This window comes from Thamnophis elegans, chromosome 8 (assembly GCF_009769535.1).
Source record: "Thamnophis elegans isolate rThaEle1 chromosome 8, rThaEle1.pri, whole genome shotgun sequence".
NCBI lineage: Eukaryota > Metazoa > Chordata > Lepidosauria > Squamata > Colubridae > Thamnophis > Thamnophis elegans.
In genome coordinates, this window is record NC_045548.1 from 7,814,210 (window position 1) to 7,869,627 (window position 55,418).

Here is a 55,418-nt window from a genome sequence, read left to right on the forward strand (position 1 = left end):
AAAGCACATATGGACAATGAATGGCCCCTCCCTGGCTGAGGAATAAATAGAAGGAAAAGAGAGTGGTTGTCGTAGGAGACAACACTTCGTATTTCTGAAGATTTTGCTCATTGTGTTTCATGCCACAAAGACTGCTTGCCAGAACTTAATTTCCAGCCTTTTGGCTGGGAGCTCACAGCCTGGTAATTATTGCAAGGAATTGATAAGGGCTGTTACTGCTGTTAACTTCTTGAAGGACTATTGCCTGGACTTTTCAGTGGGTGAATGTAATTAGTTCACAAGAAGTAAATAAAGAGGGGTTTTTCATGACAAGGAGTCTGTTTCTTGCTTCCGCTAAGGCTGGGTCAGAACAGGCTTAGCACTGGAACAGATCCAAGAAAAAGAGACATTGTGTGGAAATAGTTTCACTGAAGTAAAATATTTGTTCATGTGTCAAAAGCATATGCTTTCCAAAGATCAGAAAGATACACAGAGAAATCACAAAGGCATGGTCCTTGGCAGTGCAGACTGACTGAACCAGTTTTTTTCTGAGTTTTATCCTGGAAGACAATTTCTCATATATCAATTATGTGTGTTTATATCTGGGTCCAAACCAGTGGTGGGTTTCAAAAATTGTTCGAACCTACTCTGTGGGTGTGGCCTCCTTTGTGGGAGTGGCTTGCCACCCATGTGACCGGATGGGAGTGGTTTGCCGCCCATGTGACCGGATATGAAATTATGAATTAGTACTCAGGTCGGTCCAAGTAGCTAATCAGAAACTCTGGCATTGAAGCATGCAAGTCTTAAAGCTGTCAAGTTACAAGATCCTTGCACCTCTAACCCTTTAGGAAAAAAAATTAGGGGTCTACAAACCTGACAGCTTTAAGACTTGTGGACTTCAACTCCCAGAATTCCTCCTCCAGTCACGTTGGCTCAGGAACTCTGGCATTGAAGCATGCAAGTCTTAAAGCTGTCAAGTTACAAGATCCTTGCACCCCTAACCCTTTAGGAAAAAAAATTAGGGGTCTACAAACCTGACAGCTTTAAGACTTGTGGACTTCAACTCCCAGAATTCCTCCTCCAGTCACGTTGGCTCAGGAACTCTGGCATTGAAGCATGCAAGTCTTAAAGCTGTCACGTTACAAGATCCTTGCACCTCTAACCCTTTAGCAGTGGTGGGTTTCAAACATTTTTGGAAGCTCTTCTGTAGGTGTGGCCTGCTTTCTGGGTCCACCGGTGGAACCTCTTCTAACTGGTCTGGTAGATTTAATGAACCGGTTCTACCGAATAGGTGCAAACTGGTAGAAACCACCTCTGGTCCAAACACTCCAATGGTGTACTTTTTAAGCTTCTTCCAAACACAGGTGGTTTTTTTTTTTGGATGTAAGGCATATCCAAAGCAACAACAATGATAACTATATCACAGAAACACTAATTAAGGTTATACACACTTGGCTTGTTAAGATGATGATACTTAATCAAAAACTGGTACAGGTTGACATCATCAATATGATAAGCAGCTCAGCTAAGATACCTCCATTATGGAAAGCCAAACAACAAAGCTACATTATGCCAATCTAATATGGGGTGAGAAAGCTCAACTAATTTAAACAATGAGCCCAAACACCAGCTACATTGGGAGGTAGCACATACTGCAAATACATTCTGTTGGATCAGAGGTGGGTTCCTACCAGTTCGCACCTATTCGGTAGAACCGGTTCATCAAATCTACCAAACCAGTTAGAAGAGGTTCCACCAGTGGACCCGGAAAGCAGGCCACACCTACAGAAGAGGTTCCAAAAATTTTTGAAACCCACCACTGGTGGGTGTGTAATGTCCCGCAGTTATCTACACATTAATAACGATCTAGTAATATTTCCTTATACATTTTAGGGACCTTTCCTTACATAATTGGTGTTTTCTTTCATACTTTTGGATTTCTAATTTCTGTTTCCGTTAGTTGGCAATTGCTAAAACCAATCCCACGTGAAAAAGTATTCAAAGCCTTCTTGATTTTAATTGTCAATTTATTTATTCCTGCACATTGTAATATTTATTCATTTACATGTCTCTGTTTTCCCACTGTTGTGCAAACACAATTCCAGCAGCTGCTAACATGTGTAAAATTAAATATATATTATACTCCCTTTCAAATAGCCAACTTCTGAATAGATACTTGGACCGACCTAAGTACTAATTCATAATTTCATATCCGGTCACATGGGCGGCAAGCCACACCCATCCAGTCACATGGGCAGCAAGCCACTCCCATCCAGTCACATGGGTGGCAAGCCACTCCCACAAAGGAGGCCACACCCACAGAGTAGGTTTCAACAATTTTTGAAACCCACCACTGTTTTGTGGAATGTGGTCTCTCTAGAAAAATGCTCTAATTCTAGGAAAGCTAAAAGGAAAGAGAATAAGACAATGTCCAATAGCAAGATGGATGAATTCAGTCATAACGGTGACAGGTGCACTACTGGAGACCTGAAAAACCAGATTAGAAACAGATCACCATGGAGAAACCTAATCTATATAATCACTAAGTCAACACCAATCAGTGCCAGAAGCAAGCAAGCCAATAGGAATGTGGCAAATAATTGCTCCATTATCCAGATATAGCAAGACGGGAGTATTGAGCTGCAAATTGGGAAGAACAAGATATTGGCTTGATTAAGGCATAGAATTCATATAAAATTATTACATTCTATAATAATTGCATCCCTGCTTAAGTAAATATTGATTTCCAAAGTATCACTACTAGATGCATTTCACTTTCAGGCATTAAATATAAGTGTGAGGCCAAGGCTTTAGATAAGTGGATAAAGATCTGTATTAAGTCACCCAGTAAATATAGGTAATCCTTGACTTATGACTACAAGTTTTGCCCCATTTTACAACCTTTCTTGCCACAATTATTAAGTCAATCGCTGCAGTTGTGAAGTTACTAACATGTGAATTTTGATCACCTGACAATGGAGATGCTGCAATGGCTGTAATCATAAAAACGGTCATAAATCATGTTTTTTTCAGGGCCATGGTAACTTTGGTCACTAAATGAACTTTTGTAAGTCGAGGACTACCTGTATGGATTCACATTCATTTCCTTAACTATAGGATTCAAGAGCCGTGGTGGTGCAATGGTTAGAATGCAGTACTGCAGGCTACTTCTGCTGACTGCAATTTGGCAGTATGAATCTCACCAGGCCCAAGGTTGACTCAGCCTTCCATCCTTCAGAGGTAGGCAAAATGAGGACCCATATTGTTGGGGGCAAGATGCTGACTCTTTAAACCGCTGTAAAACACTGTGAGTGGCTTGCTGCCCATGTGACCGGATATGAAGATGCCGACGACACTTGTCAGAACCACCTTAAATTACCTCACACACAGCACTGGCATTCATAAGAATATGATGTAAACTTCTTTTTTAAAAGGCATCTTTGGTTTGCGTTAAAACAACTTCAACACACGCAATGTTCTGATTGCACCACAAACGCAGTAGTCATCCTTACCTTTCACAGAGGCACTGAGTTTTATATATATGAGCTTGATAGTGTAGAATAATCATATCCAAGGACCAGTGGTGGGTTTCAAAAAATTTGGGACCTCTTCTGTAGGTGTGGCCTGCTTTCCGAGTCCACTGGTGGAACCTCTTCTAACTGGTTCAGTAGATTTGATGAATAGGTGCGAACTGGTAGGAACCCACCTCTGGTAGATGGTTAATGGAACAGTCCTTTAGTTTACTTGAACTCTCAATGGTGTTGGAGGTGGGAGCCAGCCCTGTCCTCTGAATCCATTGGTAGGTTACCAGTGGTGGGATTCAAAAAATTTTACTACCGGTTCTGTGGGCATGGCTTGGTGGGTGTGGCTTGGTCGGCGTGGCAGGGGAAGGATACTGTAAAATCTCCATTCCCACCCCACTCCAGGGGAAGGATGCTGCAAAATCCCTATTTCCTCCCGATCAGCTGAGACTCGGGATTCAGAGAATAGATGGAGGTCAGTCAGAGGTGGTATTTACCGGTTCTCCGAACCACTCAAAATTTCTGCTACCGGTTCTCCAGAACTGGTCAGAACCTGCTGAAAATCACTTCTGTAGGTTATCCACCACTTTTGCTAATTCAGTTTTACCCACTACAAGAACGGAAGCTCATTCCTTTATTTATGAGCAGGATGAAATTCTAAGAATCACAGACTCAATCCAGCTGCAGGTTTCAGGTTGGAGAACCCTGAGGCCGAGGAAAGAATGAATGAGTTGTCATATCTTGTTCATCTCTTCTTTCAAAGTGAAGGTGCTGAAGCATGGACATTTTTTTCCTATTATTCCTGCCCAACCCTCCACCATCGAAGCCAAGCCAACATGAGATTAGTTAATTATTCACAGTAGATGGCTAATTATTATTTTCTACTAACACAAATGTATGGCTACTAGCTACGTATTTCAATTATTTAAGTAACAAAATACAACTGATTGTCCTCTTTTAACTCAGCACACTTCTAAAGTTCACTAAAGAATGAAGGCCCCTTTTATGCACCTATTTGCATAACCAACTTAGTTTAATGGATTTTAACCTTTTTTTAAAAAGTATGATCGGCAAACATTATCAAGTAAGTCAACATCATAAATCCATGATGCACAGAGAAAAATGATATTGAAAATACAAAAAAAAACAACCTAAAAAGTAAGTAAAGAAAGAAGCATTACACACATACAAATTTACAATATATCTAAACATTCACTGCTTTAAAAATAAATTGTATAAACTATTAAAACTGGATAGAATTGTTGTTCCTGCCTTTGCTGATTCATTATTTTAACTTCGTTTTTTTTATGTAAAAATTGGAGATGTTATTAATACACTTACCAATTGTTACATTCCAATTTGGGACAATTTTATTTTAAATGCAAAAATTAAATAGATAATAAATTCTTTGCTTTATTGGTGCTATAAATAAATCATTCTTTATAAATTCCTTTATTCCCTGGATGTATAAATAAACTTTTCTTTAGTAGTGGTATTTATTGTTATTGTTATCCCATTTATATTATTTGCTTGGAATGTTTTTTCCCTCACACTTGACCTAATCTTGCTTTGTTGCTTCACTGAATAATAATGTAGGATTAAAATGCCAATTGAAATAAAATTATGTAGTCTCATCCAATTGGAAGCTAAGAATCACTAAGTTTTGGTACAATATTACAATTTGTTGCAAAAAGAATGAAAATGTTTTAGATATCCTTATTTAGTCTATCCTAGATGGAATTTTTATGTCTACCTAAATAAAAAGTATCATATGTCCATTTGTTGCAGGATTCACTGTTGCCCATGAATCTATACATCCAAAGTTATGCACTCAATTCTGAAATCTTTTAAACATTCTGGTCTGAGGTTTTAATGTATCAGTCCCCTACAATTATACAATTCTTGTGTTTTTCCCCTATTAATATTTTTTAGATATTCAACCTGACCCTAAATAGGATCATATATGGATGCTGAAACTAATGTTTTGTGATCAAATTTCCCATCTATAAATATATATTTACCTAGCCAATCTTTTACAATCTTTTCAAACTTGAAATCTTCATCAGTTTTGGGGGGGAAATGGCTACTTCCCTTAATTATTAGATCCTCTTAGTAAAACTGCTTGTCAAAATAGCTATCATTCAACCTAGCTGTTGTTGATCTATATAAGTATAATCTTTATTGTCATTGTACTTAAATACAACGTAATTGGATGCATTTAAGTACAATGACAATAAAGATTATACTTATAGACTGGCCCAGTTTTCCCCAATGGGCACAAAATATCTGCTGGGGCTATTAAGAAAGTGGAGTTTGCTTTTTTTAAAAAAAAACATGTTTCTCCATTTCTCTTTTTGGGAAATATAATATTCTGCCTTTTTTATATTTCTCAAAATATTTCATTCTTCTAGGAGGGGGTGGGTGCTAACTTTCTACAGTTTGAATCAACAATCCGGACAAAATATATCTAGTTTTCAGCATATTCCTACGGCAGTTAATCTGTGATCACGTTCAATTTACTTTATTGCTTTCAAATCAGTGCTCAGATCCTTAATCTTAGAAATAAGGTTTTTAAAAAAGTCCAACTGGTTATGTCACTTTCCTCTAATGCTACTTTAATCCTTAAATTGTTTCGCCTGTTGTGATCCCATACACAAGATCTGCCACCTCAGCCTTAATTTTAGAGAGATTCTTTTAAGGCTTATCTCTAGAACATGGTCTGCGGCCTATATATCATTACCTATAATCTGTAGAGAATTACCATAAGCTTCGCTGGCTAACTGAGCTGAGTCTATTTGACGTGACCTTTTCTTAAACGGTTTCTTCACTTGCTCAGGCCACCAAAGTCTTTTCACTTATTTCCCCCAGCATGTTTAATCCCATTCCTCCTTCAGTTCTTTTTCAAGTTGTTTTATTGGCGGCTGAATTAAGTCCATCTCAGGTATCTGCCTGTGGGCAGCACTTTTAAATTATTCTTTCTTCTCTCCGTGGCATCTTTCTCTTCCTCAAACCGCCTTCCAAATACACTTGAATCCTCCTTCCCTTAACATCCCTTAATTTAGTTTCCCATACCCAACAAAGTCAACTGGTATAAATTTTTAAAAAGTAGCAAGCAATACGAGGGTATGTGCCTCGTTTTGAATTTATTTATTTTATAGCGCATCTTGGAGGTTGCAACCCTTTGATGTACAGTGCGTACATCATGAGAAGGGTACTCCACTCCTCTACTCACAATCCCTTATCCCACCAGGCTCAAAATTTTGGGCTTGGACAACCTGGAACTGCGCCGCCTACGGGCTGACCTAAGCATAGTGCACAAAATTGTCTGTTGCAATGTCCTACCTGATAACAACTACTTCAGCTCCAGCACGGTGATGAAAGAAATGTCCTTCTGGGTTCGGCTCCAAGTGGGGAAAAAGACACTGGAGACATGGAGGCTGCTTGGAAAGATGGTTTATTGTTGGACAGGACCACATGGCTTGAGCCCTGAACAGAAAAGGTGGTCACATGCTTCAATGTTGGTGGAGAAGAAAAGGGCTGAGGGAGGGGCTTGCTAGGCTTTTTATAACCTGTTCAGTCCCACCTCTCTGTTTCCTGTTCCTGTGTGACAAATGTATTCTGATTGGTTGTCAGACTCCCATGGGGCCATGCAGGTGCAACTCTCTAGGCTGCATTTTGAATCCAGGTTTGGTTGAGTTCTCAGATGCCATGTGGTCAGTTGGGGCCAATATTATCATGTTTTAATCCCATCCCCCTGGAGCTGAAGTGGAGAAGCCTTTATTATGTAAAGTGGACTAGCTTGGCCTTCTTAATGGCCCATTGACAAAGTGGGGATGGGCAGGAAGTTACAGGCAGCTATTCTGTCTTTTAAAACATGTTCCTTTCTTTTCACATCCAGAGAAATATTCTGCCTTTTCAATATTTCCTAGGATATTTCATTTTTCTGGGAGAGGGCTGGGTGATAACTTCCTACAATGGGCAAATAATACACGGGCAAAATAATTGATACAAAACTCAAGGTAAACCGCTCCAAATTCAATTGCAGAAAATAGGACTTCAGCAACAGAGCGGTCAATGCCTGTAACGCTCTACCTGACTCCATTGTTACAGTCTCAAACCCTCACAGCTTCAATCTCCAACTGTCTACCATGGACCTCACCCCATTCTTAAGAGGTCCTTAAAGCGGGCGTGCATAAGCACGCCAGCGTGCCCACCGTTCCTGCCCTACTGTCCCCATTTATTTGCATTTACTTGCTTTGTTCAGGTTTCTGTTCATATTTATACTTGTTACCTTGTACATGTTAGACAAATAAATAAATAAATAAATAAATAAATAAATAAATAAATAAATAAATAAATAAATAAAGTTAATAGCAATAGCAGTTAGGCTTATATACCGCTTCATAGGGCTTTCAGCCCTCTCTAAGCGGTTTGCAGAGTCAGCATATCGCCCCCACAGTCTGGGTCCTCATTTCACCCACCTCGGAAGGATGGAAGGCTGAGTCAACCCTGAGCTGGTGAGATTTGAACCGCTGAACTGCTGAACTAGCAGTCAGCTGAACTGGCCTGCAGTACTGCACTCTACTCACTGCGCCACCTCGGCTCTAATCTAAGTCCGGAGCGAGGAGCAGACAGCACAACGCGCCATCTTCTTCACTGCCTAGACACGCTCCCTGGACAGGGTCAATCCCATTCGTGGGTCCATTCCAGAGGTGGGTTCCTGCCAGTTCTAACCTCTTCTATAGAAGAGGTTCCACAAATCTACAGTGCCGTTTAGAACCGGTTCCAGCTGCCTCCCCCCACCCGTCCGCACATCATCAAGATGAAGAGAGAGAGGAGGAATTCTGGGAGTTGAAGTCCACAAGTCTTAAAGCTGTCAACGTTGAACACCTCTGGGTTTTTTTTCCTAGAGGGTTAGGGGTGCAAGGATCTTGTAACTTGACAGCTTTAAGACTTGCACACTTCAATGCCAGAGTTCCTGAGCCCACATGACTGGAGGAGGAATTCTGGGAGTTGAAGTCCACAAGTCTTAAAGCTGTCAACGTTGAACACCCCTGGGTTTTTTTTTTTCTAAAGGGTTAGGGGTGCAATGATCTTGTAACTTGACAGCTTTAAGACTTGCCTGCTTCAAATGCCAGAGAATCTGAGCCAACATTTTGGTTGCTAAGCAAGAGCGTTGTTAAGTGAGTCTCACCACATTTTACAAGTTGGCCACGCCCACCCAGTCACATGGCTGCCAAGCCACTCCCACAAAGCAGGCCACACCTACAGAAGAGGTTCTAAAAAATTTTTGAAACCCACCACTGGTCCATTCAGACGCTCTTTGAACTAGTTCAAAGACAAAGTTCGACTGGTTCGAGACTGAAATTCCCCCCGTCTGGGCAGGAAGCCAAAGCGGCCAGCTTCAGCAGCGCGACGGCCTCCACGGAGCCGAGTTCCAACCTGCGCCAAGAAACGGCCGAGGGACCGCTCTACCTGCTGACCCCGCCTCCGACTCCGCCCCGTTCGGTGGAAAAGCGAGGCGCGCCGGCCCCAGCCAATCGGCGTCCCTTTGGATATGCAAATGAGCTCCTTTTTTTCCCAGGGGCGTGGCTTTCCAGGGAAACCGGCCGAGGTCTGGAGAAGGGCAGCCTTGGAAGCGACGCAGATGCGGGACGCTGTTAGGTAGCCCTGGATCCCCGGCGCCGCGCGCTCTGAGCCCGGCCGGAGCGCTTTGCTGAGCAACCGGCCGAGCAAATCACCATCACCGTAAAAGAAGGCGAGCTTTGGAAAACCGAGTCGCGAGCACCTGGTGGGCTGAATGCATCGCTTGGGCGTCCGCGGAAGGACCCTCGGCCGCTCGGGGCTTTAGGTCCGTCTCTTCCACCGGGGCTCGTGGCCCGTCCCGGGGAGAGACTATGCGGTCTGGGAAGCCTCCTCCTTACGTCTTCGCGGTCTTCGGGCTGAGCGGTCTTTCGGCGCTCCTGCTCCTGTTCCTCGGGCAACCTCCGCCGGTTTCCAAACACACGCCGCCGCCGCCTCGCTTTCCCCGCCTGCCTCGTCTCCAGGAGAGCAACTTCCTCCGGCGCGCCTGCGGGGCTCTGGCTCGGGGGCAGAAAACCTTGGTGTGGGGGAACCATCTCGGGACGTCCTTGGGCAGAGCCGCCTCCTGCCAAGACTACGTGACGGGGAGCCACTATGTGACCCGGGTCGTCTCTGCCGAAGCGGCGGCTTTCCCCTTGGCTTACGTCTTCACCCTCCACAAAGAACTGGGCACCTTCGAGCGGCTCTTCAGGGCTGTTTACGCCCCCCACAATACCTACTGCATCCACGTGGATGAGAAAGTGCCCGCTAGGTACAAGCAAGAAGTGGAGAAAATCCTGGAGTGCTTCCCCAATGCCTTCCTGGTTTCCAAAGCGGAGCCTGTGGTTTACGCTGGCATCTCCAGGCTTCAGGCTGATTTGAACTGCATGCAGGACCTGCTGAGATACCCCGGCTGGAAATACGTCCTCAACATGTGTGGCCAAGATTTCCCCCTCAAAACCAACAAGGAGATTGTCCAGCACCTGAAAAAGTTCAAAGGGAAGAATATCACCCCTGGCATCCTCCCTCCACCCCACATAACTTCAAGGACCAGATTTGTATACAAGGAGCACATAGGCAAGCAAGCTTCCTTCATGCAAAGGACCGGGACCCCCAAACCGCCACCTCCCCACAACCTCACTATTTACTTCGGGTCTGCCTATATTGCTCTCACGAGGCCCTTTGTGGAGTTCCTTTTCAATGACTCCAGGGCCATTGATTTGCTCCAATGGTCCAAAGACACTTACAGCCCCGATGAACATTTTTGGGTAACGCTCAATCGGATTCCAGGTAGATACGAATCTCCGGCTCTTTCGTTTCTATGTAATAATTTTATTAAACATGGCAATTGAAGAGATAAAAACTAGTGCAAATTAGGGGGGGGGGATAGAAAGTGCAGAGAAAAGGGGGAAAAGATTACGGTAAAGGGGGAGAAAGTGACTTTTTCTTTCTTCACAAATAGCATCAAATTCAAATTTAATGAATTTATATGCCGCCCAATCCTGGAGGACTCCGGGCGGCTTACAGCAATACATCTCTAAAAGAATAAAAACTTTAAAAATAAAGAAGAAAAGCAGGTTAAAAGAAACACATCATACACTCAATCTGGGTGGAGCTGGACCTCATTCATGAGGTCAACAGCCCCAGGCCTGCCGGAATAGCCAGGTTTTAGTTTTAGTAGCCTTTCGGAAGGCCGCGAGAGTGGGGAGGGTCTGGATCTCTGGGGGAGTATAAATACTTTTAGTAGGGACAGTCATAATCAGCAAAGGTTCATTAATGGGTTACCAGAGATAACGCTATGCCTGTTTTGACCTTGATCGAATCAACCAATTTGATATGCTTTTTTTAACAATCTTGAACTTTAATCCCTTCGAATCAAGTTCCCTAGAACTTGATTTCTTTTCATTTCCTTTTTGCTCCTTAGCAAAGTAGCCATGCTTGTAAATCCAATTTAGCTAAATTATCTAGCTCGCTATATAATTTGTTTTGTTATGTGTACGTAGCAATAGCAATAGACATATACCGCTTCACAGGGCTTTTACATCCCTCTCTAAGCGGTTTACAGAGTCAGCATATTGGTCCCCCAACAATCTGGGTCCTCATTTTACCCACCTCAGAAGGATGGATGGCTGAGTCAACCTTACGTCCCTTTTAATTATTAAGACATCAACCAGTTTCATCTATATATTTAGCATAAATATATTTTTGTCATATCATTCTTGTAGCCTAAGATTTTAAAATCCACTTTTAGGTCAGCTTCCGTCTTGTCTGGTAAAACTTGTTCCTTTCCATGACATCTTTTAAACACAGTCTCCTTAAAAAGGCAGACACTCCTTTCTGGTCCATTGTTCAAAAATATCTGGCTCTTTCATTTTTCAACAGCAATTAGTTAGCAAATGATAAGGCATGAAATATTGAGAGATAGCTGGAACATATGTTTGACATTCTGAGAAGCAGTTATTAGTTGATGACAGCAATGCTCAACCAGCTGAGATTTGATTTCTAAACTGGCATTGATAAGTTTTCTAAAGTGGTAAGACTGGTTGACAGAGTTTTTTTTCTTTTTGAACCATAGTCCAAGTGAAAGTTGTTTGGGTTACTGCTTCCCCAAACCACAGACAATTATTCTGCAAAATCTTGCAATTGTATGACTGTATTCCCCCAACTCCCAGGGATTTTATTCCCCATTTATTCACAGCCATGAACCCAACAAAAAAACAAGAGATAATTATCTGGATACAGATCAAATGATTAGTTACTTCGTAACAAATTCTACCCTAATAAATAAATCGCGAGAAATATTTTCTTTCAAAACATGCATAGAGAAATGGAATGGAATTTGTTGGAAAGCTCTTTGTTAAAATGCCCTTAATCTTATGAATTATGGCCTTAATCCTGTGAATTGGTAAACCTATTTCAATTTTTAAAGCCCAGTGGAAAGTAAGTTTACCAATAGTTTCCAAAGCAACTGTCAAAGGACTAGGCAGTTAGACATGCTTTAAGGTTACCAAAGTGGTTGCTAGTGTGAAAAGAATTCTTCAGGGAGTTGAAGAATCTCAAAATCATAGAATTGGAGGAAGTCAAAAGGACAGGTGATTTTCCAGATTTTTTAAAACCATTGCAATATCTATGCGGGTAAATTATTTCACAGTTGGACAGATTTCACCACCAGGAAGTTTTTGCTTACGTTGAAACAAAATCTAGGTACAATAGTTGCATACATACCCATCCTTTCTGATCCTGGTTTCTGTGGCAACAGAAAATACTTCCTGGTCACCTTTGTACCCTTCCCCCTCATTCTTCTTTTGTCCAAAGTCAACATTTCCAGTTCCTATAGTTTAACTTGGTAGAGCACATTCTTAAATCCATTTTTCATCCTTGTCACCCTCTCTGGCCATTTAGAAATCTGATGCCCAGAATCATCCACAGTAATGATGCTCTGAATCAAGCGAGCAGAGAGCGTGATAGCAAAAGAGGAAGCTCATAAAAATCTACACGCGAGACTATAATAAAAAAGAGTGAACTAGATAATGTTAGTAATACTTGGAATGAGTATCATTGGTTTCGGAAATAAGCGCGGAAGAAGCGACATGATTAAGCATGTGCACCTCTTCAATTTGGAAAAGCATTAAGAACAAACCATTTAGAATTCTTGCCTTTTGATAGGTTTTGCTAAAATATTTATGTAGGAATAGGATTCTGGGCCATTATAAGGTGGTGGCTCAGATCCACCGGGTTTGATAAAACTTGACGTGCTAAGAAGGAAGCAACCTCCTCAGATGCCTCGTCATCTGAAACTTGAGATTACTCAATAACTTTGATTATGAAAAGGAGGAGGAACCAAGATAATTTTTCCCACCCTCAAATACTTATGTTGATTTCTGATAAGATACAACCAATGCGACTGGTTTAGGAAAGTTAGTTAAATAAATGGAGTTTGGTATCCCTCGGTGATCTTTAACATGAGAATTGAATTTTAAAACAAGAAAAATATCTCATGTAAACTCAGGGTTCTACCACAAAACCGCGGATGACAAAATCGCGATCGACGAAAGCGCGGCTGTGACGTCATCACAGCGCGACGATAAAGATCAAAAAATGTAAAAATAAAGCGAAAACCTTACCCTAACCCCCCCAAACCTAACCCTAAACCTAACCCTAAACCTAACCCTTAACCTAACCCTAAACCTAACCGTTAACGTAACGCTAAACCTAACGCTAACCCTTAACCTAACGCTAAACGTAACGCTAACGCTCTAACCCTAACCCTTAACCTAACCCTAACCCTTAACCTAACCCTTACCTTTATGTGAATCGGCTTGCTGTAATTTAATTTTTATTGCAATTTTTCGATATTTTTCATCGCGTTGTGATGACATCACATAAGTGATTTCGTCAACCGCGCTTTTGTGGAACGCGGTTTTGACGGGTCACGAAACTCAGTGGATTCTGGAATGGAGCCAATATGTATTAGAACAAGGCACAAGAGTTTTATTTTCAAGTGGAGGGGGAAAATTCTACCCCGGTTTAGAATATAATAGAATTCTTTATTGGCCAAGTGTGATTGGACACACAAGGAATTTGTCTTTGGTGCATATGCCCTCAGTGTACAAAAAAGAAAAGATACATTCGTCACGAATCATAGGGTACAACACTTAATGATAGTCATAAGGTACAAGTAAGCAATCAAATCATACCAGAAAACAATCAATATAAATCGTAAGGATACAAGCAACAGTTACAGTCATACAGTCATAAATGGGAGGAGATGGGTGGTAGGAATGTTGAGAAGACTGATAGTAATAGTAATGCAGCCTTAGTGAATAGTTTGACATTGTTGAGGGAATTATTTGTTTAGCAGAGTAACGGCTTTAATCCTTTAAAAATAGTGTTTGCTGACATCATAGGTCTCTAGACATTTGGACTAATGGGCAAACTAGAATTTCAAGGAAATAATATCTTATAAAAGAAGTGTTGTGATTGCCAAAGTGCAAATCAGTAACGTGAAGAGTGTCACAAATTGTTCTGTGACCCTTTTAATGACATAGGTTTGTCTTATTTGTCCATAGAAAATGTATTGCTCTAGGCCAGTGTTTCTCAACCTTGGCAACTTGAAGATGTCCGGACTTCAACTCCCAGAATTCCCCAGCCAGCATTCGCGAATGTTAAACTTTTCAATTGCCTAGAGCAGTGTTTCTCAACCTTGGCAACTTGAAGATGTCCGGACTTCAACTCCCAGAATTCCCCAGCCAGCATTCGCGAATGCTGGCTGGGGAATTCTGGGAGTTGAAGTCCGGACATCTTCAAGTTGCCAAGGTTGAGAAACACTGCTCTAGGCAATTGAAAAGTTTAACATGAAGGCAGGTTTGAAATGAATGTTTCAGCCATGATCCACTTCGCAGATCAAAAGCTTTAAAAAAAAATGAGACTAAGAGATAATATGTAATGAAATGTAAAGAAATACAATATTGGAACAGGTAGTCCTCAGCTTACAACAGTTTATTTAGTGACCGTTTGAAGTTACAGCGGCACTGAAAGAAGTGACTTATGACCATTTTTCACACTCAAACTGTTGCAGCATCTGAGGCAGTGGTGGGTTTCAAACATTGTTCGAACCTACTCTGTGGGTGTGGCCTCCTTTGAGGGAGTGGCTTGCCACCCATGTGACCGGATGGGAGTGGCTTGCTGCCCATGTGACCGGATATGAAATTATGAATTAGTACTCAGGTCGGTCCAAGTAGCTATTCAGAAACTCTGGCATTGAAGCATGCAAGTCTTAAAGCTGTCAAGTTATAAGATCCTTGCACCCCTAACGCTTTAGAAAAAAAACCTAGGGGTCTTCAAACCTGACAGCTTTAAGACTTGTGGACTTCAACTCCCAGAATTCCTCCTCCAGTCACATTGGCTCAGGAACTCTGGCATTGAAGCATGCAAGTCTTAAAGCTGTCAAGCTACAAGATCCTTGCACCCATAACCCTTTAGCAGTGGTGGGTTTCAAAAATTTTTGGAACCTCTTCTGTAGGTGTGGCCTGCTTTCCGGGTCCACTGGTGGAACCTCTTCTAACCGGTTCGGTAGATTTGACGAACCGGTTCTACCGAATAGGTGCGAACTGGTAGGAACCCACCTCTGGTCTGAGGGTCACGTGATAAAAATTCAGGTGTGTGACAACTGGTTCATATTTATGCCGGTTGCAGTATCCTGGGGTCATGTGATCACCTTTGCAACTTCTGATAAACAAAATCAATGGAAAAAGCAGATTCGCTTAAGAACTTAGTAACTGCAGTGATTAACTTAACAACTGCAGCAAAAATGATCGTAAAATGGGGCAATTTTCACTTAACAAATGTCTCACTTAGCAACAGAAATTTTGGGCTCCCTAGTACTCATAATCTGAGGATTACCCGTACTTGCTTTCGCCAGAATCCAGAAGTTACAGCTAGTACGCAGTAGACTTGATGAAATAGATTCTGTCTAGTACTAATGAGAGAAAGCAATCTCCCGTTTCAGTATACCAGAGAAATACGTAGCAAATTTATATGTTTAATTAAATACAGAAATATAGGATGCCAGCATGCAACAATCCTTTTTCCTCCTCTGAACTGGTGCTTTTTAGATGTGCTTGACTAATATTCTCATCCTGAAAGACATTCCAGCAAGTAAATTCAGTTTTTGCCTAAGGATGTGCCATTCTTGGTATGTGCCACCACCACTTGCTCTCTTATATCCAAGCCATGCAAGAAGCTAACCTTATAAAATTGGAGCCTGCCCAGAGGCTACCTCAAGAACAGAAATTTGCAAAGCATAGATACTTTTTATTAAGTTAAAAAGGGTGCCCTGCCTGTCTTTTTAAATAAACTTTTGGTTTTTAAAAAAAACAACACCAACCAACTTCTTTTCTTCTTGAGATCTGGGCTGGCTGGACAGACAGGTCGGGCTTCTTCAGAGCTTCTATTTTATTCTTTTTCACTGCTCCGGGCAATTTCACAGATTGCAAAAGTAAAATTAGCGCCCAAAGGGAAAAAATGACTCCTATCATCACTCAGAGATATTTCCATGCAACTGAACAGTCATGGTAGCATTTCAACAGGTGAAACTCTTGACGAAACGCCAACTCTCCAGCAAGAGAAAAGGTAAAAGAATCTTAATGATAAGCTTTTGCTTGTTGATTGTTTCAGTAAAACTCCTGAAGGTGAGTGAGGCATGGAGAAGTTAGCTACCAGTACTTGAAAATTGGGTTTTATGGGGAAGAGTTTTAAAGGAAGTGGCTTGAGGGGATGTTTTTTTTCTGGAAACCCTGTAATTTGCCGAGGGTCAAAAACTTCCAGTCTCCCATGCTTATATTACTCAATTTTAACCATTTGGATGAGGGAGAGTTCCAGACACTTGTCTCCAAGAGGACTATATAAAATTCATGAATTAGAGTTTAGAGTTTAGAGCAATTTATTTATATGCCGCCCTTTTCCCTGGGGGGACTCAGGGCGGCTTACAACTCGAAAAGGGAGGGAAACAAACAATTGACACATAAGACAATACATCTTTAAAAGCATGACATTCATACTATTCCGAGTGGGTTACAGTCTTTAATCCCAGGCCTGACGGGATAGCCAGTTTTTAAGGGCTATGCGGAAGGTCTGGAGGGTGGTGAGGGTACGAATCTCCATGGGGAGATCGTTCCATAGGGTCGGAGCTGCCACCGAGAAGGCCCTCCTCCGCGTAGTTGCCAGTCAACATTGACCCGCAGAATTGATTTTCAGGAAGCTTGGGAGGTTACTTGAGAAAATAGATATATGCTTTTGCTTGCTTCTCTACCTCATTTTTAACTAGCATTAAGTCTGATTTTCTTTTTCATTTGTTTTGAAGAATTGTTGCATTACTTAACTCTACCTAACTTGGTCAAATGAAAAAAAAAAGGCAGAAAAAGGAAAACAGTATCTGACATTTCCCCCCTGAAAGATTTTTCATACATCTTCTGTTCCACTGCTATTCTGATATATTCTGCAATGATTTAGGAAGCCACTTCCGCTTAACATTCAGCTGCAATTGAGGAAGCTCATTTTTCTTTTACTATAAACATTCAAAAGTATTATAGTGTCTCGTGGCAACAGAAAAGTGGAATAAAAACAGTATGACTTTGTGTTTAGTTTCAAACTGATTTTCAGAGTTGATACTGTGAAACTAACAGAGGAGTCCCCATTCATGCGATCCTGAGTTCTGAGGAAAAAAAGCAGAATAGACACAGACAGTGGTAAAATACATAAAAGGAAATACGTTTAATAGCAATGTCTGAAGGGATCATGATTGTCCCAAAAGTGCTTTTTTTTTCCAAAAGGCAACTGGACTTTCTTGGTTTTTTGTCCCCCTTGAAAACATTTTACTTCTCATCTAAGAAGCTTCTTCAATTCTGAACTGAAGAAGCTTTTTGGATGAGAAATAAAACATTTTCAGAGAAAAAAAAAATAAAGTCCGGTTTACTTTTGGAAAAGCGCTTCTGTATTAAGTTTGCGTTCATTGTATGATATCAATATGTCACAGAATACCAAAGAGGGCACACAGGTTCTCAGAAACCAGTAAACACAATCTCTGTGTAGAAAAAAAATACATAGTGAAGAATTTTCAGACGCACATAATACTATTATGACTTCTGCTATTAATAACTTCTTCAGAGTTTTGCTAAGAAATTTACTGGCGTTTTGGCCAGCATTTTTTTTTTAAATTACAAATATTTAACTACCATTCATCAATTTTTTTTTCCTCATGGACAAATGCTATATTATTTTTAGAATGACCCCTGATCGATGTTTTTTTGTTTATGTTGTATCATAGAAAGGGATGAGTTATATAAGTTTTTAAGAGCCGAGGTGGCGCAGTGGTTAGGGTGCAGTACTGCAGGCCACTTCAGATGACTGTTATCTGCAGTTCAGTGGTTCAAATCTCACCGGCTCAGGGTTGACTCAGCCATCCATCCTTCCGAGGTGGGTGAAATGAGGACCCGGACTGTGGGGGCGATATGCTGACTCTGTACACCGCTTAGAGAGGGCTGAAAGCCCTATGAAGTGGTATATAAGTCTAACTGCTATTGCTATTGCAGTTCTACCTCTATCAAAACAATTTTTACAAATAAGAAACGAGAGCACACAGTAGCCATTGTTAGCGGACTCTTCTCCCCTTTGCAAATTGCAATTGTAAATTGTAGATTGATGTACATAATTGTCCTAGGATACTTCTGGGCATTCTTAGACAAGGACCTGATCTTGTTCTAGACGTGACAGTTTTCCTGACAATTAGATTGTCAGAGTGTCTGCTGTGACATCTATAGCAATAGCACTTAGACTTATATACTGCTTCACAGTGCTTTACAGCACTCTCTAAGTGGTTTACAGAGTCATTATATTCCCTTTCTTCAACAATCTGGGTCCTCATTTTACCCACCTCAGAAGGAGGGAAGGCTGAATCAACCTTGAGCCTGGTGAGATTCAAACTGCCAAATTGCAGGCAGCCAGCAGAAGTAGCCTGCAATACTGTACTCTAACTACTGCGCCTCTGTGGCACATTATAATCATAACCCTTGGATCAAGTGATGCAATACAATACAATACAATAGAATAGAATACAATACAATAGCAGAGTTGAAAGGGACCTTGGAGGTCTTCTAGTCCAACCCCCTACCTAGGCAGGAAACCCTATACCGTTCCAGACAAATGGCCATCCAAAATCTTCTTAAAGACTTCCAGTGTTGGGACATTCACAACTTCTGGAAGCAACTTCTGTTCCACTGATTAATTGTTCTAACAATGATCCATATTGCTTCCTAGTTATCCACAATAAGGGGATTCTTTTGGAAAGTATCAGGATCTTCTCAATCTTACCATTTCTGCCGATATTTAGGCAGCAATATTTAGCAAATAATTACTCAGTAAATGTTCTTTGATTGTTTTTGCCCAGAAACCTGAAACGGATAGTCCTTGACTTATAACAGCTCCCTTAGTGGCCATTCAAAGTTACAACAGCACTGAAAAAGTGACTTACGGCCATTTTCCACACTTATGACTGTTGCAGCATCCCCGTGGTCACGTGATCAAAATTTGGGTGCTTGGCAACTGATTCATGATGCATGATGTGTTTCTTTTAATCTGCTTTCTTCTGTTTGTCTTTTTAACCTTTTCCTTAAAATTTTATTCTATAAGCCGCCCGGAGTCCTTCGGGATTGGGCCGCCTATAAATTTAATAAATAGAAATAGAAATAGAATAGACTCACATTTATGATGCTTGCAGTCTCTCAGGATCCCCCCTTTGTAACCTTCTGACAGGCAAAGATTCACTTAATTATCATGTTACTAACCTAACAACTTCACTTAACAACTGTGGCAAGAAAGGTCGTAAAACGGGGCAAAACTCGCGTAACAAATGTCTCACTTAGCAACATAAATTTGGGGCTCAATTGTGGTTGTACATTGAGTGCTACCTGTATAGTATCCACCTGATTTTAAGCCAACCTTTTTGTTAAATGTTTGGTGATATCTCCGTGACCGCCTCCTGCCACATACTACCCAGCGTCCGATAAGATCACACAGGATGGGCCTTCTCTGGGTGCCGTCGACTACAGGCTCCTCGGGGGAGAGCCTTCTCTGTAGCTGCCCCGGCCCTATGGAACGATCTACCCCCTGAGATCCGGACCCTCCCCACTCTCTCGGCCTTCCGAAAGTCTACTAAGACCTGGCTGTTCCGGCAGGCCTGGGGTTGCTGATCCTTGATTTTGCTCCAGCCCCACTAAGATGGAGTGCATGTTGTGTTCTTTTTAACTGCTTTGTCTTTGTGTTTTAAATTCTTTTAATATTTTAAAATTGTTTTTATGTAAGCCGCCCGGAGTCCTTCGGGATTGGGCGGCATACAAATTCATTAAATCTTAAAATCTTAAGAATAATGTGGCAACTCCTAAAATTTCCCAAGTAAGATGTACCTTGAATTGTTCTGCTAACCAATAACTTTCTCCAGTAACCTTGATATTGCTGAAAGTTTTATATCAAATGTGTGGTTTCACAGTGGAGAAAGCAAATCATTTAGCAATATTACCTAAGAGCTGTTTATTAATATACTGTAGTTCAGGATATAGGATTCACAGCATTTGTTATTGTTCCATGTCACCGCAGTTTTCCGCAGAATTGGCAAGTCTAGCTGTTGTCAATCTTTTCTGGAAAATACAGGATATCTGCTCCTACTTCAGGAAGGAAGTAGAATTTTGGACTTTAAAGAAAGCTGCTTGTTTGATATTTTGCAGTATACAAGCCATATTTATATTAACTGCGTGTTGCAAATTATCTTCACATGTCTCCATGGAATTGCCTCTACTTTCTCCATATATGCTTTCAGTGGGACTTAATTCCTCATACACTTTTGTACAGTGCTTAATGTATGTGTGTTTGCATGTCTGTGGGAATGTACAGCTTAGAGTCAGTTTTTGTTGTGGCCTGCCAGCACATCTGGCAGCAGATTCGGACAGTGAGGAGGCTGGGGGGGGGAACACGGGCCAGTCTTGGAGTCTGGGCAAGTGCTCTGTGTCAGAGGCAGAGATGGGACCAGGGTCATATCAGCTGCCTTTGGAGTCAGACATTAATGGAGCAGAAGAACAGCTGGAGCCTGTTCCCAGTGTGCGCATGAGCCGAGCTGCCAGGAGAAGGGAACAGCTAAGGAACTGTAGAGAGTAAAGGGAGAAAAGCCACAGGTGGACGGTGAATGGCCCCTCCCATAGGGAATAAAGAGGAGCGAAAGGGGAATGGAGTTTGCAGGAGACAATTAGTTCAATTCATTAGAGTGAAGATCTCTTCCTGACGTCTTGCCAAGTATTGTCTGCTGCAGAGTGGCGTTTGGAAGATATCGGCCTGGCAACACTCCAAGCCTGATAAAGGTCTGTAGTTGTGAAATCTCTTGAAAGACTGTTGGCCGGGACTTTGTTGGAATTCACTTTAAACTAAATAAAAGGGGTTTTATGGGGGCAAGGAGTCCGTTTCACGCTTTTGGGAAACCTAGGTCAAAACAGTTTTTGACTCTTGGTGACTGCCTGGTTTAATCCCCACAGTTTTCCTAACAAAGTTTTTTGAAGTAATTTGGAATCTCTTTTTTTCCTAGGTCTGGGAGCATATCTGGCCCAAGGTAAGCGGGCTTTGTCCCTAAGGCCAGATGTCTCAACCTCTATATCAAACTGGTTCTCTTAAACAAATGTAGCAAACATATTTGTTGAACTTCTGTTGTTGCAGCTCTTGGAGGTGGGGGAGCTAAGAGTTCTGGGGAGAATCTGAATGGTACTCAGACTATTTACTAAATTTCTTCCTCCATGCCTCCTAGCCAAATACTATTAGGAGATTAAAATCAGTAAATCAGTATCCCTTTGTGTCCAAAATTTCATAGAAGCTAAGGACTTTTTATAAGCCCCAAATCCTTAAATGATATCAGTTTTAGGAAACGTTATAATAGGCTTTACATACCTATGGCAATTATTTCCATTGAGAGCAGCGAGGATGTTAATATTTTTCTCTTTTTCCCATTAACTTTAAGAAAATGTATGCGGGCATTTTTCTCCCTGATATTTTCCCTTTCTTCTTTCTTCTTTAAGATTGCCCCCTCACTATAGGCTCAGAATCCTATTATGACAACTTATTTGTATAATTTAGCCTAATATTTTCTCTGCTCATGGATAACTAATTATTTTTAAAATGGAGGCATATCCACTTAAACTAATACTATCTACACTTCTATCTTTAAAAGAATAGGGGTTCACCTTTCATTGACAAATAAGATAATGATTATGATTGCATTTGCACCTGTATTCAATCCCCTTTCGTTTTTAAAGGACTTTTAATCCAAGTTTTCTATTCAGAACAAGTATTTATTTACCACTGGAATTATATATGATGTAGTAATAATCTTAGCACACTAACATGTCTCAGCATAAACTTGCTGGCCAAAAATGTTCTTGAGTAGAAATTATTAAATACTGAGGATTAAAACGACATTGATCTGCAACCCAGTGAAATCCCATTTTAAATTATTAGTTGATTCATTTCCCAATTGTACTTTTTCTTTTTCAATTGGTGGTATGAGAACCCACTTCCTTAGCGTAGCACCTGTGAAGTTACTGCATTTAACACCTATTCACAAATGCAGTTTTCTGAATATTGGTACTTGTGTTCCCATGCCATACCTTATGTCTTTTATTGATTGGCTTTTAGCCCTTGATCAATTCTTACGAACCAGATAACGGTTGGTGCATGTAGGGAGACAGGAACTGAGCTGGGAAGCAGAGTGTCACCAGCTTCTTGTGGAAGTGGGTTTAAGGCACAAAGCAAAGTCTTGCCAGTTGGCTGCCAACCCTGGCAGGAAAGGGGTGCTGAAATGGTAAGTGGGCTTTAGTCTGTGGACATTCAGGGAGTAGGGCAGATGTCCTGGTGGATCTCCACAGGCTACAGACTACATTGGGAAATCAGTGGTGTCCCAATCCACAGGATCAACCAGGAGCTTTCCAAGGTCCTGATTTCTGATGAAAGCGATGTCTTTTAGAATCAATTATTTTATAAGCAAAAGGCAAAAGAAAATAGCAATATCAATAGCAGTTAGACTTATATTCCACTTCATAGGGCTTTCAGCCCTCTCTAAGCGGTTTACAGAGTCAGCATATCACCCAAACAGTCTGGGTCCTCATTTCACCCACCTCGGAAGGATGGAAGGCTGAGTCAACCTTGAGCCGGTGAGATTAGAACCGCTGAACTGCAGATAACAGTCAGCTGTAGTGGCCTGCAGTACTGCACCCTAACCACTGCGCCACCTCGGCTCTCATGGGATGTTGCAAGAATCATTAAGTGCAAGGACTTGTCCTAAGAACCACTTGTTCAGCACTTGTCATTAGTTCCACTGATCACCTGGCCATTGAACAAAGAGCCAAGGTGGCGCAGTGGTTAAATGCAGCACTGCAGGCTACTTCAGCTGACTGCTATCTGCAGTTCGGCTGTTCAAATCTCACCGGCTCAGGGTTGACTCAGCCTTCCATCCTTCTGAGGTGGGTAAAATGAGGACCCAGATTGTTGGGGGCGATATGCTGACTCTGTAAACCGGTTAGAGAGGGCTGAAAGCCCTATGAAGCGGTATATAAGTCTAACTGCTATTGCTATTGCTAAGGACCTCCTGCAATTTACCTGGCATTTTAAGAATAAGAATTTGCAAGACCTTTCTCTTTTTTTTCTCTCCGAATCACAGGTGTCCCCGGTGCCATGCCAAATGCGACATGGGAAGGCAACTTGAGAGCTGTGAAATGGAGCGACGCAGAAAGAACTCACGGAGGATGCCACGGTAAAATGAACATCATTTTAAAGTTTGCGGGGTTTTCTTTTTTAAAAAATATTTGAAAGATTAACGCTGCCTGAACAATGTAGTATCTTATGCACTGGTTCTGGCACTGTTTGTCTTTTGTTTACTATGGAGATTAAAGGGATTGTAGAAAAACATAACGTGCATTGATTGGAACATGCAGTGCACGAACCTAGAAATTCCCCGGGTTTGGGAGATGGAGAGGCAGCAGGTTTAGCAACCTTGACCAAGTGGCTGTGAGGTTTTGGCTGCCCTGGCATCAGGGATCTGCCATTTTGAGTTCTGAATGGGGTGGTACTTCCCCAGACAAAACCAATACATAACATTGGGGGGTGGTGTTCCTAGCTTATTAGCTTCTGCTTGAGGAGCAGAGAATAGTCCTGGTCAGGAGACGTTGGCCCAGATTCATCTGATATCTCAATTACAGCTTTTCTCATACCCGGACTCCCTTTTTACAACCGTTCATGCCTTAAACGTCCCACATTTGGATTATTGAAAAGCAGGCTTTGTGGGGCTGCCCTTGAAGGCCAATTTGAGGACAATTACGGGCATGCCTCAGTGTTCTCACCCCCTCCTCCGTCCAGTAACGAAAACCGAGACAAGCTTAACTAGAATGTACTTTAATTAGCAAGACCAGAATCTCGGTGGCTGAAAGCCAAGCAAAACAAACAGATAAGGACCTTGGCAGCAAGTCCGACAAACCTTGGCAGCAATCCAGCCTGCCAAGGTAGTTACAGTCTCTTTAGTCAAAGCGTTGACTTCTGCAAGAAGGGCATGTCACAAGCAGTCTTTTTTATAGTCTGGAGAGGAGCCTAATGACCATCAGCTGAGCGCAATTACCCTCCTGTAATTGCGTAATTGCTCCTGACACCGAGTAGCTCTTCGATGGCGTGCATCCAGGAACAACTCACTGCTGGCTTCTAGATCACTCTCCCTTGTCTCCTCCCCACTGATCCAAGTCTCAGGCACCACCTGGTGGCCAACCAGTCTCTCTGCGCCCTGCTCGGAGTCAGAACCCTGTCCAGGGTCCTCCACCTCCTCCAGGGCCGACTCATAGGGCCCCTCACTGTCGGAGTCTGGTGGCAGCTCCAATGGCACCTGCTGGGCCACAACACCTCAGTATACACATGTGATTGTTGTGCAAGGTGTATTTGGTACCTGTGAACTTCTGGATACAATTTAAGATACTGATAGTGCCTTATCATTATCATCATCATCATTTTCATGGCGTAGGCCTGGTTACTTGGGGAACACCTTTCTCCCATTAACTCATTTTGCCCTATAATTACTCTGAGAGAATAGGCATTCTCTGACTCCCATCTCTGATACATCATCTTGACAACTTTAAGACTTGTGGACTTCAACTCCCAGAATTCTGGGTGTTTTTCTGGCTAAGGAACTCTGGGAGTTGAAGTCCACAAGTCTTAAAGTTGCCAAGGTTGGAGACCCCCTCATCTAATAGGTCTCAAGAAGCATCTCTTTTCTGGCCTGGCACCTGCCTTCAGAAAGAATATTTCTCCAAAAGTTCAAATTGTCTCAACCCCATCTTCCTTAAAAGTCATTCATGAAGAACCGGCTCTTCTTCCACGCCCTGGGAATACGTTGCTTTTATTGAAAGTTTTTTCATGATCCCTTCTTGTTCTTTTTATTTTCCATTACTTTTTGTTATGTTTTGACCATCTAAAGGGGTTTTAATTGTAAACTCCTGAGACTTCATCAACTTGGGTGGCTCTGTAAATTCAGCAAAATAAACAATAATTAGGTTAATTTATTAGAAACAGCCTCGCCCACCTGCATTCCCCTTGTATACATGTAATGTGCTTTAAGGTTTTTACAAACAATTCTGTGTTTAGCTGTCAGCACCCTGTTTTCCAAATATAACATGGACTTTTATAATTGCATAATTGCCAGATTTAAATTTGTGACCACAGCAATTTAGGGCACACTCAAATGCACATCCAAAACAACAGAACATGGGGTGACTTGAATGACAGGGATTATAGCAGGGGTGAAATTCAGCAGGTTCTGACAGGTTCTGGAGAATCGGTAGCGGAAATTTTTAGTCGTTCGGAGAACCGGCAAATACCACCTCTGGCTGGCCCCAGAGTGGGATGGGAATGGAGATTTTGCAATATCCTTCCCCTGCCACGCTCACCAAGCCATGCCCACAGAACCAATAGTATTGAATTGAATTTATTAGGTTTCTATGCCGCCCAATCCCGAAGGACTCCAGGCGGCTTACAGAATAAAAGAAATTAAAAGAACTTAAAAACAATAGGACACACAAAGTTAAAAAAGAACGCAACAAACACCAATCAAAAGGCCTGCCGGAAAAGCCAGGTTTTAATGGCTTTGCGAAAGGCCATGAGAGTGGGCAGGGCCTGGCTCTCTGGGGGCAGCTCATTCCATATGGCCGGAGCAGCAACAGAGAAGGCCCTACTCCTAGGCGCCGCCAGCCAGCATTGTCCTGCTGAAGGCACCCGGAGAAGGCCCATCCTGTGTGATCTTATTGGTCTAAGGGAGGTATGTGGCAGGAGACGGTCTCGTAGGTACCCAGGTCCTAGGCCATGTAGGGCTTTAAAGGTAATAACCAGCACCTTGAATCGTGTTCGGAGACCGATGGGCAGCCAATGCAGCTCGCGGAGGATAGGTGTGACGTGGGTGTACCTTGGCACACCCAGTATCACTCGCGCGGCTGCATTCTGGACTAGTTGCAGTCTCCAAAAAAAAAATGAATTTCACCACTGGATTATGGAGTATTGTCTTATTTATTTAAGTTGCAGAAATGTTATGCAGTTAGGAAAGAAAAAAAAGACAAGAAATGCAGGTGGGGGAGAGAAAAAATAAATAAAAAGGAGGCCACAAGGAAATTATTAAAGAGGAAGAGGAATAAGACAGAAACTAAAGAAGTAATAGGTGGGAAACAAAGGGGGAAAGTGAAGCATAATAATGTTTTGGCCTGTTCTCCACCTCCGGATAAGCTGATGTCTTGTTTTAATATGAGGGCATAGCCATTAGAATGGAAGCAGCCTTGGGGTATAAAAGTCGGGTGTATCTTAATTAATTTTCCTTTGTATTTGATGTTTTTAGCCTGTGCTGCGCCTAATGACACAATGCTAAAACTGTAAAGCAAAACTAACTTTAATTTATTTAATTATTAAATACATTTTTTGAGGACTGCCCATCTTGCTAAGCGTGACTCTGGAAGGTGTACAATCAAAAGCTAAAACAATGGCACAGCTGTTAAAATGCTTAAAAACATATAAAGACAAGATTGTGGGAGAGCGTCCATCTACTCATAGCGCAGCCATTACGCAGGTTGCCCATCGGGTCCCCAAAGTCACTTGAAGAACAATGTTTTCAGGGACTTCTGAAAGGCTAACCTTATTTATTTATTTATTTGTTTATTTATTTATTTATTAGACTTATATACCGCTTCATAGGGCTTTCAGCCCTCTCTAAGCGGTTTACAAATTTTTTAGCAAATTGAGTCAGCATTATTGCCCCCACAGTCCGGGTCCTCATTTCACTCACCTCGGAAGGATGGAAGGCTGAGTTGACCTTGAGCCGGTGAGATTTGAACCGCTGAACTGCAGATCACAGTCAGCTAAAGTGGCTTGCACCCTAACCACTGCGCCACCTCGGCTCATCTCACGGGGGTGGGGTTGAGGGTTGGGTAATGCTCCAGATAGCAGAAGCCACAGCAGGAAAGGAACATTATCTGGCTTCCTGTTCTGATCTAGGCTTTCCCAGCAGCATGAAGCCAAGTTCTTGTCCCGATAAACCCATTTTATTTAATTTACAGTGAATTCCTCTCCAGCAAAGTCCCGGCCCGGAGTCTTTCAAGATAGTTCACAATTACTGACTTTATCAGATTGGGAGAGAGGCCAGGCCGATAACTTTCAGATGCCGCAATACGTGGCAAGAATGCAGGAATGAATTAATGGTCTCCTGCAAACTCCACTCCCCTTTCGCTCCTCTTTTATTCCCTAGGGGAGGGGCCATTCACCGTCCACCTGTGGCTTTACTCCCAAGTTGACCCTTGTTCCTTAGCTGTTCCTTTAGTCTGGCAACTCTGCGCATGTGCACACTGGGAACAAGCTCCAGCTGTTCATCTGCCTCACTGATGTCTGACTCCGAAGGCAGCTGATAACTGTCAGATGACCCCAGACCCATCTCTGCCTCCAATGCAGAGCCCTCATCTGAGCTTTCCCCAGACTCCAGGACTGGCCCAACTTCCTCACTGTCCAAATCTCCGGCCAACTCCACTGGCCGTTGGTGGGCCACAACACTTCCATCAGACGTAACTCTTTATAGACGTAACTCTCTTTATAGAGCCGAGGTGGCGCAGTGGTTAGAGTGCAGTACTGCAGGCCACTTCAGCTGACTGTTATCTGCAGTTCAGCGGTTCAAATCTCACTGGCTCAAGGTTGACTCAGCCTTCCATCCTTCCGAGGTGGGTGAAATGAGGACTCAGACTGTGGGGGCGATATGCTGACTCTGTAAACCGCTTAGAGAGGGCTGAAAGCCCTATGAAGCGGTATATAAGTCTAACTGCTATTGCTATTGCTAACTCTTCAGCAAATGGGATCCACAAACTACCCTTCTGGCTTGACCTAACAGGATGGGTAGATAAAAGAGTCAAAATAATCTAGACCCATGTCATGTAGGGCTTTAAAGATCAAAGCTCTTTCTAGTATATAATCAGAATGATCTTTAAAATGTGGCTGTATTTGAATAAAGTTTAAAAGCCGTCCTTAGATGTGGCTTAAATAGCTCATTTAATCTTTCCCTTAGTGAGAAACAGGGAAACCACATTGTATGTTGTAGCTAATATGTGCCTATTCAATCTAGATACACATCTGCTTGGAGTGGAAACTTTTTCTTTTGCCTGTATTTTTTTTATTGCTTGGCTATAAATCACAAGTATAATATGAGCAGTGTTGCTTGCTGGAACTCTCTCCGTCTGTCTGAAGGATAAGGAGCAGCTCTTTTAGTTTTGCTAAATTGTAAGTTAAATCACTAAGTTGCATTACCTCGGTAGGGACGTGGTGGCTCAGTGGCTAAGATGCTGAGCTTGTCAATCAGAAAGGTTGGCAGTTCAGCGGTTCGAATCCCTAGCGCTGCGTAACGGAGTGAACTCTCGTTACTGGTCCCAACTTCTGCCAACCTAGCAGTTCGAAAGCATGTAAAAATGCAAGTAGAAAAATAGGGACCATCTTTGATGGGAAGGTAACAGCATTCCGTGCGCCTTTAGTCATGCCAGCCACATGACCATGGAGACATTGAGCCGAGGTGGCACAGTGGTTAAATGCAGCACTGCAGGCTACTTCAGCTGACTGCTAGTTCTGCAGTTCGGCTGTTCAAATCTCACCGGCTCAGGGTTGACTCAGCCTTCCATCCTTCCGAGGTGGGTAAAATGAGAACCCGGATTGTTGTTGGGGGCAATATGCTGACTCTATAAACCGCTTAGAGAGGGCTGAAAGCCCTATGAAGCAGTATATAAGTCTAACTGCTATTGCTATTGCTATTGCTATCTTTGGACAGTGCTGGCTCTTCAGCTTTGAAACAGAGATGAGCACCGTCCCCTAGAGTCGGGAATGACTAGCACATATGTGTGAGGGGAACCTTTATCTATTACCTCAGTGTGAACTCTTCCTTCAATCTCTTGAGTCAGCTTTTGGTTTCAACAAAGCCTTGTTAGACACCCACAATCACTGGTAAAGTGCACAGCAATATAAATTGAACAAACAAACAATTAAAGCATGCAAACTAATAAAAATTGAATATTTAGGGCCCAAAGCTAATGTTTTTTGAGAATTTTTTTATTGTTTTAATTAAACAGAAAGAAAAATAAAAAAATATCATCTTTCGTTACATCTTGTTGAAAGTGTATCGATTGGTTACAAATATATTCCGTGCATTTCTTCCACAGTCCTTACATATACTTCATTCAAATCATGTTGTACATTTTAAATCAAGAAAGAAAAGTTATGTATTTTACTATCCCTGTACCATAATTCTCATTTGATTACCATTGTTTAAACATGTTTTTATCTAGAATCATTTCTATTTAAAGACACAACCACCTACTGGCATTCATTTGCAGTTTCAATAGATCTCCAATAACATTACACCTTTATGACATGTTCTAAGATTAATTCAGTTAAGTAGGGTATCTGAGCATTCCCCCGGTAACACACCTGTATGTATCATTAAATATTTTCCATTAACATTTCATTGTTATTATTGTAGTTAACTAAAGCTTATTTACTAATTATCTCATCTCTCCTCTCCTGGCCCACACAATATTATAACTTTATAACCATCTTTAAACAATGGTTTATTAATAAGATTTATAGGACTTTTCCCTCAATCCCAAATTAGTTAATTACGGGCTAAGAAAATAAACATTAGACATCTAAGATAATCTAAGAAATATTAACATTTCTACTTGACAATCACCCAGAATGTAGGTTAGTGTTTCTATGGTCTGGTTATTTATCCTAACTAGGGTTATTATTTCTCTATTAGTATCATAGTAAAGCTAATTTTTGATACTGATCCTGAATAAGGAGAAAAGGATATGATGATCTACGGCTCTGTTTTCTTCAAATGTTATTAAAATTGCCAGGACTTCCTTATTTCAGTATGATTAGATTGCAAAGGCTTTCGTGTAAGTTAAGCATCTTAATTCTTCTGTCCACAAAATGTCAAGTTTCAAGTTTATTAGAATTTGTATGCCGCCCACTCCCAGGGGACCCTGGAGCAGCTCACAACAGACAAGAAACATTTGAATTTAAAAATAGAATAAGAAATAAAAAATACAGTATTAAAATTCACATCACCCATTCCATCTAAACGGGGCTGGATATTAATCAACAGCCCCAGGCCTGCCGTAACAGCCAGGTCTTAACGGCTTTACGGAAGGCCGAGAGAGTGGTAAGGGTCCGGATCTCTGAAGGTAGATCGTTCCACAGGGCCGGCGCAGCAACAGAGAAGGCCCTCCCCCGGGGAGCCGCCAGCCGGCATTGTCCGGTTGACGGCACCCGGAGAAGGCCCAACCTGTGTGATCTTGTTGATCGTTGGGAGGTAAGTGGCAGGAGGCGGTCTCTCAGGTAGCCAGGGCCTAAACCATGAAGGGCTTTAAAAGTAACGACTAGCACGTTGAAGCGCGTCCGGAGACCAATAGGAAGCCAGTGCAGCTCGCGGAGGATAGGTGTAATATGGGTGTATCTAGATACACCCCATATCGCTTGCGCGGCTGCGTTCTGGACCAGCTGTAGTCTTCGAACACTCTTCAGGGGCAGCCCCATGTAGAGCGTGTTACAGTAATTGTCATTATAATATTGATATTTTATTATAATATTGGTGTCATTGTAATATGTCATTATAATATTGATATTTTATGCCTTGACAGGTCGTTACGTCAGAAGCATATGTGTCTATGGAACTGGTGACTTACCATGGCTGCTGAAATCCCAAAATTTATTTGCTAACAAATTTGAACTCAAAACATACCCACCTACTGTAGAATGCCTGGAATTGAAACTTCGGGAAAGAGTACTGAATGAGAGCGAAATACCAGTTGAACCAAGTTGGTACTTTTAATTTAAAAAAGAAAAAAACTTACTGGGGGAAGAAGGATAATAATAAAAACCGCTCCTTTTAGAGCAACTGTTTTTGCCTTGACATGAGGCATATTTTTTTTTGATGTTCCAATATGGGTAATTTTTTTTAATACAGGAAAAATCTTTGCATTTTACTGGACCTAAGGATTCTGCAAACATCTTTGTATTTCACTGACTTTTATTCAATTTTTTTTTAAAAAAAATCGGTACAGGATTCTCCTCTTCTTTCAATTACGTATATTACTGCTTGCTAACACCCTCAGGGAATAAAAAAAATTCTGAATATTGAAGTTAAAGAGGGAATTCGGATGATCTTACTAACTGATGATGGTTTACATGGAAGGATTAAGACTTTCACCATGGAAGATTCAGAGATGGGAGTTTATCTTCTAGCTCAGCTTGCTATCTGCACACCTAAGTTTTGCTTCTACCTGTACTCTACCTGTTAACTACTTGCGTCCAAATTCTTAGACTCTGCTTTTTCTATTATCTGGTAAGCTTGTGGAAATGGCCTTTTGCACTACTGAAGACTTATCCTCTTTAATAGCAGCAAAGCAGCCTGTGAAATCAGGGTAGGACAGAAGATCCGAAAGACAGAATAAGAATGTATAGAGTAAAATATGCACTGGAAAAATACATTAATATTATATCGATTGTATGTTTTCACTCTTATAAAGTTTTGCTTGGCTACTTAATGATCCCAGAAATTATGTAAAGAAGAGCTTCTAGGTGTACAGAAATAATTTAAGATGGACCATTTATTTTATTTTATTTAGAAAGCTATCACTGTATTCAAAGCAAAAGTGCTAACATTGTCTTTTATACCATCTGCTAATCTGAAAGTCATTTTCCTTGTTCTTTAGGCAACCTTTCTGCATACAATTTAAATTTCCATCCCAATATATGCTATATACTGTTTACTAAAAGTTTTAGGGTGAAAAAGAAAAATATATATAAACACTCGAATGTCAACCTTTTCTGGAGCAACACAGAAAAAAAAACTTTATATCTTAGGTTGAATATTAAAATCCTACCACGAAGTACCAGGAAAGATATTTATGGCAATCATTATACTAATAAAATGCCTATCTTTGCAGCGGTCCTTTAAGCGTTATATAATTTCAGTGTCATATTTCTGTTAAAAATATTGTCTGTGTCCCCATTATTCTTTGTTTTACTTTTAAGTGAAATGGAATTATTTCCCCCCATAAAGACATGGGTTTGCCAAGATTCACTGATTGAAGATTATTGACTGTGATTCTTTTTTTAAAAAAAATCATTTGGTTAATTTAATAAAATACTATTTATCAAACACTATACAGACATTGCCTTTGTGACAGATTGCTTACCACAGATCCTTATCATACAGAGCAATGAGGTTACAGATAATCATAATGTTTATGGCTGTGCATCAGGGGTGAAATGCTATCGGTTCGGGCCAGTTCACCCAAGACGGTAGCAAAAAAATGCTTTTAAAAATTAAACAAAAAGGTTCCAACAATCAGCTCTGACAATCAGCTGTGCCGTGCGATCATCGGATCCAGTGGTGGGTTTCAAAAATTGTTCGAACCGACTCTGTGGGTGTGGCCTCCTTTGTGGGAGTGGCTTGCCCGCCCATGTGACCGGATGGGAGTGGCTTGCCGCCCATGTGACCGGATGGGAGTGGCTTGCCGCCCATGTGACCGGATATGAAGATGCCGACGACACTTGTCAGAACCACCTTAAATTACCTCACACACAGCACTGGCCTGCATAAGAATAGGATGTCAACTTGTTTTTTAAAAGGCATCTTTGGTTTGCGTTAAAACAACTTCAACACACGCAATGTTCTGATTGCACCACAAACGCAGTAGTCATCCTTACCTTTCACAGAGGCACTGAGTTTTATAAATATGAGCATGATAGTGTAGAATAATCATATCCAAGGACCAGTGGTGGGTTTCAAAAAAATTTGGAACCTCTTCTGTAGGTGTGGCCTGCTTTCCGGGTCCACTGGTGGAACCTCTTCTAACCGGTTCGGTAGATTTGACGAACCGGTTCTACCAAATAGGTGCGAACTGGTAGGAACCCACCTCTGATCCACTTACACAACCACCTACTCCACATATTTACCAGCAAGCCTCCTCCATGTCTCTCACCAGTGAGAGGGAGATCCACCTCTACCATACAGAGCACATCCTCCCCCCAGCTCTTTTCTGCATGGGGCACACATCCACAGTCCAGGTTGAAGTAGGTCTATCTACCAACCCCTTTCTTATTCCTTGGGCCAGTCACTCAGTGGTCTTTCGGACTGGCCACTCTCCCAGTTGCTTCACTGATGAGCTCAGCTAGTTCACAGACTAATTGCAGCACCATTAAATCAACTAGGGTTAATATATTGCAGACATTCTCAGTATTCAAACATTTTAAAGACAGGTTAAAGGGACTTCTTGCCACACTGTGGCTCTGGGATTGCAGTGCAAAGCCCTTTACATCATAAAGCCCAGCGCCATCCTGGCCCAGCAGTACTACACGAAAGGATTTCTTGGAGCTACAAGAAGCCTCTGAGCCGCAGTGCAGTATGAAGCCCTTTACGATGTGATCCAAGTTGCCTATATTTATTCGGGACAAATTAATTAAATCTGGCTAATTCACTGGACTCAAGTTAGCTCGGAAGCGACATATTATATTCCAAAACAACAAATGACAAAAGGCACGTCACAAACAGTAAGAATGAAGGCGTGTGGGATTATAACTGAAGGATAAATACAGCTGAGTTTTGATAAAATAAAACCTTTTCCCACCCACATTTCACAAATGCAGGACACGTAGTTCTATATACTGCAATTGGTATCATCTGACCAGGTTTTTCCTGCTTGCAAAAGTACATTTACAATACAAGTCAAAATGTCATCCTGTGTATCAGGTTGAAAAAATGTCATCTTTCAATTGTTCCATTCAGTTTAAATGTATATTGACTTCCCCTGAGTCATCCCCCCCTCCCCTTAGGAAAGTAAAATGACTTCTGACTAATCATGCCTCTATTCACATTAAGTTTTCCAAAATGATAATGCCTATATGAGCTCCCTTGGAATTGTGAGTTTATTATTTATTTATTTATTTATTTATTTATTTATTTATTTATTTGTCGAATGTTGAATGAATGTTGATTTTATTTATATGCCGCCCTTTCCCCCCGAAGGGGACTCAGGGCGGCTCACAACTCAACCAGGGAAGGGGGATACAAACAAAAAATTAAAAAAAAACAACAACACAAAACAATACATAATTAAAAACACACAACAGTCATACCAATTCGAGACGGGGGAAACAGCTCTTTAGCCCCAGGCCTGTCGGAACAGCCAGGTTTTAAGGGCTTTGCGGAAGGCCTGGAGGGTGGTGAGGGTTCGAATCTCCACAGGGAGTTCGTTCCAGAGGGTCGGAGCAGCCACAGAGAAGGCCCTCCTCCAGGTAGTCGCCAGTCGACACTGGCCGGCAGATGGAATTCGGAGGAGGCCTAATCTGTGGGATCTAATCGGTCTAGTGGAGGTATTTATTTATTTATTTATTTATTTATTTAAAGCCCAATCCCAAAGGACTCCGGGCGGCTTACAAAGAAAATATAAAAAACACAAAAACAAGACAATTTAAAACAACAGTCATCCCTCATAAATTCATTCTTAATCGGGGCCGGACCTCAACAGTGAGGTCAACAGCCTCAGGCCTGCCGGAACAGCCAAGTTTTTACGGCTTTCCTGAAGGCCATCAGAGTGGGTATGGTCCGGGGGGGGGGGGAGCTGGTTCCAAAGAGTTGGAGCAGCCACCGAGAAGGCTCTCCTCCGCCAGCCGACATTGTTTGGCCGACGGCACCCGAAGGAGGCCCAATCTATGGGATCTTACTGGTCGCTGGGAGGTATGGTGTCAGCAGGCGGTCTCGAAGGTATCCTGGCCCTAAGCCATGTAGGGCTTTAAAGGTGATAACCAACACCTTGAATTGAGTCCGGAGACCAATAGATAGCCAGTGCAGCTCAGGGAGGATAGGTGTAATGTGGATGTACCTCGGCACACCCACTATCACCCACGCGGGCGCATTCTGAACTAACTGCAGTCTCCGGACACTTTCCAAGGGTAGCCCCATGTAGAGCGCGTTACAATAATCCAATACAATATTATGATTATTATGATATGACACTTCTTTCTAGGATAAGCAAATAAAGAAATCAGTAAAGATAAAAGTAAAGGTTCCCCTCGCATATATGTGCTAGTTGTTCCTGACTCTAGGGGGCGGTGCTCATCTTCGTTTCAAAGCTGAAGAGCCAGCGCTGTCCGAAGATGTCTCCATGGTCATGTGGCTGGCATGACTAAATGTCGAAGGTGCATGGAACACTGTTACCAAAGGTGGTTCCTATTTTTCTACTTGCATTTTTTACGTGCTTTTGAACTGCTAGGTTGGCAGAAGCTGGGACAAATAACGGGAGCTCACTCCATTACATGGCGCTAGGATTTGAACCGCCGAACTGCTGACCATTCTGATCGACGAGCTCAGCATCTTAGCCACTGAGACGCTGCATCCCTTAGAGAGCATCCTTTAGAGAAACCAGTACCAAAACCTAAATCTTAGGGAAATTACTCCAGAAGGTCCATGATAATTCTCCTTTCAGCATCAGGCAAATATTCTTTTATTCTCTGAGGCTTTTCAGTGTTGCTCCATGCTGATTTTATTTATTTATATCTATACCCACACAATATACGCACAATACTTTATATTTACCTATACATCTGTCCATCTATCCATCCATCTGCATACCTACACACAGACAAACAGAAGCCTCAACATGAAGTCTTCCAGCCACTCATATTATTCAAAACTTTTTTCACTTGATTTTAATTTCGTTTATTTTGTACAATGACAATAAAGACTTAATGTATTATAAGCTTTCTTTTTTAAAAAAATTGAAGATTTAGAAAGAAAACCAAAAAAAGTAGGATTTAAAAAGAAAACAAAGGATATAAACCGGCCAGATGCACAGGCATGTATAATTAAGGAGAATTTTAGAAGGAAACGTTTTCTGGAAGTTAGGTTTGAATAAAAATATGTAAATAGAGAAGGCATCAAAAATGTAAGATTTGAAGGGGGGCCTACTTCTGTTTAGCTAAACCTATGTGGTTCCTGTGGTACCTGAGACTAGGTAAACAGGTGTAAGAACCACGACTTTAATGCTGTTAGTAAAAAGCATGATTTTCTAAAATATCTAAACACATTACAATTTCCCAGTCTAGCATATATTTATCTACTTTTAACAATAAATTGATTAGGAATAAGTCAATTAATTGAAGAAAGCCTGCTTGGTATGGTGGTTAAAGCATTAGACTAGAAACTAGGAGACTGTGAGTTCTAGTCCTGTCTTGGGCACCTGAATGACCTTGGGCTAGCTAGTGACTTTTTCTCGATCCTAGGAAGTGGGCAATGATAAACCATTAAAAATCTTGCCAAAAAGCAGTAAATTGTCAGGGGTCAATGCCAACTCAAAAGGACATACCCCCAAACCCTAACTAAATAGTTGGATCCCCTGTGGAATTAGAAATTTGCATAATAGTCTCCCTGAAGGATCTTTTGAACAATTTTTATTTGTACAAGTATGTTTATATAATATGTCAAATCGGTTCACTGACAAATGCGCACTCAACAAAAGCGCACCGACAAAACCGTGGCGAGAAAACAGTGAGGACGAAATTGCGCCCTCAGAAGCGCACCGATAAATGCGCGCCGACGAAAGCGTGCCATCAACAAACAATGCGAAAACAACGTAATAACCCTAACCCTAACTCTTACCCTAACCTTTACCCTAACCCTAACCCTAACCCTAACCCTAACCCTAACCCTAACCCTTACCTTAACCCTAATCGCGCTTTCGTCAGTGCACATTTATCGGCGCGCTTCTGTGGGCATGATTTCATCCTCGCTGTTTTCTCGCCGCGCTTTTGTCGGGTGCGCATTTGACGGGTCATGTGTCAAATCTGTTTTGAAGAAACTACTGTGCAAATTATTTTGGTATCCTAGGCTATTCCATCACTGCCCATAAGCATTGTAGCAACAATATACTATTACTATGAAGGTGACTCTATAAGCAGAATAAGGAAAATAAAATATTTTTGGAAAGGAGAGAGAGAGAGAGAGAGAGAGAGAGAGAGAGAGAGAGAGAGAGAGAGAGAGATTAATTCGTCAAAGGTTAGAAGTAATTAAATTATGTCTTTCTGAAGCAAGTACTAAATATTTCTGATTGTCCTAATTTAAATAAAAATGCCGTAACATCAAAAAAAGGCTCAATTAAAAGAACCATAATAGTGGAAGACTTTCTCTCTGTGGGAGAAAGTGAAATGTTTGAGGGAAAAAGTTGAGGATTGTTGACACATTGTGGAAAAAAGGATGAATGGCATGAAGGAAATGCAAAGACTCTTCCATCACCACAGTCTCTTTTTTTATACAGTAAGTACACAATGAACTGAATTCAGGGCAAAGAAAGAATGTTTATCCAGTTGTTACCTCCCTGCAATAAAATGACTCTTGGCAGTTTATGTAGAGAATAAAACAAATTCAATGTTTTGCAAGCTGATTAACACCTGAAAGTTTTGCAATCTGATATTAACAGCCATCAAAAGTTATACACAAGAGATAACATTTAATGACGAAAATAAGGAATAAATAATGATGCCATACATAAACTCAAGAGAATATATAAATAACAGATGGTTGTCATAGAGACAAGTGTCTTATGTTGCTTCTTTATTCTTTCTTCAATGTCAATTCAATGCCATTTTCATCAGAAAATGCAAATATCCAAGGCAGAGTCATGCAAAATAAACTCACCGGAAAGCTAACATAACTTAAACAAGCATTTTTATTAAACTGAAACTACCAGATTACCAAGAGTTACTGGTTTCTTGTATCCAGGAACATCAAGAGCTAAAGTTATAATGCACTGCTGATCATCTGTAGAAAATTTATCAAAGTCAGTTTATGGGTGGATAAATACCTGTAGAAATACCAGTACATTATAGCGGATGAGGATACAAAGTAATGATACTTGGAGAGATTTTTTATATAGAAAGAACAAGGGAGTGACATAATAGCAACATTGTACCTTAGATATGCCAGGCAGGGTCCCTTAAGGCTCCCTTTTGCGTATATATATATATATATATATATATATATGTATGTATGTATGTATGTATGTATGTATGTATGTATGTATGTATGATGTATGTATGTATATGTATATGTATATGTATATGTATATGTATATGTATATGTATATGTACATGTACATGTACATGTACATGTATATGTATGTATCATATATATATATGATGCACAGGTTCGAATCCCAGTAAGGGTATGGCTAGCTGATGAGAGCTAAATAGCTTGAAATAGATCTATACTAGTCTCCCTTTATTTATTTATCAGCACAAATAAAACACACACACACACACACACACACACACACACACACATATGTAGATTTTACAACCCCCGGTATGCCCAAATATGGGAGGAAGATCACTACTTCCATTCTCTGTCCTTCGGCTCGTCACAAGAGACCATCCAGACAGAAACCCATTTTTTTTTTATTGTTGCCTTTTTGTTACATTTGTTATATTTGTGCTGATAAATAAATAAAGGGAGACTAGTATAGATCTATTTCAAGCTATTTAGCTCTCATCAGCTAGCCATACCCTTACTGGGAATCGAGCCTGTGCGGTATTCCCAGTAAGGGTATGGCTAGCTGATGAGAGCTGAATAGCTTGAAATAGATCTATACTAGTCTCCCTTTATTTATTTATCAGCACAAATATAACGTATATATATATATATATATATATATATATATATATATATATATATATATATATATATATATATATATATATATATATATATATATAATTTGTTTTGTTGTATTTGTGCTGATAAATAAATAAAGGGAGACTAGTATAGATCTATTTCAAGCTATTTAGCTCTCATCAGCTAGCCATACCCTTACTGGGATTTGATTTACTGGGTTGTAAAAAATCTAATATATATATGTATGTATGTATGTATATATATATATATGTATGTATGTATGTATGTATATGTATGTATGTATGAAAGGCTCTTAGTGGTCTAACAAGCTGTAAAATGCTTATAAAGAGTTAAAATGTACACCAATGCAGATATATAGTTTAGAAGCAATTAGACATTGCAGGCACAATCAAAAGCCCCATTTATAAAATGAGATTTAAAATGAGAGGGGGAAGGGAGAGGGAGAGAGAGAGAGAGAGAGAGAGAGAGAGAGAAGTTCAGTCTGCTGATTCTTAGCTTTGTGGGAATTGCTGCACACTGCTTATCTTTCAAGCAGTGTTCTCTTCCTGTTGACAGGCCCTACCCAAGGCTGCCCTGGGTCGCATGAGGCCTCTGTTCTTGAATCCGCTTCAGAAAATGCTCTTTGGGGCCTCCAAAAGCTGCACTAAAACATGTCCCATTTTCACACGATTTTCAGAGACCTCCAGATGCCACATGATGACAGCCTGACTCTCTTGCAGGACTTCTGAAGGGTCTGGAGGCCAGTTTTTATTTTATTTTTAGTAAAAAAAAATAAAAAAAATTCTGTTCTATGTATGCGATGGTGATGCAAACCTTTTCAGCACACTACTGTACTCAAGGACGATTCTACCGAAGGCTTTCCAATCAGGTCGATTAAGTGCTGCCACCTATGGTGCCTCAATTCATATTACACACCTAAACTGTCTTACTATTGTTCTTCCCTTCCTTCCTAGTACCTATCTCTTCCCACTCATGACTATAACCATGTTGCTTGTAGCTTTAAATTTTACATTGTTTTATTTGTTTCCTAGTATAATCTGATTGCTTATTAGTAACCTATGACTATCACTAAGTGTTGTTTCTTATGATTCTTTTTTTTTAATAAAATTTTTTATTTTCAAAACAAACATACAAATCCTCCTTCTTTACACACTGTAGAAGGTGTATCAGTTGGTTACAAAAGGCTTTTGTGCATCTCTTCCACCGTCATCAAATATAATTCATATTAATTCTAATACCTTAACTCGCATATTTATTACATTACCATCATCATACCTCCACTTTTATTTGGCTATAATTATATCATAAAATATACCAAGATTTAATACATAACCACATACTGGCATTTCATTTACTTATTTATAAAATCCTCCATTAACATTAAATCCTCATATCCATAATATTTAATACCAACATTTTCTAATTCTCCATGTATATAATTTATCATCATTATCCTTTCTTTATTTAACTATATCATAACATTTCCCCCCTATTAGTTAAAACTTAGCTGTGTCTAATTTTGTTCTTTTTTATTATTGTTATTAATAACCTTTATATATAGTCAAAAAGTATCTTATGATTCTTGATGAACCTATGACTATCACTAAGTGTTGTATCAGGATTCTTGATGAATATATTCTATTTTTTTTCTTTATGTACAGTGAAAGCATAGGCACCAAAGACAAATCTTGTGAGTCCAATTATTGGCCAATAAATAATTCTCTTCTCTTCTCTGTAATGCAATGGTGATGCAAACCTTCTCGGCCCACTACTGTACTCAAGGACGATTCTACCGAAGGCTTTCCAATCAGGTCGATTAAGTGCTGCCACCTATGATGCCTCAATTCATATTACACACCTAGACTGTCTTACTATTGTTCTTCCCTTCCTTCCTAGTACCTACCTCTTCCCACTCATGACTATAACCATGTTGCTTGTAGCTTTAAATTTTATATTGTTTTATTTGTTTCCTAGTATAATCCGATTGCTTATTAGTAACCTATGACTATCACTAAGTGTTGTTTCTTATGATTCTTTTATTTTCAAAACAAACATACAAATCCTCCTTCTTTACACACTGTAGAAAGTGTATCAGTTGGTTACAAAAGGCTTTTGTGCATCTCTTCCACCGTCATCAAATATAATCCATATTAATTCTAAAGTCCTTCATCATAAAATATACCAAGATTTAATACATAACCACATACTGGCATTTCATTTACTTATTTATAAAATCCTCCATTAACATTAAATCCTCATATCCATAATATTTAATACCAAAATTTTCTAATCCTCCATGTATATAATTTAGCATCATTATCCTTTCTTTATTTAACTATATCCTATATCATAACATTCCCCCCCATTAGTTAAAACGTAGCTGTGTCTAATTTTGTTCTTTTTTATTGTTATTGTTATTAATAACCTTTATATATAGTCAAAAAGTATCTTATGATTCTTGATGAACCTATGACTATCACTAAGTGTTGTATCTTATGATTCTTGATGAATATATTCTATTTTTTCTTTATGTACAGTGAGAGCATAGGCACCAAAGACAAGAGCCGAGGTGGCGCAGTGGTTAAATGCAGCATTGCAGGCTACTTCAGCTGACTGCAGTTCGGTGGTTCAAATCTCACCGGTTCAGGGTTGACTCAGCCTTCCATCCTTCCGAGGTGGGTAAAATGAGGACCTGGATTGTTGTTGGGGGCAATATGCTGGCTCTGTAAACTGCTTAGAGAGGGCTGAAAGCCCTATGAAGCGGTATATAAGTCTAACTGCTATTGCTAAATCTTGTGAGTCCAATTATTGGCCAATAAATAATTCTCTTCTCTTCTCTTCTATGTATGCGATGGTGATGCAAACCTTTTCGGCAAATTAGCATTCAGATGTCTTTGCAATGCAACGTAACCTTTCCCAAACAAACAAAGTCTGAACCGGGGGAACTCAGGGCGGTAAGCAAAGATCAGACCCCGTTTGCATTCCCGACCAAAATAATAATAAAAAAAGCTGGAGGGAACTCCGAGCCCAGCTTCGTTTGCCTTTTCACACGGAGTTGGGGGAACGTCCGGGGCGTTGCTGGCTCGCTCCTGCTCTGAGCCCGCCTCGGCGCGTCCTACCGCGAGAGGAGCCTGTGGGCGGGCATTGGAAGGCCGGATTTTTCCGCCCCGGTTTCGTTCCTGCACGCGCGACCTTTGCGGGAAGGAAGGTTAGTCCGGACTCCCCTCGCGTCGCTTCTCTCTTGCTTCCACCCCCCCACCTCTCCTCCTTCAAGTTGCCTTTTTTTAGCGGGAGGGAGACTGGGAATAAACGAGCTTGGTTTGGCTAACGAATTTGGGGTGGCCCCAGATTTGTTTTTAGGAGAAGCGGGGGAGAATCTCAGGAGCAAAATCAGAAGTGTGGGGTCTTTTTTTTTTTAGTTGCACAGGTAGCACAGGTACACAGGTAGACTTCCCTATTTGCACGCACTTTGAACACGCATCTGGCAAGTGCATGCATCTGGCAAAAATGGCCAGGCATAGGAAAGTGGTAGCACGGGGGGACTTCCCTATTTGCATGCACTTTAAACACGCACCTGGCAAAAATGGCCAGGCATAGAAACGTGGTAGCACGGGGGACTTCCCTATTTGCACGCACTTTAAACACGCATCTGGCAAAAATGGCCAGGCATAAGAAAGTGATAGCACGGGGGACTTCCCTATTTGCACGCACTTTAAACACGCATCTGGCAAAAATGGCCAGGAATAGGAAAGTGGTAGCACGGGGGGCTTCCCTATTTGCACGCACTTTAAACACGCATCTGGCAAAAATGGCCAGGAATAGGAAAGTGGTAGCACGGGGGGACTTCCCTATTTGCATGCACTTTAAACACGCATCTGGCAAAAATGGCCAGGCATAGGAAAGTGGTAGCACGGGGAGCTTCCCTATTTGCACGCACTTTAAACACGCATCTGGCAAAAATGGCCAGGCATAGGAAAGTGGTAGCACGGGGGGACTTCCCTATTTGCATGCACTTTAAACACGCACCTGGCAAAAATGGCCAGGCATAGAAACGTGGTAGCACGGGGGACTTCCCTATTTGCACGCACTTTAAACACGCATCTGGCAAAAATGGCCAGGCATAAGAAAGTGATAGCACGGGGGACTTCCCTATTTGCACGCACTTTAAACACGCATCTGGCAAAAATGGCCAGGCATAGGAAAGTGGTAGCACGGGGCAGGCTTCCCTATTTGCACGCACTTTAAACACGCATCTGGCAAAAATGGCCAGGCATAGAAACGTGGTAGCACGGGGGGACTTCCCTATTTGCACGCACTTTAAACACGCATCTGGCAAAAATGGCCAGGCATAGGAAAGTGGTAGCACGGGGGGGGGGGGGCTTCCCTATTTGCACGCACTTTAAACACGCATCTCGCAAAAATGGCCAGGCATAGGAAAGTGGTAGCACGGGGGGACTTCCCTATTTGCACGCACTTTAAACACGCATCTGGCAAAAATGGCCAGGCATAGGAAAGTGGTAGCACGGGGGGACTTCCCTATTTGCACGCACTTTAAACACGCATCTGGCAAAAATAGCCAGGCATAGAAACGTGGTAGCACGGGGGGGGGGGGCTTCCCTATTTGCACGCACTTTAAACACGCATCTGGCAAAAATGGCCAGGCATAGAAACGTGGTAGCACGGGGGGGCTTCCCTATTTGCACGCACTTTAAACACGCATCTGGCAAAAATGGTCAGGCATAGGAAAGTGGTAGCACGGGGGGGGGGGACTTCCCTATTTGCACGCACTTTAAACACGCATCTCGCAAAAATGACCAGGCATAGGAAAGTGGTAGCACAGGGAGCTTCCCTATTTGCACGCACTTTAAACACGCATCTGGCAAAAATGGCCAGGCATAGGAAAGTGGTAGCACGGGGGGGCTTCCCTATTTGCACGCACTTTAAACACGCATCTGGCAAAAATGGCCAGGCATAGGAAAGTGGTAGCACGGGGGGACTTCCCTATTTGCACGCACTTTAAACACGCATCTCGCAAAAATGGCCAGGCATAGGAAAGTGGTAGCACGGGGGGACTTCCCTATTTGCACGCACTTTAAACACGCATCTCGCAAAAATGGCCAGGCATAGGAAAGTGGTAGCACGGGGGACTTCCCTATTTGCACGCACTTTAAACACGCATCTGGCAAAAATGGCCAGGCATAGGAAAGTGGTAGCACGGGGGGACTTCCCTATTTGCACGCACTTTAAACACGCATCTCACAAAAATGGCCAGGCATAGGAAAGTGGTAGCACGGGGGGACTTCCCTATTTGCACGCACTTTAAACACGCATCTGGCAAAAATGGCCAGGCATAGGAAAGTGGTAGCACGGGGGGGACTTCCCTATTTGCACGCACTTTAAACACGCATCTGGCAAAAATGGCCAGGCATAGGAAAGTGGTAGCACGGGGGGACTTCCCTATTTGCACGCACTTTAAACACGCATCTGGCAAAAATGGCCAGGCATAGGAAAGTGGTAGCACGGGGGGGACTTCCCTATTTGCACGCACTTTAAACACGCATCTCGCAAAAATGGCCAGGCATAGGAAAGTGGTAGCACGGGGGGACTTCCCTATTTGCACGCACTTTAAACACGCATCTCGCAAAAAATGGCCAGGCATAGGAAAGTGGTAGCACGGGGGGACTTCCCTATTTGCACGCACTTTAAACACGCATCTCGCAAAAATGGCCAGGCATAGGAAAGTGGTAGCACGGGGGGACTTCCCTATTTGCACGCACTTTAAACACGCATCTCGCAAAAATGGCCAGGCATAGGAAAGTGGTAGCACGGGGGGACTTCCCTATTTGCACGCACTTTAAACACGCATCTCGCAAAAATGGCCAGGCATAGGAAAGTGGTAGCACGGGGGGACTTCCCTATTTGCACGCACTTTAAACACGCATCTGGCAAAAATGGCCAGGCATAGGAAAGTGGTAGCACGGGGGGACTTCCCTATTTGCACGCACTTTAAACACGCATCTGGCAAAAATGGCCAGGCATAGGAAAGTGGTAGCACGGGGGGACTTCCCTATTTGCACGCACTTTAAACACGCATCTGGCAAAAATGGCCAGGCATAGGAAAGTGGTAGCACGGGGGGACTTCCCTATTTGCACGCACTTTAAACACGCATCTGGCAAAAATGGCCAGGCATAGGAAAGTGGTAGCACGGGGGACTTCCCTATTTGCACGCACTTTAAACACGCATCTGGCAAAAATGGCCAGGCATAGAAACGTGGTAGCACGGGGGGGCTTCCCCCCCCCCTCCCCACTTCTTCAGCTTGGAACAAGTCCCTCCCTCCCCGTATCTGTGGACTTTCTGCCTTTCGCTGGCTGACCCTGATGGGAGGTTGACGCAACCCCCGTTTGCGCCTTTGGTGCTCCCTCCCCCCCCCCCCGGTCTGAAATTCGAGTTAAAATGTCACGATGAAGCATAAACCGGGATCAGAGCTGGGGTTTGTACAACCGGTTGGGCTGAAACGTGTACCCCCGATGCTCCGCGACCACAAGCCATGATTAATTTGCAAGATCAGTTTTTTTTTAATATAACTTTTTATTTTTATTAAACAATACACACACACAACAAAAGAAAAACAAAAGACACAAAAAACCTCCACCCATCATCACATATAGCATGTGGTTTGGTTACAAGTGTTGTTACATCCATGTTCTCGAATAACATTTACCATCACAGATTTTTCATCTAGTATAACTAAATATCTCACTTTCATTGTACAGTATATGTTCAATTACAATTAGTATTATTGTTTTTTCCCCAGTAGAATTAGAATTAGAATTTACTTTATTTGTATGCCGCCCTTTTCCCTGAAAGAGACTCAGGGCGGCTCACAGTTCAAGGGAGGGGGAACAAACAAAATTACAAAATATAAAGACATACACAGTTAAAAAACACAACAATCATACCATTCGGAGTGGGGCTACAAGTCTTTAGCCCCAGGCCTGTCGGAACAGCCAGGTCTTAAGGGCTATGCGGAAGGCCTGGAGGGTGGTGAGGGTACGAATCTCCACGGGGAGTTCGTTCCACAGGGTCGGAGCAGCCACAGAGAAGGCCCTCCTCCGGGTAGTCGCCAGTCGACACTGGCCGGCGGATGGAATTCGGAGGAGGCCTAGTCTGTGGGATCTTATTGGTCTAGTGGAGGTAATTGGTAAACCTAATTCCCCTACATTCTTAATTGTCTATTTAATAACAGTATACCTTTATATAATCACAAATCCCAATATGAAAAAAATAATTACCAACCGTTTATATTTGTATGTCACTATTTTCAATTATGCATAATTCCACCAATCAACTATCCGGGTATGCTTATGTCAAGATCAGTTTTTCGAGGCCTGTAAACCAGGTTGGCATGTAGCTTCTCCAGATGACGGAAAAAGCAGAGTAGAAAGCATTCTTTGAGTCCCGACACCTGGGACTGGACCTGGGTCAGCTGTTTTTTGAAGAACCGCGAATCTTCCTTCCCCTGGCTTGCTAAAAGTTTTGTGGGAATTTAACTTTTGTCCCGAGATTTGGAATCTTTTTTTTTTCCCAACAGAAATTGAAGAGGGTTTTTTTCAGCATAGATAAGCATTTCTCCATCTTTTTTTTTTAAAGTGGGTGGTATGAAAATATTTACAAGCTGTTCATCCGAAAAGAAAATCTGAATGTGTTTTTTTTTTAAAAAACTGGATTTGGTATTTTATTCATATTTATGTTACAGCATGAGTGTGGATTGGATTGGTTATGGTTATGCTGCGTTGGTTGCATCCGGTGGAGTAGCTGGTTATGTGAAAGCAGGTATAGTATCCCCCTTGAGGGCTTTATACAATGAAATTTCATTTTAATGTTACAGAATTAGTGTACATTCAAAGTGACAATAAAGTCTAAATGTGTTTTGGAATGTCTTAACTTCATTACAGCTTAATAAGATAACAAAACGGATTACTAGATTTGTCCAAGGTGGCGCAGTGGTTAAAGTGCTGTACTGCAGGCCACTTCAGCTGACTGTTATCTGCAGTTTGGCGGTTCAAATCTCACCGGCTCAGGGTTGACTCAGCCTTCCATCCTTCCGAGGTGGGTAAAATGAGGACCCAGACTGTGGGGGCAATATGCTGACTCTGTAAACTGCTTAGAGAGGGCTGAAAGCCCTATGAAGCGGTATATAAGTCTAACTGCTATTGCTATTGCTATTGTCATTTTACCAAAAGCTTGGGGTGGATTTTAAAAATATAAGCAGTGCATATTCCATTCTACCTCAACCCAATACCCATCCTCAAGTTCTGGAAGTTCTAAGAACAATGAAGCCCATAATTTCAGTTTAAAATATCTTAACTCCCAACCTTTAATATAAACTTCCAGAATGCTGGGATCCAGGACAAAATTCTTGGGCATGAATGCAAATAAACAGACAAGATCTCCTATTCAAAGCTTGTCATCGTGCCAGTAGGTGGTTGTGTCTTTAAATACAAATGATTTTAGATAAAAGCACGTTTAAATAATTGTAACCAAATAAGGAATTGTGGTACAGTGATAGTAAAATACATAAATTTTAAAATGTACAATTCAATTTGAACGAAGTGTATGTAAGGATTGTGGAAGAAAAGCACGAAATTGTATTTGTAACCAAATTGACACGCTTTCTACAAGATGTAACAAAAGATGATTCTTTTTTTTTGTTTTTGTTTAATTAAAACAATAAAACTTTTCAAAAAAAAAAAAGCTTGCCATCATAGAATTACACTTGTTGCAGATTTCTCCTTGCAACAGTTTTGTACATGACGTTTTGTAAGCCCTATGTAGCATTTCCCTTATTCCTCATGTATCCCTCCCCCCTAGTTTTTTTTTTCTCCAAAGGGATGGTTAACTTGTAGCTTTGATAATGGAATTCCCTGCTACCAGAGCTTATCATAAGGCTTGCTATAATTTGTGATGGACAAAATTCAAAAAGGCACATTCTGCATTGATTGATTTGATTTGATTTGATTTATTATATTTGTATGCCGCCCTTTTCCCCCGAAGGGGACTCAGGGCGGCTCGCAATTCAAATCAGGGAAGGGGGTACAGACAAAAAATAAAACAAAACATAATAATGCATAATTTAAAAACACACAACAGTCATACCATTCGAGACGGGGGCAACAGCTCTTTAGACCCAGGCCTGTCGGAACAGCCAGGTTTTAAGGGCTTTGCGGAAGTCCTGGAGGGTGGTGAGGGTTCGAATCTCCACGGGGAGCTCGTTCCAGAAGGTCGGAGCAGCCACAGAGAAGGCTCTCCTCCGGGTAGTCGCCAGTTGACACTGGCCGGCGGATGGAATTCGGAGGAGGCCTAATCTGTGGGATCTAATCGGTCTAGTGGAGGTGATTGGCAGCAGGCGGTCTCTCAAGTATTAAGCTTTTATGACCTTTCCCGCTAAAATAAAGCTAGAAGAAATACAGCAGTTCGTTGGGTTGACACATTTAATGTAACCAAGTTTTGTTGTCTGCTTAAACTAGGCAGTGTCCCTTCCTTAGCTGCTGGTCTCCTCTGTGGTGGGTTAGCAGGATTGGGTGCTTATCAGCAGTCAACGGATCCAAAGAATATTTGGCTATCTCTGGGTAAGTTTTTGTTCTTTTTTGCATTGCTATTTCACACAGAGACATGTTTATATCAATGTATATTTGTATATGCACTTCTTTTTGGTTCCACCACAAAATCGCGGAGGACAAAATCGCGCTCGACGAAAGCGCACATTTGACGTCATCACAGCGCGACGAAAACATCGCGCTGTGATAGAAAAATGTAAAAATAAAGCTAAAACCTTACCGTAACCCCCCCAAACCTAACCCTAAACCTAACCCTTAACCTAACCCTAAATCTAACCCTAAACCTAACCGTTAACGTAACGCTAAACCTAACGCTAACCCTTAACCTAACGCTAAACGTAACCCTAACGCTCTAACCCTAACCCTTAACCTAACCCTAACCCTAACCCTTACCTTTATGTGAATCGGCTTGCTTTAATTTTAATTTTATTTCATTGTTTAATTTTTTTCGTCGCGCTGTGATGACGTCACATGCGCGCTTTCGTCGAGTGCGATTTTGTCCTCCGCGGTTTTGACGGGTCACGCTTCTTTTTGCCTGTCCAAAGATTCAGTGTACTTGGAATCCAAGATTAAATTAATGGCAAAAACATAGAACCATGAAGTATTTAGCTATCTTATGATGGGTTCAAGTTTTCACCTGCGATGTGTCATCTTTTTTTTGTTTTGTTCACATTGTAGTTTATGTGCATTTTAACACATAACTTTATTAACACATCTGCTAACTGCAGCAAGAATAGCATTTGCCCAATGCCGGAAACAAAATAATACCCCCTCGGACGAATTAGTGATTAAAAAAACTTTGGATTGTGCAGAGATGGACAAATTAACACTGAAATTAAAAGATAAAGAAGAGTCGGAATATTATGAAATTTGGAACAATTGGTACAAATGGCTGCAAAACAAGAATAAAATTAAGCCAAAAAACTATATCTGTCTGTCTGTCTGTCTGTCTGTCTGTCTGTCTAGTTTCACAACCCCTGGTATGCCCCAATTATGGGAGGAAGCTAACTGCTTCCATTATCTGTCAATCGGCTCGTCACAAGAGTCCATCACGACAGAAACCCAATATTTTTACTGTTGTCTTTGTTTATTTATCAGCACAAATACTACACACACACACACACACACACATATTGTATTTGTGCTGATAAATAAATAAAGGGAGACTAGTATAGATCTATTTCAAGCTATTTAGCTCTCATCGGCTAGCCATACCCTTACTGGGATAGCTGATGAGAGCTAAATAGCTTGAAATAGATCTATACTAGTCTCCCTTTATTTATCAGCACAAATACAACACAAATGTAACAAAGGCAACATTAAATATATTGGGTTTCTGTCTGGATGGTCTCTTATGACGAGCCGATGGACAGAGAATGGAAGTAGTGACCTTCGTCCCATATTTGGGCATACCGGGGGTTGTAAATCTAAATAGATACCTTTCACCCTGGCTTGGCTGATAAGGAGTCGAGCTCTGTGGCTCAGTGGTTAACACATCTGCCTAAGATGCAATACAGTACAGGTTCGATTCCCAGTAAGGGTATGGCTAGCAGATGAGAGCTAAATAGCTTGAAATAGATTTATACTAGTCTCCCTTTATTTATTTATCAGCACAAATACAACAAAATGTAACAAAAAGGCAACAGTAAAAATATTGGGTTTCTGTCTGGTCTCTTATGACGAGCCGATGAACAGAGAATGGAAGTAGTGAACTTCCTCCCATATTTGGTCATACCAGGGGTTGTGACTTTACACACACACACACACACACACACACACAAATATTATATACATGTACAGGTATGATGACATAACAATGTTGATGTAATGACTGTAAGGTGTTGTAGAAGGGAAAAAATAAAAAAAAATCTGCTTATGGCAAAAACATAGAACCATGAAGTATTTAGCTATCTCATGATGGGTTCAAATTTTCACCTGTGATGTGTCATCTTTTTTTGTCCACATTGTAGTTTATGTGCATCTTAAGCTACCACTTTATAAATCATGCACTATTTCTACATTTGTGCATATTTTCCACCAAACCTTTATATTGTATTCATGCCGTTTTGTGGATTTTGATATTCTTTTCCCACTTGTCTAATTTGAGGTCCAAACTACTTATATCAAAGCAACACACTGGAGACTGGTTACAGAGAGTCCTCAACTTATAACAGTTCATTTAGTGACTGTTCAAAGTTACAATGGCACTTTGTATGTACTGTTACATACAGACTTACGACCGTTTTTCAGTTACCACCTTTGAAGCATCCCCTTGATCATGTGGTCAAAATTCTGATGCTTGGAAATTGGTTCATACTTACGAGTGTTGCTGCGTCATGTTTTTGCAACCTCCCGACAAGCAGTTAATGGGGAAGCCAGATTCACTTAACAACTGTGCCAAGCAAGGTTATAAAATGTGGCAAAACTCAGTTAACAAATGTTTCACTTAACAACAGAAATTTTGGGGCTCAATTGTTGTAGGGCTACCTGTAATTGCATAACTAAGAAACAGTAAAAATTCCCGATTCATGGCTCTGAAAAAAAAATGAATGAGGGCAGGAAGTAGCAAATTTCAGTGTGATCCATAACCACATAAAAAGGGGGTTTCTTATAGTATTTATTTGTTTGTTTGTTTGTTTGTTTGTTTGTCTTGTATGCCGCCCACTCCCGGAGGACTCCGGGCGGCTCACAAAAGACAAGGGAAAGGGGGGGAACGGGACAAAGACAACATATTAAAAACCAAACCAACATTCACAATTTCCGTGGAGGAAGATGCTTCTCAGCTCCCCCCAGCCTGCTGGAACAGCCAGGACTTGGTGGCTTTGCAGAAGGCCGGGAGGGTAGTAAGGGTCTGGATCTCAACAGGGAGCTCGTTCCAGAGGGCCGGAGCTGCAACAGAAAAGGCCCTCCTCCGGGGAGTCGCCAGCCAACATTGGCTGGCAGATGGAATCCAGAGGAGACCTAACCTGTGTGATCTAATCGGTCTATGGGAGATAATCGGCAGGAGGCGGTCTCTCAGGTACCCAGGTCCGATGCCATGTAGGGCTTTATAGGTAGCGACCAGCACCTTGAAGCGGATTAACCCTTTCCTGACACCATGATTTTATTTGATTGCACAGTCTCCCTTAAATGTCATAATTAGAACACTTAATAATTTGGGTTGTCATTTTTTTTCCAGCTGCATCGGGAACCCTGACTGTCCTGATGGGAATGAGATACTATAACTCTAGAAAATTTATGCCTGCAGGGTTAATTGCTGGTGCCAGGTACAATTCCTATTTTCCCGTTGCCAATTGTGGGATTATTGTTTGGAAACAACAGAAAATTAGAGAATGTGGTGGGTTTTCTTTGGATAAACACGAGACATTGCCAAGAACATATTTAATGTGTAAGGATTTACTAGCAAAATTCACTGACATGTTAATTTATTATCTAAACAGTGTATTAATGGTGGATTTCTGTTTTTATTTAAACAGTGTATTAATGGTAGGCAAACTTGGACTACAGATGATGGAAAAACCTCTTTAACCATAATTGTGCAACAACAAGCAGAAAGAGATCTCCAGAGGACTGCACTCACAATGCCTGTTCAGAACAAAACTGAAGACAATACTAATGCTTTTTAAAATAGTACAATTTGCAAAGTTTTAAAACTTCCAAATCAGCTCAGGTTTTTGTAAAGAGTTAATCATTACAGAATTGTAGTTTTCATATCTCTTTTTCTCATGAATGCAATTCTTGTCACAACTCCAAATGTTTTATGATAACGAACATGAGAAACAGTGCTGATGCCTGGTAGGAAATACACTTAATTTTGTGTCATCATATTTCCAAGCTGAAATTCATCTCTGTGTATTTCTGTATGCAAGGTGTTCCACTCAAAAACAAAAAGTTTAAACGCTTCCTTTACAATTGACTAAAAATGATTAAATGTCTAAAAGCCTTCTGAATTGTGAGACTTATTCCTAATTTTAAACAAATGTGAATTCCAAAATTTTAAGCTGTAATCTTTTAGGGTTCAAGGCTAAATAGGCTAATTTTATGTCTACCTGGAAACATATGGACTGATATTTTTATCGACATTTCTCAATGAGTACCTGTCTTCAAATATATTACTGAATTAATTCCGAACGTAATGACGTATATACAACAGTAGTATCTGCACCACAGATCTCCTGATCATTCTTCACATTTTTGTACAATTGGAAGTAGATAAACATATTTAGAGTTGTTCCACTGAAATAAAACCACCGAGTTAATCATGTGTAATAGTTTTACTCCAGATATAAATAAATCAGAGTCCAACTTGCTGCTCCTACAAAGCTTGAAAACATTTCACATGATATTTCTTCATATGGCCAGATGAGTCTCTCAAGAGAAATGGGCATCCCATTTGAAATTACTGGATGCTATATATCAGGGATGTCAAACTCCAGGCCCTGGAAACAGCGAAGGACCAGCCCGCAGTGTGTCTGCCAGGGAAAACTGAGCCCGGGAAGGGTGTGCGTGGCCCTCAAGCTTTGTTTTCGCTGGCAGAGGGCTGGAGGAGGCTGTTGTAACTGAAAACAGAGCCTGGAAAGATAATGGATCCCCTCAGCCTCGCCTGGGCCACCACAGGTGCCCCCAACACAAGTGATGTCGATCTAGCCATGCCCACCCAATCCCGAGAGGTCAAACGACCCTGATATGGCCCTCAATGAAATTGAGTTTTGACACCCCTGCTATATATGTTTAATGTTGGATTAGGCTTTCCACACCCTGCAGTTCACTCAAGATGTCATCTGATTTGGTCGTTTTAATAATATACCAGTATATAAAATATAAGCTATTATCAACAGGTCACTTCTATTGTAAAGAAATCTTTCCCCAATATTTAGAAAGTAATTTGTGTTTGAAAATGCAGACTTCTGCTTTTCTCATGTACCCGGGGAAAAAAAAGCTTGTACAAAGTCCTAGATTTTCAACATTAAACAGAGGCAATACAGGATTCATTTGCTGTATGTCAGACAGCATGATGATGTCCTTCTCTGAATTGTTTAAAAGCATTTTAAAAACAGAATTCAGTATTATAGGTAGTCCTTAACTTACAACAGAGGTGGGTTCCTACCAGTTCGCACCTATTCGGTAGAACCGGTTCGTCAAATCTACTGAACCGGTTAGAAGAGGTTCCACCAGTGGACCCGGAAAGCAGGCCACACCTACAGAAGAGGTTCCAAAACTTTTTGAAACCCACCACTGGTCCTTGGATATGATTATTCTACACTATCATGCTCCTATTTATAAAACTCAGTGCCTCTGTGAAAGGTAAGGATGACTACTGCGTTTGTGGTGCAATCAGAACATTGCGTGTGTTGAAGTTGTTTTAACGCAAACCAAAGATGCCTTTTAAAAAACAAGTTTACATCCTATTCTTATGCAAGCCAGTGCTGTGTGTGAGGTAATTTAAGGTGGTTCTGACAAGTGTCGTCGGCATCTTCATATCCGGTCACATGGGCAGCAAGCCACTCCCATCCGGTCACATGGGCAGCAAGCCACTCCCACAGAGTAGATTCAAACAATTTTTGAAACCCACCAGACTTACAACCATAATGGAGCCTGCTAATTTAGTTGTAAATTGTGATGGTAAAGTGGGCCATTGTGTGATCAACCTGATTTCACCTTTTTTTTTCTTTTTTGCAGCAATCATTAAGCAAATCCATTGTTAACCGTGGTGCATTGTCAAAAAATGGAAGTAAAAATGATTTGACAAAATTGTAGTCACATAACTGGTACAGTTGCATATAAAGCCATAAATATGGGGCTGGTTGCCAAACACTCAAATTGCAGTCATGGGATTGCAGGAAGGGCGGCCTTCAGAACCAGATTAATAGTAGCAATAGCAGTTAGACTTATATCCCGCTTCATAGGGCTTTCAGCCCTCTCTAAGCGGTTTACAGAGTCAGCATATTGCCCCCAACAACAATCCGGGTCCTCATTTTACCCACCTCGGAAGGATGGAAGGCTGAGTCAACCCTGAGCCCGTGAGATTTGAACTGCTGATAACAGTCAGCTGAAGTGGCCTGCAGTACTGCACCCTAACCACTGCGCCACCTCGGCTCAGTGGTTAGTGGTAGTGGTAGTTTTCGTAGGGGTCTGTTGTAACTTTGAATGGGCGCTAAGTGACTGATCTTAAGTTGAGGACTACCTGTACTGTATTTTGATATACTGATACTTTTTTATTGGATAAGAACAAGAGCACAGATTAACTTAAGCACAAGCAAGGCCTTCTTTCTCAGTACAGAATTCCATCCCTTATTCAAGGAAAAAAGCTTGAGTTCAGCAAAACCAAATGTTGAGCACATTTGGAGAAAACACTCATGTTTTAATAAAACTATGGAAAAAAATAATAATAATGGAGTAACAACACAGTTTTTTTGCCAGAGCAACTATCCTGTAGTAATTTCTTCCCCTTTACATCACCAATTCAAACTTTATTTTAGGTCAATATATGCAAGGGGTTATAAGACATCATGATTAACATGTCTTATAATACAGCCTAGTTAGCTCTATTTTTCAAGAGTGTATAAAAAGACCAGCTAGTGCAGAAGGCAGAAAATTAAACTGCTGATCATGTAATGATACCAGAATTACTCTTGGGTGTATTGAAACACATGCACAGCTAATTTTCCAGGTGCCATTCAAAGGGTGTTTTTAACTTCTTAAACCTAATATGGTTTAGGCTTGGATAATCTAAGAGATTACCTCTCTCTGGGCCTTAAAGATCAGCAAAGACCTCACAAAATGCCTGCGATTAAAATCCATTCATCAGGCACGTAGGACAGGCTATTCCTGTGATGGCGAACTTACGGCACTCGGGCCCAAAGGACGCGGAACCATGTTGCCTGGCATACGCAGCGTCACCCTCTTC

The 55,418-nt window shown here is 41.4% G+C and overlaps 2 protein-coding genes across 2 annotated transcripts; both read left to right on the forward strand.

The window, feature by feature from the left end:
* Positions 1–9,397: 9,397 nt before the first annotated feature.
* On the forward strand, positions 9,398–32,287 carry GCNT2 (glucosaminyl (N-acetyl) transferase 2 (I blood group)). Its single transcript, XM_032223057.1, has 3 exons — positions 9,398–10,352; positions 23,308–23,400; positions 30,839–32,287. Exons 1-3 carry the CDS (start codon positions 9,398–9,400, stop codon positions 31,027–31,029), a joined length of 1,239 nt encoding a protein of 412 aa, XP_032078948.1. The 3' UTR covers positions 31,030–32,287.
* A 9,706-nt stretch (positions 32,288–41,993) lies between these two features.
* Positions 41,994–52,467, forward strand: LOC116512685 (transmembrane protein 14C-like). Its single transcript, XM_032223291.1, has 5 exons — positions 41,994–42,100; positions 46,651–46,727; positions 48,422–48,523; positions 51,690–51,777; positions 51,988–52,467. The coding sequence occupies exons 2-5, from the start codon at positions 46,652–46,654 to the stop codon at positions 52,037–52,039; spliced, it is 318 nt and encodes a 105-aa protein (XP_032079182.1). The 5' UTR covers positions 41,994–42,100; position 46,651; the 3' UTR covers positions 52,040–52,467.
* The last annotated feature ends 2,951 nt before the right edge of the window (positions 52,468–55,418 follow it).

Excerpts from the sequence above, each read along its gene's own strand:
- GCNT2 (XM_032223057.1), top strand. The coding sequence starts at position 9,398 with ATGCGGTCTGGGAAGCCTCCTCCTTACGTCTTCGCGGTCTTCGGGCTG. Across the intron at positions 10,353-23,307 it reads AACGCTCAATCGGATTCCAG|GTGTCCCCGGTGCCATGCCA; the intron begins GTAGATACGAAT and ends TCCGAATCACAG. Across the intron at positions 23,401-30,838 it reads AACTCACGGAGGATGCCACG|GTCGTTACGTCAGAAGCATA; the intron begins GTAAAATGAACA and ends ATGCCTTGACAG.
- LOC116512685 (XM_032223291.1), top strand. The coding sequence starts at position 46,652 with ATGAGTGTGGATTGGATTGGTTATGGTTATGCTGCGTTGGTTGCATCC. Across the intron at positions 48,524-51,689 it reads GAATATTTGGCTATCTCTGG|CTGCATCGGGAACCCTGACT; the intron begins GTAAGTTTTTGT and ends TTTTTTTTCCAG. Across the intron at positions 51,778-51,987 it reads GGGTTAATTGCTGGTGCCAG|TGTATTAATGGTAGGCAAAC; the intron begins GTACAATTCCTA and ends TTATTTAAACAG.